Source organism: Rattus norvegicus, chromosome 8, assembly GCF_036323735.1.
Source record: "Rattus norvegicus strain BN/NHsdMcwi chromosome 8, GRCr8, whole genome shotgun sequence".
In the NCBI taxonomy this organism is placed as follows: Eukaryota; Metazoa; Chordata; class Mammalia; order Rodentia; family Muridae; genus Rattus; species Rattus norvegicus.
In genome coordinates this window covers 132,380,705-132,452,592 of record NC_086026.1, presented here as the reverse complement: position 1 = coordinate 132,452,592, position 71,888 = coordinate 132,380,705, and the positions used below count along the sequence as shown (strand labels likewise).

Below are 71,888 nucleotides of genomic sequence, written 5' to 3'. Positions count from 1 at the left end.
TAGGATCTGATGATTTTTTGAATTTCCTCTGGCTCTGTTGTCATGTCTCCCTTTTCATTTCTGATTTTGTTAATTTGGACACACTCTCTGTGTCCTCTCATTAGTCTAAGGGTTTATCTATCTTGTTGATTTTCTCAAAGAACCAGCTTTTGGTTCTGTTGATTCTTTGTATAATCCTTTTTGTTTCTACTTGGTTAATTTCAGCTCTGAGTTTGATTATTTCCTGCCTTCTACTCCTCCTGGGTGTATTTGCTTCTTTTTGTTCTAGAGCTTTTAGTTGTGCTGTCAAGCTGCTGATATATGCTCTCTCCTGTTTCTTTCTGCAGGCACTCAGAGCTATGACTTTTCCTCTTAGCATAGCTTTCGGTGTGTCCCTAGGTTTGGGTATGTTGTACCTTAATTTTCATTAAATTCTGAGAAGTCTTTAATTTCTTTCTTTATTTTTTCCTTGACCAGGTTATCATTGAGTAGAGCATTATTCAACATATATATATATATATATATATATATGTGGGCATTCTTTCCTTATTGTTATTGAAGACCAGCTTTAGCCTGTGGTGGTCTGATAGGATGCATGGGATTATTTCTCTCTTTCTGTATCTGTTAAGGCCTGTTTTATGACCAATTATATGGTCAATTTTGGAGAAAGTACCATGAGGTGGTGAGAAGAAAGTATATCCTTTTGTTTTAGGATAGAATGTTCTATAAATATCTGTTAAACCCATTTTGTTCATGACTTCTCTTAGTCTGTCTCTGTCTCTGTTTAATTTCTGTTTCCATGATCTGTCCATTGATGAGAGTGGGGTGTTGAAATCTCCTACTATTATTGTGTGAGGTGTAATGTGTGCTTTCAGATTTAGGAAGCTTTCTTTTACGTATATAGGTGCCCTTGTATTTGGAGCATAGATATTTAGGATTGAGAATTCATCTTGGTGAATTTTTCCTTTGATGAATATGAAGTGTCCTTCCTTATCTTTTTTGGTGACTTTTCATTGAAAATCGATTTTATTCGATATTAGAATGGCTACTCCAGCTTTCTTCTTCAGACCATTTGCTCGGAAAGTTGTTTTCCAACCTTTCACTCTGAGGTAGTGTCTGTCTTTGTCTCTGAGGTGTGTTTCCTGTAGGCAGCAGAATGCAGGGTCCTCATTGAGTATCCAGTTTGTTAATCTATGTCTTTTTATTGGAGAGTTGAGTCCATTGATGTTGAGAGATATTAAGGAATAGTGATTTTTGCTTCCTGTTATATTCGTATTTGGATGTGAGATTATGTTTCTGTGCTTTTCTTCTTTTTCTTTTGTTGCCAAGACGATTAGTTTCTTGCTTTTTCTAGGGTGTAGCTTGCCTCCTTATGTTGGGCTTTACCATTTATTATCCTTTACCATTTATTATTTTGTAGGGCTGGATTTGTAGAAAGATATTGTATAAATTTGGTTTTGTCATGGAATATCTTGATTTCTCTATCTATGTTAATTGAGAGTTTTGCTGGATACAGTAACCTGGGCTAGCATTTGTGTTCTCTTAGGGTCTGTATGACATCTGTCCAGGATCTTCTGGCTTTCATAGTCTCTGGTGAGAAATCTGGTGTGATTCTGATAGGTCTTTTATATGTTACTTGACCTTTTTCCCTTACTGCTTTTAATATTCTTTCTTTGTTTTGTGCATTTGGTGTTTTGACTATTATGTGACGGGAGGAGTTTCTTTTTTTTTAACTTAAAAAGCATATATTTTATTACACAAACAATATACATAATTTTGATCTATAAAAAGGTTATTTCTTTTTTTTTATTAACTTGAGTATTTCTTATTTACATTTCGATTGTTATTCCCTTTCCCAGAGTCCGGGCCAACATCCCCCTAACCCCTCCACCTCCCCTTCTATATGGGTGTTGCCCTTCCCATCCTCCCCCCATTACCGCCCTGCCCCCAATAATCATGTTCACTGGGGGGTTCAGTCTTAGCAGGACCAAGGGCTTCCCCTTCCACTGGTGATCTTACTAGGCTATTCATTGCTACCTATGAGGTTAGAGTCCAGGGTCAGTCCATGTATAGTCTTTGGGTAGTGGATTAGTCCCTGGAAGCTCTGGTTGCTTGGCATTGTTGTTCATATGGGGTCTCGAGCCCCTTCAAGCTCTCCCAGTCCTTTCTCTGATTCCTTCAATGGGGGTCCCATTCTCAGTTCAGTGGTTTGCTTCTGGCATTCTCCTATGTATTTGCTGTATTCTGGCTGTGTCTCTCAGGAGAGATCTATGTCCGGTTCCTGTTGGCCTGCACGTCTTTGTTTCATCCATCTTGTCTAAACATGTGGCTGTATATGTATGGGTCACATGTGGGGCAGGCTCTGAATAGGTGTTCCTTCTGCCTCTGTTTTAATCTTTGCACAGGAGGAGTTTCTTTTCTGGTCCAATCTATTTTGAGTTCTGTAGGCTTCTTTTATGTTTATCGGCATATCTTTCTTTAGGTTAGGGAAGTTTTCTTCTATGATTTTGTTGAAGATATTTACTGGAGCTGGGAGTCTTCACTCTCTTCTATACCTATTATCCTTAGGTTTATTCTTCTCACTGAGTCCTGAATTTCCTGTGTGTTTTGGACCAGTAGCTTTTTCCATTTTCCATTGTCTTTGACCGTCGTGTTGATGATTTCTATGGAATCTTCTGCTCCTGAGATTCTCTCTTCTTCTCTTGTAGTCTGTTGGTGATTCTTGTATCTACGGCTCCTTTTCTCTTCCTTTGATTTTCTATATCCAGGGTTGTTTCCCTGTGTTCTTTCTTCATTGCTTCTATTTTCATTTTTAATTCCTTCACCTGTTTGATTGTGTTTTCCTGGAATTCTTTCAGGGATTTTTGTGATTCCTCTCTATAGGCTACTACTTGTTTATTTATGTTTTCCTGCATTTCTCTAAGGGAGTTCTTCATGTCTTTCTTGAAGTCCTCTGTCATCATGATCAAATGTGATTTTAAATCTATATCTTGCTTTTCTGGTGTGTTTGGATATTCAGTGTTTGCTTGGTGGCTCTGATGATGCCATGTAGTCTTGGTTTCTGTTGCTTGGTTTCCTGTGCTTGCCTTTTGCCATCATGTTGTCTCTGGTGTTACTTTGTTCTGCTATTTCTGACAGTGGCTATACCGTCCTATAGGCCTGTGTGTCAGGAGTGCTGTAGACCTGTTTTCCTGTTTTCTCTCAGACAGTTATGGGAACAGAGTGTTCTGCTTTCAGGAGTGTAGTCTTTCCTGTCTACTGGTCTTCAGCTGTTCCTGTGGGCATTTGTACTGACTCCACCGGGCAGGTCGCTTGGAGCAGAAAAGTTGGTCTTACCTGTCGTCACACAGCTGAAGTTGCTCCTGGGGGGCTGCTTTTGAGCTCTCTGTGAGGGTGGCAACCAGGAGGGCCTGCGCAGCTTTTTCCTGGGCCCCCGTGCACCGGGGTCCCAGATGGTGATGGGTGTTTTCCTCTGGATCAGAAATGTGGGCAGAGTGTAGTCTCTTCTGGCTTCCCAGGCGTGCCTGCCCCTCGGAAGGTTTAGCTCTCCCTCCCATGGGATTTGGGTGCAGGGAGGTGTTGACCAGGTTTCTTCTGTATTAAGTTTCTATATGACCCCTTAAATGACCCTTAGTTTTCAATGTTCACTCCCATATCCCTCCTTCAATTCCCTCTTCCCACTCCCCTCCACATTTGATACTCCCATTCCAGCCCAGCCCTCAGCCATCCATAGTTAACCATTCTATTTCCTTTTCCTAGGATAATCCATACCTTCCCCATAGTCCCTTACTCTATACATACATCTGTGATTATATGGATTGGAGCTTGATTATCAATGATTTAACATCTAAATCCTCAAATAAGTGAATACCTTCTATATTTGTCTTTGTGTGTCTATGTTACCTCATTCAAGATGATTTTTCCCTAGCTCATTCTGTCTGAAAATTTCATTTTAATGGCTGAGTAATATTCTATTGTGTAAATTTATCACATTTTCTTTATCCATTTATCTGTTGATGAATATATAAGTTGCTTCTATTTCTTACTATTATGAATAGAGCAGTAATGAACATGGTTGAGCAAGTGTCTCTGTAGTATGATATAGAGTGCTTTAGGTATATGCTCAAGAGTGGTATAGCTGAATCTTGAGATGGGTTGATTCCCAGCTTCCTGAGAAACCTACACACTTGTAGATTGTTGTCCATATGCAGGTAAGGGCAGGAACAAGATAAGGCAAGACCTGTTATTGGGCAGTAAAAAAGTAAGGCAGGCACAGAGTTTTGGAGAGAGGAAGGGAGAGAGAAAGGAAAGAAGAACCAAGATGGAGGCAGAAAAGGATGACCCAGATCTGTGTGGACTTAAAGGGCCACAGGTAGTTATCAATATTATCAATAATATCCATCCCAATTTCATAAGGGATGGATTTTATAGGACAATTTATCTTATCTAGGTGGGCAGTTTATATCAATATTAATTGGTTCAGAGTTTATTGTGTGAACATTTTGTGAGATGAGAATTTACTGATATAAATCTGATTGATAAATTACAAGCTTCTAGAGTTTTGATTTTACCGGGATCCTGGGAATTGTGACTATAACCACAGGGGACAGATGTTAGGACTGAACAGAGTTCACAGCACAAAGTCGGAAGAGGGCAACTGCTGCTGGGGCCAGAGAGTAGCTGGTGGCAATTTGGGGCTAGCCATAGCAGTTAGATTGCTACAGGGTCCAGAGAGTAGCTGGCAACAGCATAGGAGGGAAATTGGAAACTTAGTCTGGTTGACACGCTTTGCTGATTAAGATGAAAATACCCTGCACATGCCATGTGACCCACTGGAGACAGCAATAGAATGGATTGGTAATTTTTTTTTAATATTTACCACTATACACACTGATTTCCATTGTGACTGTACAAATTTTGCCCTTCTCCCAGCCATGGATGAGAGTTTGCCTTACTCGTGTACCCAGCAACATGAATTATCATTTGTTTTCTTGATCTTGGCCACTCTGACTAGTGTAAAACGAAATCTCAAAGTACTTTGATTTGCATTTCCCTGATAGCTAAGGGTGGCTAAAGAAATATCCCTTTAAGTGTTTCTCAGCCACTTGAGTTTCTCCTTTGGAGAATTCTCTGTTTACATCTGTGTCCTATTTTTAAACCATGTTATTTGTTTCCTTGACTTTATTTTGAGTTCTTTATATATTTTTGGATAGTAGGCCTCTGTAGGATGTGTAATCAGTAAAACAAAAATTTCAATTTTCTACCCTGATACTGTGCAAAAATAATAGTGTCCTTTGGTTTAGAGAAGCTTTTCAGTTTGATGAAATCCTATTTACTAATTGTTGTTCTTTTTTTTGGTAATTTTTGTTTTAATTTTTCTTTTATTAACTTGAGTATTTCTTATATACATTTCGAGTGTTATTCCCTTTCCCGGTTTCTGGGCAAACATCCCCCTACCCCCGCCCCTTCCTTATGGGTGTTCCTCTCCCCACCCTCCCCCCATTGCCACCCGCCCCCCAACACTCTAGTTCACTGGGGGTTCAGTCTTAGCAGGACCCAGGGCTTCCCCTTCCACTGGTGCTCTTACTAGGATATTCATTGCTACCTATGAGGTCAGAGTCCAGGGTCAGTCCATGTATAGTCTTTAGGTAGTGGCTTAATCCGTGGAAGCTCTGGTTGCTTGGCATTGTTGTACATATGGGGTCTCGAGCCCCTTCAAGCTCTTCCACTTCTTTCTCTAATTCCTTCAACGGGGGTCCTATTCTCAGTTCAGTGGTTTGCTGCTGGCATTCGCCTCTGTGTTTGCTGTATTTTGGCTGTGTCTCTCAGGAGCGATCTACATCCGGCTCCTGTCGATCTGCACTTCTTTGCTTCATCCATCTTGTCTAATTGGGTGGCTGTATATGTATGGGCCACATGTGGGGCAGGCTCTGAATGGGTGTTCCTTCAGTCTCTGTTTTAATCTTTGCCTCTCTCTTCCCTGCCAAGGGTATTCTTGCTCCCCTTTTAAAGAAGGAGTGAAGCATTCACATTTTGATCATCCGTCTTGAGTTTCATTTGTTCTAGGCATCTAGGGTAATTCAAGCATTTGGGCTAATAGCCACTTATCAATGAGTGCATACCATGTATGTCTTTCTGTGATTGGGTTACCTCACTCAGGATGATATTTTCCAGTTCCAACCATTTGCCTACGAATTTCATAAAGTCATTGTTTTTGATAGCTGAATAATATTCCACTGTGTAGATGTACCACATTTTCTGTATCCATTCCTCTGTTGAAGGGTATCTGAGTTCTTTCCAGCTTCTGGCTATTATAAATAAGGGTGCGATGAACATAGTGGAGCACGTGCCTTTGTTATATGTTGGGGCATCTTTTGGGTATATGCCCAAGAGAGGTATAGCTGGATCCTCAGGCAGTTCAATGTCCAATTTTCTAAGGAACCTCCAGACTGATTTCCAGAATGGTTGTACCAGTCTGCAATCCCACCAAAATGGAGGAGTGTTCCTCTTTCTCCACATCCTCGCCAGCATTTGCTGTCACCTGAGTTTTTGATCTTAGCCATTCTCACTGGCGTGAGGTGAAATCTCAGGATTCTTTTGATTTGCATTTCCCTTATGACTAAAGACGTTGAACATTTCTTTAGGTGTTTCTGAGCCATACGGCATTCCTCAGCTGTGAATTCTTTGTTTAGCTCTGAACCCCAATTTTTTTTTTAAATTTTTTTAAAGTTTTTTTTTTTAATTAACTTGAGTATTTCTTATATACATTTCAAGTGTTATTCCCTTTCCCGGTTTCCGGACAAACATCACCCTCCCCCCTCCCCTTCCTTATGGGTGTTCCCCTCCCAAACCTCCCCCCATTGCCACCCTCCCCACATAGTCTAGTTCACTGGGGGTTCAGTCTTAGCAGGACCCAGGGCTTCCCCTTCCACTGGTGCTCTTACTAGGATATTCATTGCTACCTATGGGGACAGAGTCCAGGGTCAGTCCATGTATAGTCTTTAGTGAACCCCAATTTTTAATAAGATTATTTGTCTCCCTGCGGTCTAACTTCTTGAGTTCTTTGTATATTTTGGATATAAGGCCTCTATCAGTTGTAGGATTGGTAAAGATCTTTTCCCAATCTGTTGGTTGCCGTTTTGTCCTAACCACAGTGTCCTTTGCCTTACAGAAGCTTTGCAGTTTTATGAGATCCCATTTGTCGATTCTTGATCTTAGAGCATAAGCCATTGGTGTTTTGTTCAGGAAATTTTTTCCAGTGCCCATGTGTTCCAGATGCTTCCCTAGTTTTTCTTCTATTAGTTTGAGTGTGTCTGGTTTGATGTGGAGGTCCTTCATCCACTTGGACTTAAGCTTTGTACAGGGTGATAAGCATGGATCGATCTGCATTCTTCTACATGTTGACCTCCAGTTGAACCAGCACCATTTGCTGAAAATGCTATCTTTTTTCCATTGGATGGTTTTGGCTCCTTTGTCAAAAATCAAGTGACCATAGGTGTGTGGGTTCATTTCTGGGTCTTCAATTCTATTCCATTGGTCTATCTGTCTGTCTCTGTACCAATACCATGCAGTTTTTATCACTATTGCTCTGTAATACTGCTTGAGTTCAGGGATAGTGATTCCCCCTGAAGTCCTTTTATTGTTGAGGATAGTTTTAGCTATCCTGGGTTTTTTGTTATTCCAGATGAATTTGCAAATTGTTCTATCTAACTCTTTGAAGAATTGGATTGGTATTTTGATGGGGATTGCATTGAATCTGTAAATCGCTTTTGGTAAAATGGCCATTTTTACTATATTAATCCTGCCAATCCATGAGCATGGGAGATCTTTCCATGTTCTGAAGTTCTTATTGTACAAATCTTTTACTTGCTTGGTTATAGTCACACCGAGGTATTTTATATTATTTGGGTCTATTATGAAGGGTGTCATTTCCCTAATTTCTTTCTCGGCTTGTTTCTCTTTTGTGTAGAGGAAGGCTACTGATTTATTTGAGTTAATTTTATACCCAGCCACTTTGCTGAAGTTGTTTATCATCTTTAGTAGTTCTCTGGTGGAACTTTTGGGATCACTTAAATATACTATCATATCATCTGCAAATAGTGATATTTTGACTTCTTCTTTTCCGATCTGTATCCCCTTGACCTCCTTTTGTTGTCTGATTGCTCTGGCTAGAACTTCAAGAACTATATTGAATAAGTAGGGAGAGAGTGGGCAGCCTTGTCTAGTCCCTGATTTTAGTGGGATTGCTTCAAGTTTCTCTACATTTAGTTTAATGTTAGCTACTGGTTTGTGTATACGGCTTTTACTATGTTTAGGTCTGGGCCTTGAATTCCTATTCTTTCCAGGACTTTTATCATGAAGGGGTGTTGAATTTTGTCAAATGCTTTCTCAGCATCTAATGAAATGATCATGTGGTTTTGTTCTTTCAGTTTGTTTATATAATGGATCACGTTGATGGTTTTCCGTATATTAAACCATCCCTGCATGCCTGGGATGAAGCCTACTTGATCATGGTAGATGATTGTTTTGATATGCTCTTGGATTCGGTTTGCCAGAATTTTATTGAGTATTTTTGCATCGATATTCATAAGGGAAATTGGTCTGAAGTTCTCTTTCTTTGTAGGGTCTTTGTGTGGTTTAGGTATAAGAGTAATTGTGGCTTCATAGAAGGAATTCGGTAGTGGTCCATCTGTTTCAATTTTGTGGAATAGGTTGCATAATATTGGTATGAGGTCTTCTATGAAGATCTGATAGAATTCTGCACTAAACCCGTCTGGACCTGGGCTCTTTTTGGTTGGGAGACCTTTAATGACTGCTTCTATTTCCTTAGGAGTTATGGGGTTGTTTAACTGGTTTATCTGTTCCTGATTTAACTTCGGTACCTGGTATCTGTCTAGGAAATTGTCCATTTCGTGCAGATTTTCAAGTTTTGTTGAATATAGGCTTTTATAGTAAGATCTGATGATTTTTTGAATTTCCTCTGAATCTGTAGTTATGTCTCCCTTTTCATTTCTGATTTTGTTAATTTGGACACACTCTCTGTGTCCTCTCGTTAGTCTGGCTAAGGGTTTATCTATCTTGTTGATTTTCTCAAAGAACCAACTTTTGGTTCTGTTGATTATTTCTGTGGTCCTTTTTGTTTCTACTTGGTTGATTTCAGCTCTGAGTTTGATTATTTCCTGCCTTCTACTCCTCCTGGGTGTATTTGCTTCTTTTTGTTCTAGAGCTTTTAGATGTTCTGTCAAGCTGCTGACATATGCTCTTTCCTGTTTCTTTCTGCAGGCACTCAGCGCTATGAGTTTTCCTCTTAGCACAGCTTTCATTGTGTCCCATAAGTTTGGGTATGTTGTACCTTCATTTTCATTAAATTCTAAAAAGTTTTTAATTTCTTTCTTTATTTTTTCCTTGACCAGGTTATCATTGAGTAGAGCGTTGTTCAATTTCCATGTATATGTGGGCATTCTTCCCTTATTGTTATTGAAGACCAGTTTTAGGCCGTGGTGGTCCGATAGCACGCATGGGATTATTTCTATCTTTCTGTACCTGTTGAGGCCCGTTTTTTGACCAATTATATGGTCAATTTTGGAGAAAGTACCATGAGGAGCTGAGAAGAAGATATATCCTTTTGCTTTAGGATAGAATGTTCTATAAATATCCGTTAAGTCCATTTGGCTCATGACTTCTCTTAGTCTGTCTATGTCTCTGTTTAATTTCTGTTTCCATGATCTGTCCATTGATGAGAGTGGGGTGTTGAAATCTCCTACTATTATTGTGTGAGGTGCAATGTGTGTTTTGAGCTTTAGTAAGGTTTCTTTTACGTATGTCGGTGCCCTTGTATTTGGAGCACAGATATTTAGGATTGAGAGTTCATCTTGGTGGATTTATCCTTTGATGAACATGAAGTGTCCTTCCTTATCTTTTTTGATGACTTTTAGTTGAAAATTGATTTTATTTGATATTAGAATGGCTACTCCAGCTTGCTTCTTCCGGCCATTTGCTTGGAAAGTTGTTTTCCAGCCTTTCACTCTGAGGTAATGTCTGTCTTTGTCTCTGAGGTGTGTTTCCTGTAGGCAGCAGAATGCAGGGTCCTTGTTGCGTATCCAGTTTGTTAATCTATGTCTTTTTATTGTGGAGTTGAGGCCATTGATGTTGAGACATATTAAGAAATAGTGATTATTGCTTCCTGTTATATTCATATTTGGATGTGCGGTTATGTTTGTGTGCTTTCATTCTCTTTGTTTTGTTGCCAAGACGATTAGTTTCTTGCTTCTTCTAGGGTATAGCTTGCCTCCTTATGTTGGGCTTTACCATTTATTATCCTTTGTAGTGCTGGATTTGTAGAAAGATATTGTGTAAATTTGGTTTTGTCATGGAATATCTTGGTTTCTCCATCTATGTTAATTGAGAGTTTTGCAGGATGCAGTAATCTGGACTGGCATTTGTGTTCTCTTAGGGTCTGTATGACATCAGTCCAGGATCTTCTGGCCTTCATAGTTTCTGGAGAAAAGTCTGGTGTGATTCTGATAGGTCTGCCTTTATATGTTACTTGACGTTTTTCCCTTACTGCTTTTAATATTCTTTCTTTATTTTGTGCGTTTGGTGTTTTGACTATTATGTGACGGGAGGTGTTTCTTTTCTGGTCCAATCTATTTGGAGTTCTGTAGGCTTCTTGTATGCCTATGGGTATCTCTTTTTTTAGGTTAGGGAAGTTTTCTTCTATGATTTTGTTGAAGATATTTACTGGTCCTTTGAGCTGGGAGTCTTCACTCTCTTCTATACCTATTATCCTTAGGTTTGATCTTCTCATTGAGTCCTGGATTTCCTGTATGTTTTGGACCAGTAGCTTTTTCCACTTTACATTATCTTTGACAGTTGAGTCAATGATTTCTATGGAATCTTCTGCTCCTGAGATTCTCTCTTCCATCTCTTGTATTCTGTTGGTGAAGCTTGTATCTACAGCTCCTTGTCTCTTCTTTTGGTTTTCTATATCCAGGGTTGTTTCCATGTGTTCTTTCTTGATTGCTTCTATTTCCATTTTTAATTCCTTCAGCTGTTTGATTTTGTTTTCCTGGAATTCTTTCAGGGATTTTTGTGACTCCTCTCCATGGGCTTCTACTTGTTTATTTATGATTTCCTGGAATTCTTTCAGGGATTTTTTGTGACTCCTCTCTATGGGCTTCTACTTGTTTATTTATGATTTCCTGGAATTCTTTCAGGGATTTTTCCGATTCCTCTCTGTAGGCTTCTACTTGTTCTCTAAGGGAGTTCTTCACGTCTTTCTTGAAGTCCTCCAGCATCATGATCAAATATGATTTTGAAACTAGATCTTGCTTTTCTGGTGTGTTTGGATATTTCATGTTTGTTTTGATGGGAGAATTGGGCTCCGATGGTGCCATGTAGTCTTGGTTTCTGTTGCTTGGGTTCCTGTGCTTGCCTCTCGCCATCAGATTATCTCTAGTGTTGCTTTTTTCTGCTATTTCTGACAGTGGCTAGATTGTCCTATCAGTCTGTGTGTCAGGAGTGCTATAGACCTGTTTTCCTGTTTTCTTTCAGCCTGTTATGGGGACAGGGTGTTCTGCTTTCGGGCGTGTAGTTTTTCCTCTCTACAGGTCTTCAGCTGTTCCTGTGGGCCTGTGTCTTGAGTTCACCAGGCAGGTCACTTGCAGCAGAAAAGTTGGTCTTACCTGTGGTCCCAAGGCTCAAGTTTGCTCACGGGGTGCTGCCCACGAGCTCTCTGTGGCGGCAGCAACCAGGAAGATCTGTGCCGCCGTTTCCAGGAGCTTCAGTGCACCAGGGTTCCAGATGGCGTTTGGTGTTTTCCTCTGGAATCAGTAATGTGTGCAGCGTGCAGTCTCTTCTGGTTTCCCAGGCGTGTCTGCCTCTCTGAAGGTTTAGCTCTCCCTCCCATGGGATTTGGGTGCAGAGAACTGTTTATCTGGTCTGTTCCTTCAGGTTCTGGCGGTGTCTCAGGCGCAGGGGTCCTGCTGCTCCTGGGCCCTCCCCCACGGGAACCCAGAGGCCTGATACAGTTTCCTCTTGGGCCAGGGATGTGGGCAGGGGTGGGCAGTGTTGGTGGTCTCTTCTGCTCTGCAGCCTCAGGAGTGCCCACCTGACCAGGCAGTGAGGTCTCTCTCCTAATTGTTGTTCTTAGTGCCTCTGCTATCACCTGCATTCAGAAAGTTTTTTTCCTGTGCCCATGAGTTCAACCCATTTCCCACTTTTCTTTTTTTTTTTTTTTCCCGGAGCTGGGGATCGAACCCAGGGCCTTGTGCCTGCTAGGCAAGTGCTCTACCGCTGAGCTAAATCCCCAACCCCCATTTCCCACTTTTCTATCACAACATATCTGGCCTGATGTTGAGGTCTTTGAAATATTTGAAGTTGAGTTTTATTCAGGGTGATAAGTATGGATCTACTTACATTCTTCTACATACAGTCACTCAGTTTGGATAGCACCATTTGTTAATGATTCTGTATTTTTCCCAGTGTGTATTTCTGGCCTCTTTATTGTTGAGCCTTCTGATGTTCTTCATGTACTCCTCCACCTCATGCTTCTGCCATCAGACAAAGTGGACAGTATTCTCATTTGACAGATTGGCCCCAAGACCCCAAGAGGTGTTGGAAGGTGCTGGGCTTTATACTCACATGACCATGTTTGACCAGTGCATACATAAACCAAAAGTATCAAGAAGAGAAGGGGAGTCTACAGCCACATAACCCTGAAAATATCCAGTGTTTGTGTGTGTGTGTGTGTGTGTGTGTGTGTGTGTGTGTGTGTGTGTGTGTGATTTCTGTATGGCTGTCCTGGAACTCACTATGTAGACCAGGTTGTCCTGTATCTCACAGAAATCCTCCTTCCTCTGTCTCTTTAATGTGACTATTAAAAGCATATAGCACCATACATATCAGAAAAAGAAGAGGAAACAGCCTACATCATGTTCTCTTGTGCCAGATATCCTTGAGAGAAAAACATTCCTTGGGATTTGCTGGGGAAAGGAGTTGGGAGCAGAAGACCAGTTAGAGCATAGCTAGAAATAACTTAGATATAGAACTCCAAAGAGAGGGGGTGCCTCTCTAGGTCCCCATTCATCAGCCAGATGATTTTGAGGAACAGGATATGAATTCTGGTTTAGACCTTTTGATTTGCAATCTTTAGAAGGGGGAGGCTCTTCGTTGACCACAAGAACTCTATGACTAGCCCTACATTTACACGCCCACACACATCAATTGCTCCATGAGTCCTAGGAACAGCTCATTGTCACACACACAGTCCACCTCAACTCCATCTAACCCCTCCCTACACAACCCTTGTAGGGCAGAGCTCCCTCTGAGAAGACTGGAACTTTACAGGAACTGGAGCAGAGAGGACAGAGAAAACACCTTTAATGAACTTGGACCCCAGGAATTGACCACTGGTGAGCACTGTGATGCTTCATAGACAGCCAACCATAAAAAAGAAGAACTTTACACCATTTTTGTCATTCTGAAAGACTATAAAACCAGAGTCCAATCTCCATCATCATACAGGAAGCCAAGAACTTCCTACTAGGTTGGGACCTTGAACCTTGAATTCATAAAGACTCTCAAAGGCCCAGAAACAAAGCCTCTGTGGACAAAGTACTCTGGAAACACAGTAAGTGATGTTTGTCATTTCTGTGCTGTCAGTTACTGTGAAAGGCAATCTTAAGCCATTAGAGTAGTTCAAGAATCCTCAACATTGGACAATGCTTTGAGAACCAGAGAGGACCTATGTAGCCTATGGCTGCATCTGTAAAGCAGTTAATACTTGATAAATGCTGATGATGCCGAACATAATATGAAGGCTGGATGCTCAGGGATAAAACTTTTTCTAGTGAGTGATATTGAGGAATTTGTTGTTGATGATTAATTAAGAGAGTAAATTAATATAAAGAGACAAGAAATGCCTTCATGAAAAGTTATTTTTAAAGTTATCCTTTGCAGAACTTCCTCAAAGGCCAACAAAATACAGCATATAAAGAAATGGTAACAAGAGAATAAACATTAGTAAGAAAAATCATTGCAAATGCAAGAATGACAAAATTATAGACCAATTTCTCAAGATTACAACTAAAATTACAAAAAAATGGGACTACTACTGTCTTGAAGGAAAAAAATAGTCACCCTCTAGAGGTAGCAGGCAGACAGATGAAATTGTGAGATGCAACTGTTGAATTCTAACATTATGTAAATTGGTTTTATGCTGCAGAGACATGTGTAGAAGTGACATGAACAAATGCTTAATTTGTCTTTCATTCAATGGATTGGAGAGAGAAGAGAGAACTATAGATTTTCAAACTACAAGAAACACTTCGATTTACAAGAAAATTTGTCTCTGCACAACAAAGAGCAAGAAGCTCTAGAATACTATAGGCAATGGCCTTACATTAGGATGCATGAAAGACAGGTCTAGGTAATTCACTCAGAAAGGCCTAGGTAGTAAAATGCTACAAAGTACAGAAAACTGGCCTCTCCCTAAAATGGAGAACCATGATTGGTAATGTTTGTTGATTTCTATGGTGCTCAGTTACAAGTTGAACACATGTTGTGTGGAGAGGGAACAGATGCACACAACTGACTCTTATGAGCCACAATAAGCATCTGGCTTCACCCTGGGCCTGGGGACTTCTCATCCTCTCTTCCAGACACTTCGTAAATGAGCAGGATACTGGGCACTAGGAGAGTCCAGGCTCTAGGGATCTACACGACCACTGTGCAAGGCACCTGGGGCAGACTTCTACAAGAAACAATTCACAGGCATGTGAGGGTCAATGACAAAATGGGCCTTCAGTTTCTCCTCCAACCACAGCCCAGGTCATGTCTCCTTAGCAGCAGTGTGCCCTGGAACTGCTGTAATCTGACAACTTAGGGAGAACAGATAGAGCTGAATTCTCTCAGTAGGCAGGTAACTGTTGAACACGGCACCTGACAGTGCTGGACTCAACCTGCCTTCACCTGGGCTACAGTGCCCCAAGAACTGGGCTCCTGAGGACATTTTGCCTCACATGATACTGCTCCCCAACTTTTGCTGACTCTGCACTACAACTGTCAGCTATCTAGAAATCTTGATTACCAAGCTGAACGTCTGCCCTCTTCAGCACTAGCATGAGCAGCAGCAGGAAGCAGAAATCTCTGCCTTAATCATTCCTGACTGCCACCCAAGTTTCCCCAGTGAGAACTGACAGGGAAGAATGGAGCAGGAACCACAGGAACAGAGCCAATAGGAAATGAAGGGACTCCTCTTGACACTTCAGCAGGATAGTTCCCCTTTTCCCATGTGTCTTAATGTTCAAAGACCACTGCTCCAGAACAGACTTTGTAATCTGTAAAGAGCCCAGAAGGGAGAGCAGTAGAAGCCCAGGGTGATCTCAGGGTTGATGGAGCAGGTGCAGCATAATTAACTGAGAAGTATTTGGGTCAAATACTAAAACTCGGGTCAATAACAACATACTGAAATTTTTACTGTATTTCACATTTTCAAGGTTTTATTTCTCACGTGCCACTTCTGCATATTTAAAGGATACAGGGGACAATTCAGTATGTGTGCAGTGTGTAATAAGAGCCAGAGTAATGAGAAGTCAACTCTGGATACCTCAAAAATCTGTCTTAGATGTTTTAAAATATTCAAATATGACTTATCAACCATAGTCACCTTGCTGTGCTATTGAGTATGAGAAGAGTTCTACTGTCCAGTTTCAGCCCTGTCCTGTTTACTGTCCTCTCTCCTTCCAAACTCTGTCCACCCTTCTTCCAAACTCTCCTCTTCCAAGACTCTGTAACCACTGCTTGACTCTTAATTCTGTGAGACAAGCTTTCTAGAGATTTCATAGCAGGATTCACATGGAAGAACTGTCATTGACAATCAAGAAAATCACTTTCTGTTACCTGTGAAGAAACCCAGTAAGGATAGAAGGAATACAGACACTGCAGTCAGAACATCTGCTAATGGCAGGTGTTAGAGCAGGACCACTGCATGACAGCCGGGTCCCCGATAGTCACTGTCTCGGGTAGAGGGATACTTTCCACATTGCTTCATAGCATCTTTGCAAGGTAAGCAATCATTAATCTTCCCTGTTTCAGATGAGGAGGTTATGCTCAAAGAAACAGATTGATTCAACAAAGACCATATTTCCCTTTGTGAGGGATTCTTCATAAAGCTAACTGGAAAGAATTTATGTGCAAACATACATGATGTGGAAGAAGTCCTACAGTGGCAAACTAACTTGTTTTTTTTATCTCTAGGCAATCCTGATTTAAAATTAATAAATAGTAATGATGATGATGATGATGATGATGATGATGATAAAACAATAACTCAGAGCACATTTCAGCAGAATCTCAGTTTCTATCTAGCTGTCACCTGGTGAATCTCGGCGTCTCTTCCTCCCTGAGCCCATTTCCCATTTTTTTCTCCAGGTCATGCCTCCTCTTACCTGAATCATGGTGCTCACTAAGGCTATTGAGTTAACTGTAAATCTACCTCTACCATATAAAGGCCATGTTATTGAGAAGAGCCTCAACCAAAGAACCAACCTCGTACCTAGAATCTCAACCTATAGTGAGGGTTGTCCTACGAGGAATAGTCCGTATCAGCTATACTGATATTTGAGTACCATGGTTTTTGCATTAAATAACATGAATTGTTTCATTACAACTGAAAATAACATCTTGTAGACTCTTGAACAATGAAAAAATAACTTTTCACAGCTATGAACTTCTTTTTATGTTCTTATTCACAACTTCCCTCCTCCCCAGAGCTTTCATGAAGATGCCATTGGCACAGCCACTTGTTGTGATTAGAGGCAGGAGAGTCCAATCATTTTAGAGCTGGGATTGAACAACACACTCATAGATTTCTACTTCTGGTCTCATTCTGTGTCTTGTGCCACATTTCAGTAACCTGGGGCAATCTGTCCTCTGTGTCATTGCTTCTAATGTCTTGAGCGACACTGCAGTGTCCTGTGGCAATTTGTACCTCTGTTTCATCACTTCTAAAGGGGAACAACTTGCCTGCTTAATAGGTATTGAACATTAAGTCCAAACTCAATTGTTTGGGGTTGATACGAAATCTTTAGATAGAACAGTGAAATAAAGTCTCCTTCTCTTTTTGGTCCAATGATCTCCTTACACAGTCACTCTTGAAATAATTGAATAAATTACACATACACTCATTTGTTTGTTCTATGTCCATCTTAGTCTATGAGGTCTATGTGAGTAGAAAATGCAATGGCTCCTTACCCTCCATTTCAGCCCTAGGATTTGTATCAATCAGCAGTTTATTGGTTAAAGGAATATAACCATTGTCTTATCTTTGTTTCCCAGGACTCATTGTCTTTGATAGAAAAGTAAATACAGAAGCTATTGTTCCTGACCAGTTCCTCATCAAAGGATGGAGATTTCAAATATCACAGAAACCTACCCCACAACCACAGAATATGACTATGGGGACTCTACTCCATGCCAAAAAACTGATGTAAGAGCCTTCGGGGCTGGACTCCTGCCCCCCCTGTACTCTTTCGTGTTTATCATTGGAGTGGTAGGCAATATCCTGGTGATTCTGGTGCTCATGCAGCATAGGAGGCTTCAAAGCATGACCAGCATATACCTGTTCAACCTGGCTGTCTCTGATCTGGTCTTCCTTTTCACTTTACCTTTCTGGATTGACTACAAGCTGAAAGACAACTGGGTTTTTGGTGATGCCATGTGTAAGCTTCTCTCTGGGTTTTATTACCTGGGCTTATACAGTGAGATCTTCTTTATCATCCTGCTGACAATTGACAGGTACCTGGCCATTGTCCATGCAGTGTTTTCCCTGAGGGCCCGAACTGTCACTTTTGGCATCATCACCAGTATTATTATTTGGGCCCTAGCCATCTTAGCTTCTATTCCTGCCTTATGCTTTTTCAAGGCCCAGTGGGAGTTCACTCACCATACCTGTAGCCCTCATTTCCCCGATGAGAGCCTGAAGACGTGGAAGAGGTTTCAGGCTCTAAAGCTAAACCTCCTTGGACTAATTTTACCTCTGTTAGTCATGATAATTTGCTACGCAGGGATCATCAGAATTCTGCTCAGACGACCCAATGAGAAGAAGGCCAAAGCCGTGCGTCTGATATTTGCTATTACGCTTCTATTCTTCCTCCTCTGGACCCCCTACAATCTGACTGTATTTGTTTCTGCTTTCCAAGATGTTCTATTCACCAATCAGTGTGAGCAGAGCAAGCAGCTGGACCTGGCCATACAGGTGACTGAAGTGATTGCCTACACCCACTGTTGTGTCAATCCAATCATTTATGTCTTTGTGGGTGAGCGGTTCCGGAAGTACCTTCGGCAGCTGTTTCAAAGGCATGTGGCTATACCGCTGGCAAAATGGCTGCCCTTCTTCTCTGTGGACCAACTAGAAAGGACCAGTTCCTTAACTCCATCCACAGGAGAACATGAACTTTCTGGGGGCTTCTGATTCAGACCCTAGGTGTCAACCAAGGTCTAGAGGAGAATGAGGGGGATAGTATATAGCTCTCCAAGACAGATACTGACAGCTATTACAGTGGGGATTCCCAGTCTTGTAGGGTCAAAGGGAACTTTGAGGTCGCTTAGGTACAAGTCACCTATTCAATGGTTTCCTTGAACTTCTCTCTGTTAAAAATGAGATGAATAAACAAAGTGGGACATTATAGAAATGGGGATAATGAGTGGCTTGGGCCCAACAAGTGATGGATCTGTAGTTATTAACCTAAAAACAAAACCACTACTTTTACTGAAATCAACACCTAATGATGTGATATTCTGAGAAAAATTTAAAGCATTGTAATAAAGAATTTTGTGTATTTTCATATTGACATATATTATAAAGTAGATGTTATGTCAAAATTAAAACTGTAGCAAACTAAAGTTTTTCTATCCAGTTATTTTAAATAATTAGCAAAAATACAAATAGATCACAGAATAAATGCAATAGCATTGATTTGAAAATACTGATCACAAGGAAATAACAATTATTTTATATTTTACATAAGTTCTTTTGGATGCAAAAAGTAGTGAATAAATATTATTTAATTTTACTAATGAAAGGCATAGTACAAGTCCAGATATGGCAAAAACATTCACTGACTTATAGTTTGATACAAACGTAAATTAGTGGAGTATTTCTAAAAAGGACTGTGAAAAGTTCAAGAATACGCAAAAGCTAAGTAGTCAATTTTAGGCTAATATTAACAAATGCTATTAAAATGTCATATACTTTAGTAATTTCAGAAATATTAAATGTCAGTCAATAGGGTATATTTTTAAAGAAATTTTATTGACCTTGGAATACGTTCATAATATTATTAAATTAAAATGGAAAATAAAACACTGGCAAAATGGCTTACTGGTAAAAGCATTTACCGCCAACCTTAACAACCTGAGTTCAATTTTAGGAGCCTATATGATGAAAGGAGAGAACTGACTCTAACAAATCATCCTCTGATCTCTATATGTGCACATATATGTAGACATACACACAAATAAATTAGTGCAAAAAAAGAAAAATATAGGATTTTTTGGCCCATATTTTATATATGAAAATAACAAACTAAAAGAATACATCAATCCATATTCCTCTGCTATAATAAAATCCCCAAAGCCAGTACTTTATAAAGAATAAGGCTTTGTTTAGCTTAAAGCTTTGGAGTCTCAGCACGACATTCTGCTCAGCTCCCATAAGGGCTGCATTGTTACATCACTGCCCAGAATAGGCTTCACAGTCAGATCACAGGTGAGAAGGCTAAAATTACATGGAATGGCAGGAAGCTGAAGAACTAAAGTGGCCTGTCTCTTGTGGGGACCACCAAGGATCCTCTGAGAATGACTTAGTCCCTTTCAAGAGTAATATCCCTGGTAATATAATCACCTCCCACTTGGCTCAATCACGTTAAAGGTGTCATTGTCCATACACTGAGAATCAAGCCACCAACATGAATCCTTGGAGACAACTCCAAACCATATCAAGAGTGAAGACTCCCAGAGGTTATAGATACGGCAGGGTTTGATTAGGCCAATGAGTCCCCAGTATTACAATGCATGCCTCCACACCTAGATTCTTTTAAAGAGGGATGATGAAAATCAAACTCGGATCCTTGTGCTTTCAAAGCAAGTACTTCACCAGCTGGACCACGTCCCCATGTCTTTAAATATTTAGTTGTTAAGCAAACAACAAAAACATAGTTCATAAATGAAAAAAAAAAGAACCTTAAAAAAGATTTTTTTCTCAGGGACTAGACAAGGCTGCCCACTCTCTCCCTACTTATTCAATATAGTTCTTGAAGTTCTAGCCAGAGCAATCAGACAACAAAAGGAGGTCAAGGGGATACAGATCGGAAAAGAAGAAGTCAAAATATCACTATTTGCAGATGATATGATAGTATATTTAAGTGATCCCAAAAGTTCCACCAGAGAACTACTAAAGCTGATAAACAACTTCAGCAAAGTGGCTGGGTATAAAATTAACTCAAATAAATCAGTAGCCTTCCTCTACACAAAAGAGAAACAAGCTGAGAAAGAAATTAGGGAAACGACACCCTTCATTATAGACCCAAATAATATAAAGTACCTTGGTGTGACTATAACCAAGCAAGTAAAAGATTTGTACAATAAGAACTTCAAGACTCTGAAGAAAGAAATTGAAGAAGGCCTCAGAAGATGGAAAGATCTCCCATGCTCATGGATTGGCAGGATTAATATAGTAAAAATGGCCATTTTACCAAAAGTGATCTACAGATTCAATGCAATCCCCATCAAAATACCAATCCAATTCTTCAAAGAGTTAGACAGAACAATTTGCAAATTCATCTGGAATAACAAAAAACCCAGGATAGCTAAAACTATCCTCAATAATAAAAGGACTTCAGGGGGAATCACTATCCCTGAACTCAAGCAGTATTACAGAGCAATAGTGATAAAAACTGCATGGTATTGGTACAGAGACAGACAGATAGACCAATGGAATAGAATTGAAGACCCAGAAATGAACCCACACACCTATGGGCACTTGATTTTTGACAAAGGAGCCAAAACCATCCAATGGAAAAAAGATAGCATTTTCAGCAAATGGTGCTGGTTCAACTGGAGGTCAGCATGTAGAAGAATGCAGATCGATCCATGCTTATCACCCTGTACAAAGCTTAAGTCCAAGTGGATCGAGGACCTCCACATCAAACCAGATACACTCAAACTAATAGAAGAAAAACTAGGGAAGCATCTGGAACACATGGGCACTGGAAAAAATTTCCTGAACAAAACACCAATGGCTTATACTCTAAGATCAAGAATCAACAAATGGGATCTCATAAAACTGCAAAGCTTCTGTAAGGCAAAGGACACTGTGGTTAGGACAAAACGGCAACCAACAGATTGGGAAAAGATCTTTACCAATCCTACAACTGATAGAGGCCTTATATCCAAAATATACAAAGAACTCAAGAAGTTAGACCGCAGGGAGACAAATAACCCTATTAAAAAATGGGGTTCAGAGCTAAACAAAGAATTCACAGCTGAGGAATGCCGAATGGCTGAGAAACACCTAAAGAAATGTTCAACATCTTTAGTCATAAGGGAAATGCAAATCAAAACAACCCTGAGATTTCACCTCACACCAGTGAGAATGGCTAAGATCAAAAACTCAGGTGACAGCAAATGCTGGTGAGGATGTGGAGAAAGTGGAACACTCCTCCATTGTTGGTGGGATTGCAGACTGGTAGAACCATTCTGGAAATCAGTCTGGAGGTTCCTTAGAAAATTGGACATTGAACTGCCTGAGGATCCAGCTATACCACTCTTGGGCATATACCCAAAAGATGCCCCAACATATAAAAAGGACACATGCTCCACTATGTTCATTGCAGCCTTATTTATAATAGCCATAAGCTGGAAAGAACCCAGATGCCCTTCAACAGAGGAATGGGTACAAAAAATGTGGTACATCTACACAGTGGAATATTACTCAGCTATCAAAAACAATGCCTTTATGAAATTCGTAGGCAAATGGTTGGAACTGGAAAATATCATCCTGAGTGAGGTAACCCAATCACAGAAAAACACACATGGTATGCACTCATTGATAAGTGGCTATTAGCCCAAATGCTTGAATTACCCTAGATGCCTAGAACAAATGAAACTCAAGACGGATGATCAAAATGTGAATGCTTCACTCCTTCTTTAAAAGGGGAGCAAGAATACCCTTGGCAGGGAATAGAGAGGCAAAGATTAAAACAGAGACTGAAGGAGCACCCATTCAGAGCCTGCCCCACATGTGGCCCATACATATACAGCCACCCAATTAGACAAGATGGATGAAGCAAAGAAGTGCAGGCCAACAGGAGCCGGATGTAGATGGCTCCTGAGAGACACAGCCAGAATACAGCAAACACAGAGGTGAATGCCAGCAGCAAACCACTGAACTGAGAATAGGACCCCCCATTGAAGGAATCAGAGAAAGAACTGGAAGAGCTTGAAGGGGCTCGAGACCCCATATGTACAACAATGCCAAGCAACCAGAGCTTCCAGGGACTAAGCCACTACCTAAAGACTATACATGGACTGACCCTGGACTCTGACCTCATAGGTAGCAATGAATATCCTAGTAAGAGCACCAGTGGAAGGGGAAGCCCTTGATCCTGCCAAGACTGAACCCCCAGTGAACTAGACTGTTGGGGGGAGGGCGGCAATGGGGGGGGAGGATGGGGAGGGGAACAGCCATAAGGAAGGGGACTGGGGAGGGATTAGGGGGGTGTTTGCCCGGAAACCGGGAAAGGGAATAACACTCGAAATGTATATAAGAAATACTCAAGTTAATAAAAAAAAAAAAGATTTTTTTCAACATTTAAAACTTTTCCATTTCAAAGATATCATTAAGAAAATTAAAGACAGGGAATAAAATGAAAGGAAATACTTACAAAATATAGTCTGATATAAGACATACTCAGGATTCATAAAGAGCTCATACATCTCAGTAGTAAGAAAACAAACAACTTAACCAAAAAAGTACCGAAACACCACATATTTCAATGCAGAAATTAGACAAATGACTGAGGAAATATTAAGATGTTTTTTATTTCTTATTAGGGACAAAGTCACAAAAACCACAGTCACATTGCTTCTTATACTCAATGGAATTACTAAGAGAAATGCATCATATACAAGTAAATGTTAACAAGGGTATAAAGATACAAAACCTCACATGCTATCGGTAGTGTTGTAAGATGAGGCAACTACTTTGGAAAGCAATTTATTTTTCTGAAGATGTTAAACATTAACTTAATAGTTTCACTTCTCAATAACATCCAAGAAAAAGAAAGCATACCCCTCCCCGAAATTTGTGCGTGAGTACTGCCATAGCTGTTATGTGGAGTTCTATAAGATTTATTTTTGGGGTTGGGGGATTTAGCTCAGTGGTAGAGCGCTTGCCTAGGAAGCGCAAGGCCCTGGGTTCGGTCCCCAGCTCCGAAAAAAAAAAAGATTTATTTTTATTTTATGTATGAGTATTTGCCTTCATGTATATATGTACACCACAGGTATGCCTAGTGTCCTTAGAGGCCAAGGATGATATCATATTGACAAGAACCAGAGTTACAAACTGTTGGGCTATCCTATGGGTACTGAAAACCAAACCCAAGCCTTATGCAAGAGTAGCAAGAATCCTATTGAGCAAAATAAGCTGGTATGGTGGCAAACACCATAATACCTGCACTAGGGAGACAGGTAGGTGGCCACTTCGAGGAATTCCAGGACATCCAAGGCTGTTACACAGAAATCCTGTATCAAAACAAAGAAAGAAAAAAAAACAGCAAAATACTAGCCATCTTTTGTGTGGTAAGAAAGCCTCAGAAACATAATGCTATGTGAAAGGATTCCACCTCAAAAACCACCTCTTACATGATTTCATTCATGTGCCAAGTCCAGAAGGCAAATATAGAAACAGAAAGTAGATCAGCTAGAAACATCCCGGGTTGGAGACAGACTGTGAGGAGTGTGAGTGAACTTGGTGGAAGGATAGGAAAAACAAACTTGGGATGATCGTACCGAGTAACACTTAACACTCTACCTTATAGATGGAATGAACATACTTTACTATATGTAGAACATACCTCATAAAGTTACTAAAATTTATGGTGATTAATGTCACCACTTTGTACAGAATATGTCATTATAAAAGCTTCATAAATAGAATTGTTGTCTACTGTACAATATTCTAGTGCAGCACCATCAATTATCAGCTCCCTAAGAAGTTCCAGAACTTAAAATACAAAATCTTTTGCCAAGCTAACAAGACTCAAAAATATTAGACTGTAGATGTTAATTCCTCAGGTAATGCTGGCAAAGGCATTACTGTATACTTATATATACATATACGTACATACTGTATTCTGTATACACATACAACTTTCAAAAACAGTGTCTTATGTTATGTCCCTTCCTACTTCCTACTGGAATGCTTCACCACATTAGTCTGCAAAAGGGGAACACCCTCACAGTTGATCTCACATATGCTTGGTCAAGTAAAACTGGAATCATCACCTATTGAATAAGGAATTCATGTGGGATCTTTTCCTTGGCAAATATGACTGTGTAATAGCATACTCACTTAAGAGCTTTTCACTACTTTAAGCTACATATTTGTTTCTATCTGACATGTTTTGTTTTGTTTTTTTATGTGTGTGGCTTTTAGAACATATTTCTATCTTCTCCTTATTAAAAGTGATAAAGCTGATATTCCTCAAGGGATTTCTTTCTTGGGTACCCCACTCTCAGACATTTTTTTCAGTAGAATGGTTGCTGCAACAAGAAATAAAGCAAATTTTCACACCATACTTAACTGCTTCAGTCTAGTTATCTATGTCTTACAGCTGGGTTGTGAGTTATTTTCACATTAACGTTACATTTGGATAATTTGCACTCCCTACACTGTCACAGACACTACATCTCTGTTGTCTGTAGTCACCTATCTGGCCTTCTGTAGTATATCCTGGTTATGACAGCCAACCACAGTATACCCAAGAATGACCACTTTCCACCCAGATGAAAGTGGCCTCTTAGACACTCTAGTTGGCTAAGTAATGGCCTGCAAAGACAACAAGGTCTTAAATACACATAGCTGAAGGGACTTTGCAGATAGAATTAAGTCAAGGCTCTTGAAATGGAGATGTTATCCTGGTTGGTTTTAAATATATATCAAGTCCTCCTTGAATGACAGGACCTAACGCGTTCCATTTTAAAACAGACAGACATGTGAAGCCTTATGTTTCAGTTTCCCAATGAAGCAGGCAAGACAGACAATGGATCATTAGTCAATAGCCGTCCTGACATGTGGCTGAGAGAGATAATGAGCCCCAAATTGGGACAGTCCCTGGAAATCTTCAAGTCCTCACCAAAAATGATAGAACCAACATAGCAACCAATGAAAAGTGTACCAATGTCTGTATAAAAGGGGGCCTGCAAGCTCCTCTGATCATTGCCATTCTAAAGAATGGTTGACCCCCACATGCTGATTGTTTCTGCAGAATAAACACTCTTTGCCTTTGTATGCTATTTGATGCTGGTATCTTCCTTCAGCAATTTTTGGACCCTAACAAGAGGAAGGTAGGGGAATATTAAATTACTGAAGAGGAGAAGGCAAAATAGCACCACCAAAAGTCACAACTGAGGAATCCTACCACCAAGAACAATTAAAAAAAAAAACAAAGAATAGATATTTCTATGGAGTCAATAGAAGAAATCATCTCCTTTAACCCAAGTAAGAATCATTTGAGACCTCTGACATCCACACTGTAGGAGATTAAATGTGTGTTGTTTTAAGACCTAACATCTGTGTGAAATTGTTATAGTGGGTACAGGAAATTCATATAGACACCATGGTCACATTTTTATCCTTCTTATAGCCAGGCATCCAACCAAATAGCAGTTAATACCTGCCCATTTCCTTTCCCATCTAGAAACCTGAATCCCAAATATCTTATAGTATCTATTTTGTTCTTGTTAATGTTGTTTTGCTTTTCAGACAAATTCTTACTATGTAACTCAAACTAGCTTCAAATTTGTTATGTAGCATAGTCTGATCTCGAACACACAATGGCTTTAAGTGCAGAAATTGTAGGCATTCACTCTCAAGTTTGGTTATATTTTTCATATTTAGAAACTCATCTCAAGAACATTGTTATAACCACTGAGATGTTGCATGACTTCAGTCACTTGCAGTTTTTCAGTTCCACATTCCATCCCTTACAAAGGCTTAAAGACTCCACAGAAGGTTATTTCCAGGTAAGAAATCCCTCTATATTAGGCCAAAAGAAGGTCATTGTCCCTTCGTGTTCCTCTAGCAACTAGGAATTGCCTTCTTCCAATAATTCCCAAGGCTACTCTTTACTTATTCTGGATCGACCAATCTACAACATGAGAACCTGGGCAGCAGTGAACACAAGTAGCATCTGAGGAAGATCAAGAGGAACTGTGCCTGCCATGTAGTGTTATTGGAAAGAGAGAGATGCCCTCCTCTCACCCCTCAACGCTGGCCATCTATGGCAAGCAGGGAAGCTGGTCCCATCCTTCACCAGCAAGAACACTCGAGAAGAATAGGGCCTCTACCTCACCGGGCAGCACAATAGAGCTGTTCCTGCTGGCATGGGCTCTTGGGCTCGGGTGGGACAACCTGAGGGCATAAAAGTAGGAGAGCTGGCTCTGCACCTTGCCAGTTGTGGCACTGGATGAGATAGCCTAGGTAGTGCTGGAGAATTTGCCCTGGTAGCATAGGTTTGGGAGAGTTGAAGAGTTGACCAGCTCAGATATCACCCAGACCCAGATCCAGGGCTTTGAATTGGCCCACCCCAAAACATCCTGCTGGAGCTCATGAATGAGCCTATGGTACAGATCCAAAGCTGCAGAATTTCCATGACACAAGCAATAACAGAATAACAGAGAGGAGTCCAAGTGAGTATCCAGTATCGATAGTGTAGCAGAAACCAGAGGCCTCAAACTAAACCAATGACTCACTGCAATGAACAGTGATCCCACATGAGATTGTTTTCCTTTTTCCTTTTTTCTCCTTTTTCTTTTGATGCAGAGGTTTCAGGGGCAGAAAGGTAGAAACGAAGGGATGAGTGGGTTTGGGGTGCATGATGTGAAATTTACAAAGAATCAATAAAAAGTTAAATTTTAAAAAAGAGTAGTAACTAATTTACTGAACCAGAATCTGAATAGAGACAGTATTTTTATTTTTTAACACTTTAAAAACCACAAAGGTCATTCTGATGTAACATTTTGACTGAGAACCATTTTTCTTGATCAATGATTGGCAATCAGAAGCAACTTTGGCTATGCTAGTAGTACCTAATGGATATATGCTTTGGATGATGTGAAACATCCTCTAATTTGAATGACAGGTCCCTGGCACAAAGATTCTCTGGCTCAGAACATCATGTAGCTGAAGTTGACAAACTCTATCTTAATGGAGCCATACATGTCTTGGCTACTGGCATAGGCTTAATGAACTCTATCGGGTTCACTAAAACTAATACAAATGTGGCTTTAGTATAAAATCCAATAGAATCTCACTTAGTAACCATATGTAATGTGCTGCTAGGTCTCTCAGAGCCAAAACTCACTGTTGTTTGCTAGTGTCTTCACTAAAGAGAAGGGAAAATAATTAAAATTGAGTTTTTCTTTATTCAGCAATGTAAAAATCACATTTGATATGAAATTAAATGAATAATATTGTTTTTATATTATCCATTAATTCCGTCTTATTTCAAAGTATTTTATAGTGGTTGTCGTCAACCTTGACTTCTGATCTCACTGGAAGGTTGGCATCTAATATAGCTGCCAACATATAAGAACATCCCCATTAGGCTGTGAAGCTTTTAGACACTAATAAAGCTAACCCACCCCACGAAAAAAGATCAATCCCTATATCTGTAAGCAATGAGAAGCTACTAAGTGAAACCAAGTTGCTAGATTCTGTTCCCTATCTGGTTGTTGGTCTCACTGAGATGTAACTTATCCATAGAGCTCCTTTAATTCTGAAATGTTGGATACCCAAGTCACTTATTTACTAAGGTCAGAAATAATCAGATGCTTGTGTTCAGTTTTCTGGCAAATGTCTCATAATTGATTTTGATTGACTTAATTGACTATAGGTCTTTCCCACTTACCACCTGGTCAGAAAAGAGTTTCCTTTGAACTGCTATTCATCCTAGTTCTTCTTTTCTGGTTCTTTTGTATGGCTAATTCATGAACAAAAGCATTAATTTACTTTCTTTCCACTCAAATTTCATCTCTTAGTCTTGGTTCAGTGGCCAGCTCTATGAAGATCTTTCTGAACCTTCCTTCACCCTTGCCATTTATCTCAGCATTACTATTCCCACTTGTCTTCCTTTTCAAAACAGAAAGTATATGGTACATGGTTTACTATTTTGTAAAGGACTATAATACAATTTCTATAACTACAAATTTAGCAAGCACTGTTAAACTTTATTTATTTCTTTTTGCTGATAAGGCAAAAAAGGCCAATACCCTAGAAATAAAACTAACACAAAATTTCCTGGAAACCATTGTTCAAAGTGGTTGGACACAGAGGTGGGTCCTAGGTCATAAAGTCTAAGATGTTCTCACATGAAATGTCTGTATAAAAGGGAAAGAACAGGAGGACTCTGCATGGATCATTAAGAAAGAACAGAAATGAGAACGGGACCCCCATTGAAGGAATCATAGAAAGAACTAAAAGAGCTTGAAGGGGCTTGAGACCCCATATGAACAACAATGCCAAACAACCAGAGCTTCCAGGGACTAAGCCACTACCCAAACACTATACATGGACTGACCCTGGGCTCCAACCTCATGAGTAGCAATGAATATCCTAGTAAGATCACCAGTGGAAGGGGAAGCCCTTGGTCCTGCCAAGACTGAACCCCCAGTGAATGTGATTATTGGGGGGAGGGCGGTAATGGGGGGAGGATGTGGAGGGGAACACCCATAGAGAAGGGGAGGGAGAGGGGTTAAGGGGATGTTGACCTGGAAACCAGGAAAGGGAATAACAATTGAAATGTAAATAAGAAATACCCAAGTTAATAAAGATAAAAAAAGATGAAAAAAAGATGAAAAGTAGTAAATAAATAAATAAATAAATAAATAAATAAATATTGTTGAGACTGTAAAAAAACAAGACAGAAGTAGAGGGGAAAATGTTTATTTTGGTAACCATGTTGGTATATCAACATCACTACCATCCTCAGAAGAGCTTTCACAGTTATAGCAGTAATAAAATATATACATATATACATAGGTCTATCAATATTGGTGAATAAATATTAGTCTGCATAAAATATAAGAAAGAACAGAAGGAGCAGTGCCGAGAGAACAGAATCATTTACATTTAAAGAAAACAGGAATGGGAGAGTCTTTGGGTGCACTGTAATTGCACAAAGTTGGTCTTGTTATCAGAGTCACATTTCTATATGTTTGAATATTCTTGAAAAGGATTCTATATTTTTGGTCCTGTGAAGTGAAGGAGAAAATGGCCCCTCAAGAGTAAGTAGTATCAGTGAAAGCTTGATGTTGAAGAAATCCAAACAGTGGAGGAAAGCAAGTAACAGTTAAAAGTCTCCGCTTGGGCATGTAGGCAGGGAGCACTGCATCCAACAGGATTCAGCGGGAAAGCCTAGGCAGAGAAATAGACCAATTGCACCATGTCCATGACACTTCAGGGAGGTCTGATGGTGTGCAGGTTGAAGGGCCAGCGAATGCAGAGATGTGGAAGTGAAAAATAACTGGTCTCACTGAAGGAACAGAAAGTAGCCCACAAGGACAGAAACACAGCATAGGTTGAATGAGCAGGAAGAGGGAAGAGGCTGGAGTGGTCAGCGAACCTCAAACAACAACATACTGTGTAAGCCATATTTAGGTCTGCACCAAACTCAGTCAGCAAGTGAGCCAAATCCGGGAATGACATAATCTGGTTTAAAGTTTAGAAGGATCATTCTGGATGCAAAACAAAGGGATTAAAAGAGGTAATACAGGAAATAACTGTCAAAAGATGGTTGTGAACTCCAAGAGATGAAATGATAACAATTCGACTTGGAAACTAACAATGAGGCAGCTGGGAAAGCACTCAGAAGGAAAGTTCATCAAACTGTGTGATTGGAAAGGTGTATGCAGGGATACCAGCTACCTGTTCCTGGCATCTTACTGGAGGGCATTGTCATGGGCTGAGATGGGGAGCGCATAGGGCAGAACATTGTCCTAAGCCAGGTTCCGGATGCACCACATTTGCTCATACATATCTAGATGTGCACTTCCAAATGGTCTTCTAAAAGCCAGCATTTGATAACCAGATGACTTCAGATAAAATGTAGAGAACCATAGCTTTGGGACACGCTAAGTTTGTAATCACTAGCCAGAGGTCAATAGGTAACAAACCACACATCAAATCTGTCTCTTGGCTTTTGTCGTACCAACCTGGAGTTAATAATGACTTTCAGAAAACAATATGCAACAAAAATCATATGTGGTTCATGGAGCCTGTATTCACTATCTGTTTCTTTAAAGAAAGTGTTTGCCAAGCAGGCTCTGAGCATGGATCTGCTTTTTGATGGGGCATACCCTCTCTGGCTTCTTGATCGATCCAGCTCTTGTCTCTTTCCAAACATACCTTACTTGAGCTCATTATTTTCAATCCGTACTTAAAGTGGCATGATGAGAAAGGGGCCAAAACAAGGCAAGACAAGAAAAAATTTTAAGAAAGGGCAAAGATAAGACAGTGAAGGAACAAAGTAGTGATGGAAAACAAAGAGGGGGGCAATTTATCATTTTCTAAGGTCAAGAAATTAAGTATTTCAGGAGACTATCCTCCATAAGCTCTGCCTTCCTATGTCTAACCTGAGTGAGGCCCTTGAATTCAACTATTCCATCCCTTTATCAGGTACCCTAGTCCCTTTATCAAGTTCTATAGGCTGTCCATGATGTTGCCTCTCAAACAAGATCTATTGGCTCTCTATCAAGCTCTCCAGTCCTTCCATCAAGTTCTGTTTTCTTCTCAAACTTTCCTATCTTTCCAACCCACCTTCCCCTGGAGAAACCTTGCTTGGCCTGTTTCATGGTAGAGCCAGAGATGCTCACAGCCCTCACCTGTGCTTCCTCAGTTAGTTTCCTGGCTTTCTTCTCATAGTCCTCCCTGAAGTTTACATTTACCACTCTAGCAAAGCCTGCTGAGCAGTCAAGGGAAGTATTCTCTCTGGTGTTTCTTATGATTTCTTTACAGCCAGGAATATGTGTTTCTGGTAACTCCATGCTTGTTCCCCATTTATAGTAACCACACGTTTTCTTTTTTCTTTCTTTCTTTCTTTTCTTTTTTTTTTCTTTTTTTTTTTTTTTTTTTGAGCTGGGGACCGAACCCAGGGCCTTGCGCTTGCTAGGCAAGCGCTCTACCACTGAGCTAAATCCCCAACCCCGTAACCACACATTTTATCACATTTTATTGTAAAACAACATGCCATTCATGATAAAAGAAACTTCTTGAAAAAGAAGAGAACATAATGTGAAATTGTCTTCTTTCCAGGTATAGCAACTCCAAGGATGTATTTTGCATGGTGAAAGGCATTGTGCTTTGTCATCATGCCTCTCTCCCTCTCCCTTTCTCTCTCCCTCTCCCACCTCCTCTCCCTCTCCCTTTCCTTTTTCTTCTCTCCCTCTCCCTCTCTATCTCTCTGAGGTGTTTTTGTTTTTAGAAGGTTCCACATTGTAGCTTAGGCTAGCCTACCTTCACCAAGTAAGCCAAATTAGGCTATAATGTGCAGCAATCCCCTACCTTGAACTCCCAAGAGACGGGATTAAAGGCATGGTCTTTTCACATTCTCTAAGATTCAGATTGTCTCATTACTCATTGTCTTTCACACATAATCCTCAGGCTAAAATACCTGTGTAATAGTGCACTATCTGACCTCATCTCCTGATATGTAATTCTTCTACTACATGCAGATGACTACTTCCTGCTATGGTACCTACATATAGCATGGGTATATAAAGTTTGAGAAAAGTAAAGATTACCCTCAAGAGACTGGAGGCCCCAGGGAGTTTAGAGGTCTGAGACATAACTGTGAAGACAGGAGTCAGGGAAAAGGTATGATATGTGAAACAGACAGATGGTGGACAGGGAAGGGAATCTAATCTGGAGTGTAAAAAATATTAAATAAAAATTTATGATATTTTGTGGAGAAAGAGGAACACCCCCTCCACTGTTGGTGGGATTGCAAGCTGGTACAACCACTCTGGAAATAAGTCTGGAATTTCCTCAGAAAAATGGACACAGTACTACCTGAGGACCCAGCTATACCACGCCTGGGTATAAATTTAGAACATGGAGCATACTCTGCAGAGTCAGAGATGATGAGGAAGAAGAGGGAGAAAGATATCAGGTAGCTGTCATGGTTTACCATGGAAAGGGGTCCTTGTAAGTAATTCTCAGAAGGAAAGCAGTGGAAAGTAGGGTTTGACTTTATAGCTGTGCGATTACCTTCTAGATGTTTTTATCTGCTCATGTCACCAACATACCAGTAACCTCCACTGACAACCTGAGGGGCAGTCATAACCTCTGTGGCACATTCTGCTCCTACTAACATACTTGCACAGTAGAATGCAGGCTAGCTCTGTGTAACCACTGAACTTCTCCTGGTTTTACCAAACCTGCTAGAAAAAAGATATGACGACAACACAAATCCATGATGTCCAATTTTACCCAAGAGGACTGGACTCTAGTTAGGAATATGATGTTATGTACTGGCCACAAAGCTGGACTTCTATGTGGTAGGAAACAAGTTAGGCTGGGCTCCTCCTTCCTGGTCAAAGTTGAAACAAACAAAAGTAGAAGCTCCAAAGTTTCCTAACATTGTGTCCTGGCTTTTTAGGGTTGGGGACGGAAACATCTCCCTTTTTCTGTTTTTGTTTTTACTTGGTCCTTTGTTTTGAAACAATGTATCCCAGACTGGCCTTAAATTTACTGTGTAGCTCAGGAAGACCTTGAACTTCTGAGTTTACTGCCTCAATCTCCCGAGTGCTGGGATTACAGGCACATACTAACACATCTGTTTTATGCAGTGATAGGAATCAAACCCATGGTGCTGTACATGCTAGGCAAGCACTCTGCATGGTAAAATAACCATAGAATTTAACGTTTTAGCTATTTTCAAGTGTAGAGTTGAAATGCAACCCTCAGCACCATTCAGAACTTTCTTAGCTTTCCATGTTGAAACTCTGCTCCATTTGAGCACTACTTCCCTATTACCCCTTCTCAGCTCCCACAGCCCCATTCAGTTCCCACAGCCCCATGCAGTTCCCATAACCCCATTCAGCATCTGTTTCTGGGAATGTGATGCCACTGTGTCACTGGCTTATCTCACTCAGCACTGTGTCATACATTTGCCTAATCTGAACTTTGTATAGAATTTTCTGATTCTACAAACCCTGAAACTACAAAAGGTAGGTGAAAGAAACCAAATGGTATTTTCTAGTTCCACTCATTTGCCTAAGAATTTCATGAAGCCATTGTTTTTAATAGCTGAGTAGTACTCCATTGTGTAAATGTACCACATTTTCTGTATCCATTCTTCTGTTGTGGGACATTTGGGTTGTTTCCACTTTCTGGATATTATAAATAAGGCTGCTATGAACATAGTGGAGCATGTGTCCTTGTTATATGCTCGAGCATCTACTGGGTATATGCCCAGGACTGGTATAGCTGGGTCCTCAGGTAGTACTATGTCCAGTTTTCTGAAGAAACTCCAGAGTGATTTCCAGAGTGGTTATACCAGCTTGCAATCCCACCAACAATGGAGGAGTGTTCTTTATTCTCCACAAAATATCATCCTGAGTGAGGTAATGCAATCACAAAAGAACACATATGGTATGCATTTACTGATAAGTGGATATTAACCCATAAGCTCAGAATACCCAAGATAGAATTCACAGACCACATGAAACTCAAGAAGAAGGAAATCAAAGTGTGGATGCTTCAGTTCTTCTTAGATGGGGGAACAAAAATGCCCACAGGAGGAAATACAGAGACAAAGTGTAGAGCAGAGTCTGTCCCTCCTGGGGATCCATCCCATATACAGCCACCAAACCCAGATACTATTGTGGATATCAAGAAGTACTTGCTGACAGGAGCCTGATATAGCTGTCTCCTGAGAGGCTCTGCCAGAGCCTGATAAGTACAGAGGCAGATGCTTGCAACCAACCATTGAACTGAGAATGGGGTCCCCGATGGAGGAATTAGAGAAAGGACCAAAGGAGCTGGAGAGGTTCTCAACCCCATGAGAAAAACAACAACATCAACCAACCAGACCCCCAGAGCTCCCAGGAACTAAACCACCATCTAAAGAATACACAGAGATGGATCCATGGCTCCAGCCACATATGTAACAGAGGATGGCCTTGTTGGGCATCAGGGAGAAGAGGCCCTTGATCCTGTCAAGGTTTGATGCCCAGTGTAGGGGACTATCAGGGCGGAGAGGTGGGAGGGAGTGGGTGGGTACGTGGGTAGGGGAGCACCCTCATAGAACCAGGGAGAGGGGGAGGGCATAGCAAGTTTCTGGAGGGGGAACAGGGAAGGGGATAAGATGAAATGTTAATTTAAAAAATCCAAAAAAAAGATAAAAAGAAACCAAATGATAAACAGATGCTTTCTGTATTCATGGATTAAAAAATTCAACAAAGTGTCAGGAGAGATGGTCCATCAGTTAAGAACACCTGTTGTTCTTGCAGAGGATCTCTGAGTTCAGTTCCTAATGCCCACACCCAGCACTCACAATGTCCTCTTCTCACTACCAAAGCCATGCAGACCAAACACTGTGTGTGTGTGTGTGTGTGAGTGTGAGTGTGTGTGTGTGTGTGTGTGTGTGTGTGTACCTCGCTCATGCCTGCACACACATGCACATGCACTTACTCACAGGTAAACTGTTCCATGAAACAAAAAATAAATTTTATTTTATTCAAATCAAAACTCTTTTAGTTTGAGAGAAAACTTGTAAACGATTTATCTAAAAACATCTATTTTCAATACATGGGAGGCTCTCAAAACTAACTATTAGGGCTGAGGGTGTGGCTCAGTGATAGAATACTTGTCTGGCATGTGTAAGGCTCTGGGTTCAATTCCCAGCACCATAAAATAAAATAACTTTATCATTTAAAAATCTAATTAGAAAACAAGGAAAATATATAAAAAATACCTAACTGAAGTATCCATAAATGGACTGAAAAGAGGGCTTAGCAGGTAAAAGCACATGCGATGCAGGCCTGACAACCTGTTCAATCCTGGACCCAATAGTAGAAGAGAACCAACTCCATGAAGTTGCCCTCTGACCTCTATTCCATGACATATGTGCACCTGTACTCACATCATATGCATCTGATAATAAATGCAAAAAGGAGCCATAAAGATAACCAATAAGTACATTAAAAGATGTTCAAAAGCACCAGCCATTAGGGAAGGGTAATTCCATTTTACATCCTGGGTCACTAAAGTGCTGGTGAGGAAGTAAACTAAATAGCATTCTGTGAAAAAGACTGGCAATCTCTTCAAAAACTGAATGTGCAAATACCCGTTGACACAACAGTTGAAAACCTGGCCTTTTGTCCAAGAGGAACAGAAATGTATGATCACAATAAAAATGTGTGAAGTTTTATTTGTGATAGCCCCAAACTAGAAGCCAGCCCTAATGCTCTTGGATAAGAAACTGTATATCCCAGAAGGCTGGTAGGCAGCTAGCATGGCAGATGAGGAGGAAGATCCCACCTTTAAGGAGGAAAATGAAGAAATTGGAGGAGGAGTGGAAGGTGGCCAGGGGAAGAGAAAGAGACTTTTCTCTAAGAACTGCGCTATGTGATGTATGGGTTTAAGGATGACCAGAATCCTTACACGGAGTCAGTGGATATTCTTGAAGACCTTGTCATAGAGTTCATCACTGAAATGACTCACAAGACAATTTTGATTAAAAGACAAGGTCGTGTGCAAGTTGAAGATATTGTCTGCCTAACGCAAAAGGATCTGAGGGAGTTTGCTAGAATTAAAGACTTACTAACTATGAATGAAGAATTGGAATGAGCTAGAAAAGCTTTCAATGAAACCAGCCATGGGTCTTGACATTCCTGAGATTTTTATATTTTCTGTGGAAACCATATATTGTAGTTGTTGTCTACAGTAATATCACGATAGCTAGGCATGCAATGAAGGAGGTCTTTGATTTTAGATTTATAACTTGAGCCTTTCAATGCCTGACTTTATCTGACCAATTTGAATTACTTACTGGCCTTTAATAACTCCTTCCTTAAAGTACTGCAAACCATTCGAAGGGGGGGAAGTAGATTTATTCTTCAGGTAGATGTGTGCATTCCAAACTGAATACCATCACTGCATAAAATGCAACCTAAATGTCCTTTTGATTTTATGAATGGCAAGGCTTGTGCTTTATGTATCTCAAGTTTTTAGACGACAATGGTGGGAGAAGTTATTAAAGATAATGAACTGGTTTGTGTGTGTGTGTGTGTGTGTGTGTGTGTGTGTGTGCGCGCACGCGCGCGCGTGTTTGTATTTAAGAAACTAAATTCATGTCAGAATGTCTTAATAGATCATTTGTTTTAATATTCTTTTCTAAAGAACCTCATTGTCTTCCTTGGTGACTATAAAGCTTCCAACAACAAACAAATGCCTTCAGTTGTAGGAATGGCACAGCTTATGAAGCTGATGCCAGGACAGGTATTTTGAGCTGTGTTCTATTGGCATACACATAAGTACTTTCATTGGGAGAATGTATAGTTGATTAAACCTGTATGTGGGTGTGCAAACCATTTTCATAGTTCAGGATTCGCAGACTTTGTGTGTAGTTCGCTTACTGCACTAAATTATTATAATAAGGATTAAAATTGCATTTAAAGAGGTTGCTGGATGTTCCTCTGAAACCTACTGCTGCTCCTTAACATGTCTAAATCAGTACTTGGGGAAATACCATCTGTTTAATCTACTGATACAAGGAATAAAGAATGAAGAATTAAACACACCAGTACTTGAAAAAGAAAAGAAAAAGAAGAAAAGGAGAGAAAAGAAAAGAAACTGTATATCCAACCAAAATGTTGCACCCAACAGTCATAAAGAATAGGCCACTGAGATATACTATAATTTGGGTGCATCTGAAGGGCAGAGTTGGGTTGGGGAACAATATCAAAATATATTCTGTGGTTTCATTTACATAACATTGTCACGTGACAAAGTATAGAGGTAGAACAAGGCTGGGGCTTTCAGGGTTAGGGACGGAGGCTAGCGCGTTTATCATGGTATAAAGAGATCTCTGCGATGCTGGAGTGACCCTGCATCGTGTTTATGCTAATTACTAGAATCTATATGTGATAACGATAAAGAACTGTAGAAACATACTGTGCCAAAGACAAATCTTGTTATATCAAATTGCTATGAGAGTTCTACATGCTTGCTATTCATTACTTGAAAATCTTAAAGGTACAATTCAGAAAAAAAAGTTCTTTTGAAAGAAAAATAGCTTTGCAATCAGATAAACCTCCCTCCTTAGCTCCTGCTCAGCTGCCTCCCTCTATGTCTCTTTCCACATTCTTGTTCCTTAAAGAGTGCTGTTAACTCTCCACCTCTATGCCATGGCCCACGGATATTCCGCAAGGCACTCTGATGGCAATTTGAAGGCTACAATGCACATTTAAACTTCTCCGATCCTGTTTTTCTCATATCACAGCATCATCCCTCCTGCCTTTCTTTCTTTTTTCCTTCCTTCCTTCCTTCCTTTCTTTCTTTCTTTCTTTCTTTCTTTTGCATCTCTTCTTCTCTTTTGCATCATCCTCTTCTACATCCTGGTAAGCCCTCTGCTCTTGGCTTTCCTGTGTCTTCATTACACGTATTTCCCTTAGTAAGTTAAGCCATGCAAGGAACTGCAATGGTGTCAATGTTACCATTGCCTGCCAATGAGCTTCAAACTCAGATGTTTTAAAACTAACCTGAAGTCATTGTCATTTCTCTTGCACTGAGTCTTCCCCAGCATCCTCTCACCCTGATCAGGGTTCCAGAAGTCAGATCCCCAAATCAATAGTCTAGATACTCCTTACTTCCAATACCTGCTAAGATCAGGAAACTGCACCTCCTTTTTAAAGCCTCTGGAGCTCCTTCTCTGTTCTACCCTTCTCATCACTCTGCTACATTAGCCTAGATACATGGCTTTGGGGCCTTCCTTGTCAAGTCTGTTGCCCTAATCTTCTACTCAACAGCCAAACAGAACTGTCTCAAATAAAAATCTGACTGTCCCCCTCTAATCCAAAATTCCTTCCAATTTGACTAAATTCTATTGTTATTTCACAAAATTTTATCAAGTACTTACTGTCTCAGAAGCTATTCTACATGTGGTAAATGAACTGCTAGACCGATTGTACCTGTTAGAACAACAAAAAAGCAGTATCTTGCACTTCTTAGGGCTTATGTTTTACTAGATATCAAGATAAGAGATAGAAAATAAGTGCTAGAAGAAATTTAAGACAAAATTAAAAGACAGAGAACAGCAGAGAAGTGGCAAAATAGCAGACTATATTTAGCAAGGGTTTCTTCCTTCCTTCCTTCCTTCCTTCCTTCCTTCCTTCCTTCCTTTTCAGGTATTAGAAGTTGAATCCAGGTCCTCACACATGCTTGGCAGGCATTCTACCACTAAGATAGATTCTCAGCCACCTTCTTACTTTTTATTTTGATGCAAGTCTAACCAAGTTATCCAAGATGGTAGCTCACAATCCTTCTGTATTAGCCTTCCCCAAAACTGAGATTACAGGCCTATGCCACAGTCTGGTTATGTTGTCCAAATTTGTCAGATGATACCTTTTATAATTTAGATATGAAATATTGCCACAATAACTCATGCTGAAAGATTGCTTCTAGCTATTAGCACTGATAAGTGACTGAATTATATGGACTCTGACATAATCAATGGATTAATTCATAATGAGTACATAGACAAATGAGACATCAGTTAACAGAAACTAGTCACTGAAAGTGTATATTTAAAAGGTATATGTTGTACCTGGCCTTTTTCTTTCTGTCTCTCTACTTCCTGGCTATTATGAGGTGAACAATGCTTCATACCAGCCCCTTCCACCATGATGTTCTCTTGGCCAAAAACAACAGGCCAGTAACCATGGACTAAATCTTCTAAAACCATGAGTCAAAACAAGTCTCTCCTCCTTTTTAGATTGTTTTGCTTGTATTCATCCCAATGACAAAAGACTGACTAACACTCCATCTCACAATGTTTTGAAACAGGAAAGCGCTGAGATTGCTTAACAGCCAAGGGTCCCACCTAAACTGAGCTGCGTTCATGTTCCTCTCCAAATGAAGTAACAGCTCATGCTAACCTTTAAACCCCTAAGAAACTTTAATAACACCCCTTTATGGCCAAACACATCCTGGAATATATCAGAGAGGTAAGGATAATGAATCAGTCTACCCTAGACTAATTTTGATTATATGCAAAAAAAAAAAGACGAACTGTATACACTAAGTGAACTTTTTTAAATAACCCCTATATACCGTCTTATGCTTATGCATAATAGAGCATACCTATGATTAAAATGAGATACAGTGGTGGGGGGGATGAGATGCAGTATGGGAAATGACATGTATAGTAAACAAACACTTACATAGTCCAAGCCTGTCAGTTTAAACAGAAAATCACTCACACTCAATCCTTGGTGATGAACTCTTCCTTCTTGTAGACCTTTAAAGAAAAATCTAAGTAGTAACCAAGCACTCTTGAGCTGAATGCTTCCTTAGAGCCAATAGCTTCCTTGCAGTGTATGGACTCTGTACTTTGTTTCTGAATAAAATCACTTGCACTATCTGTGTAAATGTTTTCAATTATTTAAACAAAATGTAATAACCTAAAAATACCAGCTCATGCAGAGAACCCCTACCTTAGTGGAAATCAGTTAGAGACCTGAGAAAAAGAAAAACAAGGCCATGCATATGCCTGAAGGGAGGCCAATGTGATTAGAGAGAAGGACTAGTACAAAGGTCCTAAGGTGGAAAAACATTTGAAGAATAGCAAGGAAACCAGTGTGGCTAAAGGAAGTATTGGTTATGGGGATGTGACAACACCTGGTTCTTATAATGGATATGAACTCCATGCAAAGATTTTCACAATTTGGCCTTTCTTAATAGAGTTCTTGCTTACAAATTCTTTCTCAGGTCTCTTCATGTTACTCTCAACCACAGCTTCTCTCTGCCTGCCCAGGCCTTCTTACTAAACATACCCTGGACAGGGTTAGGGGTATCTCTGAAGCCTCAGGCTACAGGATCATCCCACCTATGTTCTCGAGAGTGCCCTGGTTCTCTGAATTAACATTTTCTTTAGGTTGGTCTTTTTGTGTTCCCAGCTCCCAGAGCATAGAGTAGTTAAGGTCAAACACTGAGAGTTGGGCTGAGAGAAATGTGGGCTTCTCCGGTCTCCCCCAAGCAGAGGCAAATGCTCCAGAATATTCTTTTACCCTGAGTATCACCACAGTCAGAGCTCTGATGTTTCCAACTTCTCTGCCTAACTCTGAGTTTGTTGGCAGATCTTTCTTCTTCTTCTTCTTCTTCTTCTTCTTCTTCTTCTTCTTCTTCTTCTTCTTCTTCTTCTTCTTCTTCTTCTTCTCCTCCTCCTCCTCCTCCTCCTCCTCCTCCTCCTCCTCCTCCTCCTCCCCTTCCTCCTCCTCCTTCTCCTTTTCTTTTTCTTTGTTTTGTTTTTGAGATGATGTTTATTTGTGTATCCTTGGCTATCCTGGAGCTCACTCTGTAGGCCAGGCTGAACTCTAAGATCCACTGGCCTCTGCCTCCCAAGTGCTGGGTCTAAAGGTGTGCACCTGGCTAGAACTTTCTTCTTGCTGTATGTGTATGCTCATCTGCATGCAATCTTGTGCTGATCCAATGAAATCAGCTAAGATTGAATTATTCACTTATTTCAGCAAAAGTGTCTAAGTTAGGGGTGTGGAAGAAGTAGCTCAATTGATAGTGCCCTTGCCTAACATAAAAAACCAGCACAAACTGGTGTACAATAGCATAAGCTTATTATCTCAGCATTCAGGGGCTGGAAAGAAAGATCAAAAGTTTAGGGGTGTCTTCAAATCTACATAGAAAGGTTTAAGGTCAATCTAAGACACAAAAGGCCCTTTCTAAACCAATCAATAAGCAAATAAATAAATAGTATCATGGGGGACAAAAAAGATGGTGGGAGTGACCATCTCCTTGCTCTTGGGAGAGGTGGGAGGAAAACAGCATATTGCCTGAAGAATATTCTCTATTTACTCTAAATCTTAAACTTATTCACTCGTTTAACCAAGAGCATCTCTTCTAGAAATAATTCTGAAGCATTAGTCAGAGATATCATCTGTACAAGAATATTCGATGTTCTGTCAACATTCATATTGAACATTGGAGACAGAGACACTGCCTGACAGCAAGTACATAATAGTTATGATATATGAACTAGGATCTTCATCAAAAATTTTTTGGAGAGTTTAAAAATGTGAAGAAATTCATGCAATACAATGCCAAGTGATAAAAATGAAGAACACACAACTTCATTTCTGTTATTACCAAAAAAGACCAGAAATACCTCACAATATAAGTGGTTCCTACTGAGTTATAAAGGATGAAATTCCATTTTACTGCATTTCTCCAACTTTCCTATATTAATTATATAAAAATAATTTTAATGGTAATTATACAATATTTCACACATTTAAAACTACAGGGAATATTAACAGGTATCTACTAGGTCCACATTTTTAATAAACATTACTTTCAGATTGACTATATATCTAAATGTGACGGCATAGTGGAGAAAGTTTGAGAATATAGAAGACCCTTTGTGATCTCAAGGCAAGAAAGATGATCTTTAACAAGACATAACTTTAAACCATCGCCAAATAAACCAACATAAAGCTAATATTTAAAGCACAATTAATTATTATCACTAATGCTTATAAAGTTCACTATTTGAGATAAGCTTAACTTGGCAGGCAGTTTTGTGGTCTTCACTGAACCCATTCATGTAACACCATCTAGTCTCAGGTTAAGTGAGGCTGACTATTAGTGGCATGATAGACATCTTAGTTACCAATCTATATGTTTATTTGACCTCATCAACAAGGTGGTTGTTAGATTCCAAGAGAATAGAGGCATGGTGTCCCTGTATTCAGTGCCAGCACAGTATCATTTCCATTTTTGACAGCTTGGGAGCAAGAGACCCAGGCTAAATTCCCATGGTCACAGGGTGATTCAGACCTATCTTCTTTAGTGCTTACCTTTCAAAGATAATGACTCCCAAACCCTGAAAGCATTCCAGATGGCAAAATGCCTCTTTAGCTTACACAAATATTTAAGGACAAGTCAATGGAGTAACAAGAATTCCTGAACTCCCAGGGGAATGTTCCAAGTAAGAAAAGGGGAAGATGCCTTTTTTTCCATTTGTACACTGGAAAATTTACTGTCTTAAATTTACCCTAGCACATGATGATGAGATAAAAGCAGTGAGTAAGGTATGAGTCTTCTGTGTCCTGAGTCTGTAGGAAATTCACACCATTCAGATTCCAGAAGGAATCACCTGAGATCAGGCAAGACACTAATCTTCAGGAGATGAGATGAAGGGCTGCTGTCTTTTTTTTTTTTCCTTTTCTTTTTTTCAGAGCTGGGGACCCAACCCAGGGCCTTGCGCTTGCTAGGCAAGCGCTCTACCACTGAGCTAAATCCCCAACCCGAAGGGCTGCTGTCTTAAGGACCATTTTTCTCAGAAAGGCAGGAGGTGGGCGGTTCTGGAATGTTCCAAGTACACGTTGGCAACATCTCTGGACAGGTAGTCTGAAGCACTCTAGATGGGAACTCAAGCATGAAAAATGCTTTGCCATATGTGAAACCCACACTAGCCAAGCTTTGGGATCTTTTCTCATGGGTTCAGAATCCCCTTACTGGAGGCCCTTCTTGATACCTAGGCCATAGTAAAGTATTTACTTCCGGTAACAGAAAAACTGCAAACATTTTCAGTAACCTTCTGCAAACCACAGAGGATGGCAATGACATCCCCTTTCCCACTTCAAATTATAAACATCTCTGAGGTGAGAGTGACCTGAACCAAGGAAACATATCTAAGGATAGACAGCTTAGGAAATACCAACCAAGAGGGAGGGGCATGTTGGCAGCAAAGGCTTAAAGAAAAACACAAAGTGTTCAGGAAAAAAAGGTTCAGGAAAAAAAATGCCCAGAAGCAGCAGAGATTGTCATTAACAATTTATATTTTAGTATAAGACAACATTTTTAAAAGTGAAGATTTAAAGATGATGTAGAAGACAACCCAATTTTTTAAATCACTAAATTTGGTATCACAGGCCTGTAATCACCATATTAGGAAGGCAGAGGCAGTCATAAAGCACTCCAGAGGCAAAAGCAGGATTAGAAGTGCAAGGTCATCCCAGCTACATAGTTAGCTCAAGTTCAGCCTGAGCTACTTGTAGTTGAGCCCTTGTCTCCAACAAAAGAAAAAGTTTAATGAAAGAAAGAGAGAAGAGAAAGTGAGAGGGCAGGGGAGGGAAAGGAAGGCAACACTCTTCCAGAAGCTCAAACCAAGGACCAAAAAAGCACCACGTCTTGCTTTAGAATGCAGCCAAAAGCAGAACTAGAGAATTACTAGCATCATCAGCTGCTTTCCCCAGGCACTGTAGATGACAACTGGGAGGGGATGAAAAATGTGGACAGGAAACTGAGGGAACAGATTCCGAAAAGTGTGGCACTTTGCCATCTTCACTGTGTGTTTCAGGGTCCAGCTGTGGTTCTGTATCCTCCACTTCCTCCTTCTCAGGGTGTCCAGGACTCTGCTGCAAACCAGGCTGCAAGTGAGGAGGTTGGCATGCAGGGGGAGGTGGTTCTTCTAGGATCTTAAGAGTTACAGCCCTTTTAGACAAAGGCCTTCTCTAATGCTCTTCAATAAAACAGCTCTTAGCTTGTGTGCATACCTTTATTTGGGGTGAACTTGTACACATAGGCTTTTTTGGGGGTGAACCAGGGGGTTATATATGAACTTTGGAGATAGGGAAAACATTTTACAGGGTAAATAAAAATCACTGACTAGAGTTTAAGGTTCTGTGAATGCCTCATTTGTATGGAGAAGCATTCCAGGAATCCCAGGTACTTGCTTGGCAGGTTCTTATGGGGTCTGGGGAGTTTGTAAGTCTGCCAAGGACTACTCAACCTTCCCAGGTAGAGGCTGTGAGGACCCCCAGACAAGGTCAGAGAAGGGGAAGCCCTGCTGGTAAAGGAAGTCCTCCATTTTGCACCAAGCTCAGATGAGCTCTCCAGTCTTGATAAACTTTGACCTCAATTTGTTCTTCATTTCCTCTGCTCCCTTCCTCTCAGGGTATCCAGCTGCTGCTGCACACAAAGCTGAAAGGATGAAGTGGAGTCTGGAATAAACAGGATTTCCATCCAGCTGGGAATCAATTGGGGGAAGGGGACATCTCTGAGGATCTTCAATGAAACTTCTTTCTGAGACAATTTCAGCTTGCACATATACACTTTATTCAGGGTGATCCAAGGGTTATAAAGTTTTAAGGAAGGGGATGAGAATGTCTAAAGTGGGCAAATGTCATTGGCTGAAGGCAAGGCTACTGAAGCATTCCAGGAATCTCAGGGGATGGTCCGGAATCTCCCAGGTAGAGAAGAGGAAGCCCCAATGACAAAGGGAGTGTCATCTTGCACCAAGCTTGGGGCTTTCTGGTAACATCAGACTTCAACCTTAGCAACAGGGTTTCCTCACAACCATTAAGCCTGAGAACCTACTCTTGCCAGTTATTCTCTGACCTAAACACACATACACACACACACACACACACACACACACACACACACACACACCACCTCAGAAGCATACACACACTCAAAAAGAGCACACATTAAAAATAGAAAATTTAGCCCACATACCTTGGCAATAATCAATAGCTCTTTAAAAAGGAGAGAAGTCATAATTTGTACTGAAAAACTAGCCAAGTACCCAGGGCGTTGAAGTCGTGGAACTCAAAGAAAAACCTAGAACTGCAACTTTACTAAACTAGCACAATCCCTCACTATATTATAAATATTCTACACACAAGTAAGTATAGTCCTTACCTCTCACAAAGGAAACTTCTCTATGCAACAGAAGATCATTACAGAAAACAACCACCAATAGAAATGTGGAGTTGTGAAGCCCAAACTTATACATCTACAGTACAACTCCTGAGCCTAAGGCTCAGAGATCATTGGAGAAGAGAGATTAGAAAGAACCAGAGGAACAATGATTTTACTGTAAGACGATGTCTCTTAGGAATGTGAGAAGCTACACCAACAAGGTCTAAGTAGATAGAGATGATGAAAATAGAGATAAAGAGATAGATGGTAGGTAGATAGATGATATAGATGATTTATTGATGATTGATTGATAGATAAATAGAAGATAGATAGACAGGTAGATGATGATGATAGATAGATAGATAGATAGATAGATAGATAGATAGATAGATAGATAGATAGACAGACAGACAGACAGATAGTAGGTAGATAAATGGTGAGGGCTACACAGAGAAACCCTTATTGGTATACCCAAGTCATGATGATCAGTGAGCCTTCACTTTCACAAAAGGATGTCATACCTAGCTATTAGTCCAATATGGAAGAAAAAAAAAGACTTATCTGGCACACACACAAAAATGCAGTAAATCAATTCCCTTTCACTTCTTTCTGAAAATAAAAAATTTCGTTAGTATACTACCCCTAAGTGAAGTAGATATGCAAACTTAAAAGGACACACAGGGTTAATACATATATGAACACAGAAATTATGACTCCATACACAAGACATGCACAAATTCAAACCAGAAAAAAAATCCCACCAAGAAAGAGAAATAGATATATAGTCCCATTCCCAACTAAGAAACTATTTGAAAATCATAGTTGTTGGGAAAGGGAAAATTAGTTTTCTCCAAAGGACTATCACAAGGTATATCAACCACACTCCAGGGCAGGTCCCAAGCCCAGAAGTAGTCAGTTAACACAAAAATGGACTGCATATTTTTGTGCACTTTTTGTTTTCTGTTTGCTTGGTTAGTTTGGTAATTTTTGTCTTACTGGTTTTTGTTTGTTTTGGGTTTGTTTTTAAAACACGTGGAGTTGGATGGGAAGAGAGGTGAGGCAGATCTGGGAGGATTTAGGAAAGAGGAAAGAATCTGAGCAAAATATATTATACCAAAAAAATTATTAAAAGAGAAAAAAATTAACCAGACTAGAAAGGCATCAAAAAGAAATAGCAGTACAGGTGGACAATCAACTTCAGCATAGTTTAGCACATTGTTGAGTTGAGTCTTAATAAATTATACAATTCAAGACAGAAAGGTATTTGTAATGTTATAAAGATATGTTCTTCTATTATAAATTTTTTAATCAAAAGGTTCTCCAAAGACATAAGATATAAACATACATGTCCATGCTTCTATGTGTACCTCTCTGTGTATAGGTGTGTATATATCTGAATGAGTTTTAGAGTTCTAGGGCCCTGTTCAGTTCTAACAGCTTACAAATTTGAATCTGCATTTCTGTCAAGTATGAGTATTACCACTAAGATAATGTGACCCAGAACACTGTGGCTATAAGAATACCTAAGTCCTACTTTTCATTTGTTGAGAGGGTGAAAAGTCAAGGCTGTTAGGTGCTGCACACCTCCTGCTTCTCTAACAGCATTGTAATCAGTTACTCTGAAATATACCTACATTAACTTTGACATACATAAACTGTCCTCAACAAACTGAGGGACAGTGATGCACCTTTAAGAAACTTTAAGCTTTGGGGCTATGGCTTCCCACAAAGAGGTAAGCAGTCAATGTTTTGCAAGCAAAGCAGGAAATATGTTGAAAGTCATAACCACAGCAAAACTACCACATCAGGCTAAGAAATGTCCTGTAAATGTGGGGATAGCACTTACCATCAAGGACTCAGAACCAAATCTCACAGCCTATAGAGTTAGATATCTAAATACGTTGGCCAGAATGTAATCATCTAACCCAGTAGTTCTTAACCTGTAGGTTATGACCCCATAGGAGTTGCATATCAACATTACAATTCATAGATAAGGAGAGAGTATGCAACCTTGTCTTGTCCTATATTTTTAGGATTGCTTCTACTTTCTCTCCATTTAACTAATTTTGGCTGTTGATTTGCTGTTTATGGCTTTTATTATGTTTATTATGCCAATAACTCCTCATCTCTCCAAGATATTTAATATATTTAAAACGAAGGAGCATTGTATTTTGTCAAAGGTTTTACTGCATCTAGTGAGATGACCATGTGTCTTTTTCCCTTAAGTTTGTTTTATAGTTTATGATGCTGATGAATTTTCATATATTAAGCCACCCCTGTATCTCAGGGATGAAGCCTAAAAAAATTACAATTCATAACAGTAGCAAAATTACAGTTATTAAGTAGCAAAAAAATAATTTAATGGTTGTGGGTCACTTCAACATGAAGAACTGTACTATTAAAGGATTGCAGCATTAGGAAGTTTGAGAACTACTGATAATCCAAAATGAAGTTCTGTGTGTAGCAAGTTATTACAGAAAAAAGGCAAAGAAGCCCCACACCTCACATCTAGAAATATGAGATGCACTGTAGTGAGACAGTATAGTAAATGGTAGTTCATTGTCTAAAGTGTTAGATCAAAGTTTGAAGATAAGGGGTTAAAAACTACACAGTACCTGTAAGTTGTTTCAGGAGTCCACAGGTCAACTATGTGGGGAAGGAGCCTCCAAGCCACATTAGAAACATCATGAAAAAGCATTTATCCCAGCAGACTCAGCATCACCCTATTCTCAAAGCCTCCAAGAGATACATCAGAAAACTGATGTCTCAGAGGCAACAGTGTGGAGGACCTGGGGACCCAGCATATTTGTTCACAGTCCAAACTACTGTCATACTTGAGCCTAGAAAAAAGTCCTCAGGAAGATGTGATTCCAGGCATTCATCTGAGAAGACCTAGTTTAATGTCAAAAAGACTGATTGTTTAAAGGTCAAGAACACATCGTGAAAACTTAAGGTTCAAGATCAAAAGTTCAAGGTCAGGTCAGCAAGATGATTTTGGGAACAAAAGCACTTACCCCACAACGCTAATAACCTGAGTTCCAACCGTGAATAACACAGTGGGATGAGATAACTAATTGCCAAAAGCTGTCCTCTGATCTCTACATATGTATAAGTGTATTCACATACATGTACACATATATACACTTCACAGATAATAACTATTTTTAAGATCAATGTCAAGGTCTTGAAAACAGACCATAAATCTTCTATTCATGCTTTTGGCTGTTATGGTCAGCTGCCTCTCAGGGATAGGAAGTTTCATTTGACTAATCAAAAGCAATTGGAAGCATGTCAAGAACATTTTTCAGAATGTCATCTGTAAGAAAGAGACGCTTCTTTGCCCATTTCTTGCATGACTCCTCTGGGTGGGTGTAGGTGTGTTGGAAGGGTGGAAGGGTCACTTCCTGGGGTTTTGTAACAGAACATGTGAGCCACTGAAGCAATCAAGTATGAGTCACAGGTGGGGTAGATGTGACAGTCCCAGAGTCTAGTCTAGAAACGCCTGTTTTAAAACAGAAGCTGTGGCAACTGGAAAGAGTGTATTGAGTTTCAGAATGACTAGGAAGCCCCCTCATTTGCCTCCTCTAAGCTAAGCATCACCATACTCAGAAACCTTACTAGAAAGTCTTGCATATATGCAGGGAAACGAGATATGGAAAGATCCAGTAGTGAGCTTCTCAGCAATCCCTCCTCTAGCCCTATGTTTTCAGGAACCCCACATGCCTATCACATATTCTATCTACAATACATAGGTTCAGGTTCAGCAGACTGATAGTAAAGCTCAGTTGGTAGAGTGTTTACCTAGAGGGTACAAAGTCCTGGATTTGATCCCAAGAACCAAAGAAACTGAGCATAATGGTGAGATCCTGTACTTCCAACACTCGGGAGGCAGAAGACTGGAAGTTCACTGTCATCTTTGAGTATAAAATAAGCTTGAGACAGACCCTGGATACATGAGATCCTGACTCAACAAAAAGACACTAAAAAGACACAGAAAAGTCTTCTCAAGTCATCATATCTGCATCAAAATAACTAAAGATCTTAACAAAATCAGTAGTCTGATTCTAAAGATCTGGGTTGGCTCTGAGGTTTGAAATCTCTAACAAGGTCCCACCAAAGCCCATGTTGCTAGTTCTCAGCATACTGCACATTGAAGGAAGTCATAATCAAGACACATGTTTATTCCTTGCTTAGGTGCAAGAACCCTAAAGTCTGATCCTGTTGGAAACATGGAGATTATGTCATGGTAAGTGAAATTAAAGATGGGAACTCTGACTTCTTCCCCATCTTCATTCTGTGACTCCCATACTTAAGATCATCTTGTGAATCAAGATGGCTCCTTGAAAGTCAGACCCCCCCCCATGCTCCAAACAACAGAAAGAGGCAATACAAGAGGGGAAGATAATATTCTACAAACCATAGCAGCTCTTTCAAAGGTTACTGCTACTCCATCATTTGCCCACCAAGGAAGATTGGAGAGACTAAGAAAGTTAAGTTTTCTCAGAAACCAATGTACGCAGCTTTAAAACTGTAAAGTTAAAATGTCAACTTCATCCTTATATCTTGCTGCTTCAGATTGGTGCCACCTACCAGAGGGAGTGTGGCTTCAGCAGCTTCTCTCCTAATGTTGTTTTGAGAAGGAAAACTCTGGGCTCTGCTGTCATCATCTACATCACCCAAGAGCTACAGCCTTGAGTCAGAATGAAAGTAGGTGAAAAATTGCTGACAATAAACAGAGAAGAGGGTGGCCTCTTCTGTTAGAACCAGACAAACTGTAAGACTTTGGTCCTTGCTTTAAAAACTAGTCTTAGTCTTGCTTTTAAGATCTGAGACCCATCTTGTACTTCAAAAAGTAGGTCTTTTCCCCTGAGCCTGGGAGCTTCTTTTGGGAATCATCTTCTGCAATATTCTGGTTAGACTGCCTGCTCCTCCTCCTCAACTCAAAGACTTGATAATGACTATGCTTACTCCAGCTAAAATCTCTATACACTTTTCTTCATGAATCTCTGATTCCCTTCTACTTCCAATAGAATCTTGAGAATGCTAAGGCTGAACCACTAGCAAAGTCTGGTGTACATTCCTTAATGCTTCAGGTCATTTTCTCCTGTGTTTAATGTCTGTTTTAGCTAAATCTGTCTGAATTACAGTCCTCTGCCTTCCCACCTAGGAAGTTCTGGGATAACTTTGGGGGAAAATCGTTGATGTGACAAGGAATGATCTACTATAAGCCACTAGCAAAAAAGAAGTTGCCCAACCCAGATGGCAGCATCAACTAAGTGCTATGGTTTAGATATGGTTTAAGAGATTCATGTGTTAGAGGCTTGGTCTATTATGCGATGATGTGGAAGAGAACAAGACATTTAGTAATTAGGTCAATAGAAAGTGTCCATTAATCTCTGGAAGGAACTGGTGTAATTTTCTTGGAGTTCTGGTTTATTCTTGAAAGAAGGTTGTTAGAAAAGAGCAAGCCCCATTTCCTATCTCTCCAGGTGATCTCTTCTTTTATGTTGACCATCCAAGGAGCCTTACCAGGGAGCAACACCAACAGCCTTCAGAACAATAACTTAAATACATTTCTTTTCTTTATGAAGTATCAAATCTTGGATATTTTTATAGCAAGATAAACAGATTAACACATTAAGATAACTGGGGTCCCTCATTATAGAGTGTGGCAAGAAGTCACAGGGAAACATTTGCTTGTTAAGAACATATTTTAAAAAGAGACACATATTGTAAACCCACAATGAAGTAGATCAATAGTGTCACAAATTCCTTTTTCCCACTGAGACAGCATCCTCTTATATGTCCAGAGTGGCCTCAAACTCATGCCTCAGCTCTTTGAGTACTATATAGGCATATGCCTTTATACCCAATTCCCCAAAACTCCTTCTGTGGCTTTCCTAGCTCCCTACAATAATCAGAAAATAACATAGATATTCTTTCCCATTCATGCCATGAACCAATGTGTTGCCACACATAATGTGTGTGATTGGTTGATGCAAGGTGCTTATTTGGTGCCTGCTGTGTTACTTATCCATTCCTGACCAACATAGGAAAGTCCTAACCTAGGAAAGAAGTGTCATCCTGCCTTCTGTACAAAGGTAACATTGATCAGGCCAATGTGAGCATCAACCCAAAGGAGCTCAGTCATAATATTTTCAATTTAGGCTGCTGTCTTGAAGGCAATAATGATTTCCTAAATGCCACAATGATTTCAGCTACCATAATCAAACCTCTAGGAACAAATATGCTCACTTTTTTCTCATGTAAAATCTAAGCTAGAATGACTGCTCCATTCTACAAAAGTGCCTTAATCTCAGGTTATTTGCCTCTTGCAATGACAATTTCAGTGCTGTCCTGATCTACACCGTCAAGGGTATCTCAACATATCCATATTGCAACAAGTAGGAAAAATGATACGGACAAGTTTTTACCCTCTAAAAGTATCACCTGGAAGTTGCATGGATAGCTGTCAGTCAAATTCCATTGACCAATACAAGAAGTGAGAAGTAACAACACGGAAGTGTTATTCCTGTTCTAGGAAGCCATGTGACAAAAGCAGAGCTTTGCTACTCTGAGAGGGAGAAAATGACAGAGAGTATTTCTAGTTTTTTTCTGGAGAAATTAGACTTTGGTCTTCTTGAGGAAAAAAAAAAGATGGGTGTCATACAAAAACTACTACAGCAGCAGGTTTAGTAGGAAGGAGACCATAAACAGGCCCCAACATCCTGTGAAACCAAACACCACTGCTCTTACCAGTGGGCATCCTGACAGAAAACCCCTGATCTCAATCTTAGAGGCCATAATACCCAAAAATCTCTGGGCAGTGGTGCCTTCTATAGATGGGGAAACTGAATCTTAACTGCTTTCACACCTATCTTCTGGCCTTTGGCCTTAATCAATTAAAGAAGAAAAATTACATCAGAATCTGTTGCTTTTGGTCCTTGCTTAGTGGAATAGAAACGAACTATCAGTGAGAGATGTTATCTAGCTTCCTCTATGTAGAAGGTGCAGATAGAGATCAGGGGGGTCCTCTGACCACAAACTCAGGATGTGTGGGACATAATAATACATCAATAGATGAGCTACAGGGGCAAGGTTTTTCATTTTATACAGCATGGCCAGTTATACAGCTTCACTGAGACTCCCTGAGTTAGAGGACTGTTGAAGTTCATAGCCAAATAGAAAGTCACACTGTGGAATAATCTAGGGATTGAAGCCAGGACCTGACACATGAACTCAGGTTGCTGAGAGAAAATCCTCTCAAGAGGCAAAAATGGTTTCTGAAGGACATGAGTAACAAGACTCCTTGGCCAGCAATAATTAGTTGTCTAAATCAAGAGCCCTTTTGAAAATAAAAATCCGCCCACACCCGCGGATCCCGGCCCGCAGCAGCTCTCTGCTCCCAGACCCGGTGAGAGAGAGACCCAACCGCCTGGTCAGGTGGGCACTCCTGAGGCTGCAGAGCGGAAGAGACCACCAACACTGCTCACCCCTGCCCACATCCCTGGCCCAAGAGGAAACTGTATAAGGCCTCTGGGCTCCCGTGGGGGAGGGCCCAGGAGCGGCAGGACCCCTGCCACAGACACCGCCGGACCCTGAAGGAAACAGACCGGATAAACAGTTCTCTGCACCCAAATCCCGTGGGAGGGAGAGCTAAACCTTCAGAGAGGCAGACAGGCCTGGGAAACCAGAAGAGACTGCTCCCTGCACACACATCTCGGACGCCAGAGGAAAAAGCCAAAGACCATCTGGAACCCTGGTGCACTGAAGCTCCCGGAAGGGGCGGCACAGGTCTTCCTGGTTGCTGCCGCTGCAGAAAGCCCCTGGACAGCACCCCACGAGCAAACCTGAGCCTCGGGACCACAGGTAAGACCAAATTTTCTGCTGCAAGAAAGCTGCCTGGTGAACTCAAGACACAGGCCCACAGGAACAGCTGAAGACCTGTAGAGAGGAAAAACTACACGCCCGAAAGCAGAACACTCTGTCCCCATAACTGACTGAAAGAGAGGAAAACAGGTCTACAGCACTCCTGACACACAGGCTTATAGGACAGTCTAGCCACTGTCAGAAATAGCAGAACAAAGTAACACTAGAGATAATCTGATGGCGAGAGGCAAGCGCAGGAACCCAAGCAACAGAAACCAAGACTACATGCCATCATCGGAGCCCAATTCTCCCACCAAAACAAACATGGAATATCCAAACACACCAGAAAAGCAAGATCTAGTTTCAAAATCATATTTGATCATGATGCTGGAGGACTTCAGGAAAGACCTGAACACACTTAGGGAAGCACAGGAAAACATTAATAAACAAGTAAAAGCCTACAGAGAGGAATCGCAAAAATCCCTGAAAGAATTCCAGGAAAACACAATCAAACAGTTGAAGGAATTAAAAATGGAAATAGAAGCAATCAAGAAAGAACACATGGAAACAACCCTGGATATAGAAAACCAAAAGAAGAGACAAGGAGCTGTAGATACAAGCTTCACCAACAGAATACAAGAGATGGAAGAGAGAATCTCAGGAGCAGAAGATTCCATAGAAATCATTGACTCAACTGTCAAAGATAATGTAAAGCGGAAAAAGCTACTGGTCCAAAACATACAGGAAATCCAGGACTCAATGAGAAGATCAAACCTAAGGATAATAGGTATAGAAGAGAGTGAAGACTCCCAGCTCAAAGGACCAGTAAATATCTTCAACAAAATCATAGAAGAAAACTTCCCTAACCTAAAAAAAGAGATACCCATAGACATACAGGAAGCCTACAGAACTCCAAATAGATTGGACCAGAAAAGAAACACCTCCCGTCACATAATTGTCAAAACACCAAACGCACAAAATAAAGAAAGAATATTAAAAGCAGTAAGGGAAAAAGGTCAAGTAACATATAAAGGGAGACCTATCAGAATCACACCAGACTTCTCGCCAGAAACTATGAAGGCCAGAAGATCCTGGACTGATGTTATACAGACCCTAAGAGAACACAAATGCCAGCCCAGATTACTGTATCCAGCAAAACTCTCAATTAACATTGATGGAGAAACCAAGATATTCCATGACAAAACCAAATTTACACAATATCTTTCTACAAATCCAGCACTACAAAGGATAATAAATGGTAAAGCCCAACATAAGGAGGCAAGCTATACCCTAGAAGAAGCAAGAAACTAATCGTCTTGGCAACAAAACAAAGAGAATGAAAGCACACAAACATAACCTCACATCAAATATGAATATAACGGGAAGCAATAATCACTATTCCTTAATATCTCTCAATATCAATGGCCTCAACTCCCCAATAAAAAGACATAGATTAACAAACTGGATACGCAACGAGGACCCTGCATTCTGCTGCCTACAGGAAACACACCTCAGAGACAAAGACAGACACTACCTCAGAGTGAAAGGCTGGAAAACAACTTTCCAAGCAAATGGTCAGAAGAAGCAAGCTGGAGTAGCCATTCTAATATCAAATAAAATCAATTTCCAACTAAAAGTCATCAAAAAAGATAAGGAAGGACACTTCATATTCATCAAAGGAAAAATCAACCAAGATGAACTCTCAATCCTAAATATCTATGCCCCAAATACAAGGGCACCTACATATGTAAAAGAAACCTTACTAAAGCTCAAAACACACATTGCACCTCACACAATAATAGTGGGAGATTTCAACACCCCACTCTCATCAATGGACAGATCATGGAAACAGAAATTAAACAGTGATGTAGACAGACTAAGAGAAGTCATGAGCCAAATGGACTTAACGGATATTTATAAAACATTCTATCCTAAAGCAAAAGGATATACCTTCTTCTCAGCTCCTCATGGTACTTTCTCCAAAATTGACCATATAATTGGTCAAAAAACGGGCCTCAACAGGTACAGAAAGATAGAAATAATCCCATGCGTGCTATCGGACCACCACGGCCTAAAACTGGTCTTCAATAACAATAAGGGAAGAATGCCCACATATACGTGGAAATTGAACAATGCTCTACTCAATGATAACCTGGTCAAGGAAGAAATAAAGAAAGAAATTAAAAACTTTTTAGAATTTAATGAAAATGAAGATACAACATACTCAAACTTATGGGACACAATGAAAGCTGTGCTAAGAGGAAAACTCATAGCGCTGAGTGCCTGCAGAAAGAAACAGGAAAGAGCATATGTCAGCAGCTTGACAGCACACCTAAAAGCTCTAGAACAAAAAGAAGCAAATACACCCAGGAGGAGTAGAAGGCAGGAAATAATCAAACTCAGAGCTGAAATCAACCAAGTAGAAACAAAAAGGACCATAGAAAGAATCAACAGAACCAAAAGTTGGTTCTTTGAGAAAATCAACAAGATAGATAAACCCTTAGCCAGACTAACGAGAGGACACAGAGAGTGTGTCCAAATTAACAAAATCAGAAATGAAAAGGGAGACATAACTACAGATTCGGAGGAAATTCAAAAAATCATCAGATCTTACTATAAAAACCTATATTCAACAAAATTTGAAAATCTTCAGGAAATGGACAATTTCCTAGACAGATACCAGGTATCGAAGTTAAATCAGGAACAGATAAACCAGTTAAACAACCCCATAACTCCTAAGGAAATAGAAGCAGTCATTAAAGGTCTCCCAACCAAAAAGAGCCCAGGTCCAGACGGGTTTAGTGCAGAATTCTATCAAACCTTCATAGAAGACCTCATACCAATATTATCCAAACTATTCCACAAAATTGAAACAGATGGAGCCCTACCGAATTCCTTCTATGAAGCCACAATTACTCTTATACCTAAACCACACAAAGACACAACAAAGAAAGAGAACTTCAGACCAATTTCCCTTATGAATATCGACGCAAAAATACTCAATAAAATTCTGGCAAACCGAATTCAAGAGCACATCAAAACAATCATCCACCATGATCAAGTAGGCTTCATCCCAGGCATGCAGGGATGGTTTAATATACGGAAAACCATCAACGTGATCCATTATATAAACAAACTGAAAGAACAGAACCACATGATCATTTCATTAGATGCTGAGAAAGCATTTGACAAAATTCAACACCCCTTCATGATAAAAGTCCTGGAAAGAATAGGAATTCAAGGCCCATACCTAAACATAGTAAAAGCCATATACAGCAAACCAGTTGCTAACATTAAACTAAATGGAGAGAAACTTGAAGCAATCCCACTAAAATCAGGGACTAGACAAGGCTGCCCACTCTCTCCCTACTTATTCAATATAGTTCTTGAAGTTCTAGCCAGAGCAATCAGACAACAAAAGGAGATCAAAGGGATACAGATCGGAAAAGAAGAGGTCAAAATATCACTATTTGCAGATGACATGATAGTATATTTAAGTGATCCCAAAAGTTCCACCAGAGAACTACTAAAGCTGATAAACAACTTCAGCAAAGTGGCTGGGTATAAAATTAACTCAAATAAATCAGTTGCCTTCCTCTATACAAAAGAGAAACAAGCCGAGAAAGAAATTAGGGAAACGACACCCTTCATAATAGACCCAAATAATATAAAGTACCTCGGTGTGACTTTAACCAAGCAAGTAAAAGATCTGTACAATAAGAACTTCAAGACACTGAGGAAAGAAATTGAAGAAGACCTCAGAAGATGGAAAGATCTCCCATGCTCATGGATTGGCAGGATTAATATGGTAAAAATGGCCATTTTACCAAAAGCAATCTACAGATTCAATGCAATCCCCATCAAAATACCAATCCAATTCTTCAAAGAGTTAGACAGAACAATTTGCAAATTCATCTGGAATAACAAAAAACCCAAGATAGCTAAAGCTATCCTCAACAATAAAAGGACTTCAGGGGGAATCACTATCCCTGAACTCAAGCAGTATTACAGAGCAATAGTGATAAAAACTGCATGGTATTGGTACAGAGACAGACAGATAGACCAATGGAATAGAATTGAAGACCCAGAAATGAACCCACACACCTATGGTCACTTGATTTTTGACAAAGGAGCCAAAACCATCCAATGGAAAAAAGATAGCATTTTCAGCAAATGGTGCTGGTTCAACTGGAGGGCAACATGTAGAAGAATGCAGATCGATCCATCCTTATCACCCTGTACAAAGCTTAAGTCCAAGTGGATCAAGGACCTCCACATCAAACCAGACACACTCAAACTAATAGAAGAAAAACTAGGGAAGCATCTGGAACACATGGGCACTGGAAAAAATTTCCTGAACAAAACACCAATGGCTTATGCTCTAAGATCAAGAATCGACAAATGGGATCTCATAAAACTGCAAAGCTTCTGTAAGGCAAAGGACACTGTGGTTAGGACAAAACGGCAACCAACAGATTGGGAAAAGATCTTTACCAATCCTACAACAGATAGAGGCCTTATTTCCAAAATATACAAAGAACTCAAGAAGTTAGACCGCAGGGAAACAAATAACCCTATTAAAAAATGGGGTTCAGAGCTAAACAAAGAATTCACAGCTGAGGAATGCCGAATGGCTGAGAAACACCTAAAGAAATGTTCAACATCTTTAGTCATAAGGGAAATGCAAATCAAAACAACCCTGAGATTTCACCTCACACCAGTGCGATTGGCTAAGATCAAAAACTCAGGTGACAGCAGATGCTGGCGAGGATGTGGAGAAAGAGGAACACTCCTCCATTGTTGGTGGGATTGCAGACTGGTAAAACCATTCTGGAAATCAGTCTGGAGGTTCCTCAGAAAATTGGACATTGAACTGCCTGAGGATCCAGCTATACCTCTCTTGGGCATATACCCAAAAGATGCCTCAACATATAAAAGAGACACGTGCTCCACTATGTTCATTGCAGCCTTATTTATAATAGCCAGAAAATGGAAAGAACCCAGATGCCCTTCAACAGAGGAATGGATACAGAAAATGTGGTACATCTACACAATGGAATATTACTCAGCTATCAAAAACAACGAGTTTATGAAATTCATAGGCAAATGGTTGGAACTGGAAAATATCATCCTGAGTGAGCTAACCCAATCACAGAAAGACATACATGGTATGCACTCATTGATAAGTGGCTATTAGCCCAAATGCTTGAATTACCCTAGATCCCTAGAACAAACGAAACTCAAGACGGATGATCAAAATGTGAATGCTTCACTCCTTCTTTAAATGAGGAAAAAGAATACCCTTGGCAGGGAAGGGAGAGGCAAAGATTAAAACAGAGACTGAAGGAACACCCATCCGGAGCCTGCCACACATGTGGCCCATACATATACAGCCACCCAATTAGACAAGATGGATGAAGCAAAGAAGTGCAGACCGACAGGAGCCGGATGTAGATCGCTCCTGAGAGACACAGCCAGAATACAGCAAATACAGAGGCGAATGCCAGCAGCAAACCACTGAACTGAGAATAGGTCCCCTATTGAAGGAATCAGAGAAAGAACTGGAAGAGCTTGAAGGGGCTCGAGACCCCAAAAGTACAACAATGCCAAGCAACCAGAGCTTCCAGGGACTAAGCCACTACCTAAAGACTATACATGGACTGACCCTGGACTCTGACCCCATAGGTAGCAATGAATATCCTAGTAAGAGCACCAGTGGAAGGGGAAGCCCTGGGTCCTGCTAAGTTGAACCCACAGTGAACTAGTCTATGGGGGGAGGGCGGCAATGGGGGGAGGGTTGGGAGGGGAACACCCATAAGGAAGGGGAGGGGGGAGGGGGATGTTTGCCCGGAAACCGGGAAAGGGAATAACACTCGAAATGTATATAAGAAATACTCAAGTTAATAAAAAAAAAAAAAGAAAGAAAATAAAAATCCAAAATCACTTAACAGACCTTATAGATTTGCAATATGCATAAGTCAATACTAAGCAAGATCAGAGATATAGACACTCCATTAAACATAAGAATGGGCATCTTCCAGGCCAGAAGCAGATTGTACCAGAACACTAATGATCCTAGATGGCCCTCAGGTAAGATTAAACATGACAGGCAGCATCAGGAGAACAGAGGACAGGGTGGGGATTACTGTGGCTCTTGACTAAAGTAACAACAGAACAGGGCTTCAGCAATGACTGATAAGTCAGCCCTGTAAAACCATTACTGATAATAAACAAACTTATCAGAAACTCAACTCTAACCAGCTTGATTCAGAAAAAGGGAATTTGTGGGTTATATAATCAAACCACAAAGAATTTAAAGATGCAGCTGGACTGAGAGACAACTAAATTTAGAGATTCAAATATTTTCAGGACTTTCTCTGCATACCTACACCTTCATCAGCTCAAGCTTGTATACCAATGTGCCATAGACTTGGTGACCTCCACCGCAGACATTGATTTCCCAAAGCTCCAGAATCAGGGAAAGGGGTGGCAAATTTGGTTCATGATAAGGATCCTCTTCCCACCTTGCAATGGGTGCAGATTTGTGCCCGATGGCTCATCAATGTCTAGCCTATAGGAAAAACTCAGTCTGATCTAGCCGTTGTGATAGCTAGAGTGAAGCCACTAATGAAAGCTGGCCTTGCCCTTCTGTGACTAATGGCATCTGCTAGTATTAACACAAAGGGCCTCTCACATTGACTTAACTGAGAAGTAGGAAGTAGCCTTGAAAGTCTACAGTATCAGCAGCTTTTATCAAAAGGTCCTGTCAGCTGCTGGAACTCAGTGTCCCAGTGACTGGGACAGAGTGTGAGACAAAATGGTTTAAAGTTCAAGGAAGAGCCCATTCTTACAGAGTGCTGAGAATCAGTAGTTTCTAAGAGGGACAGAAAGAAGGAGTCCAGGAGGAAAGACAGGGTGCTAGAAACAGAGGAACATAATCTGGAACAGAAGCTGACAGGGACTTCCATCTATGTAAGCCTCACCATGAAAACAGCATTCACTGCAGTGATAAGGAGGTCACAGGAACAGGAAGTGAACCGAGCCCAACAGCCTTCCAACCCTCTCAGCAAGCAACACACAGAGCCAGTGTGAGGAAATGCTGAGAGTTTAAAACTTGGGGTATCTGGCCTTAATTTAAAAAAACCCTGAGGTATCATTGCTCTCTTAAAATAATCAGCATTTCAAGGTTATTACAAGCCTATGGAAAAAAACATCTTTGAAAGGTCCTCGGGAAATCCACTGCCTGAATGATACTACCAGACTGGGCTTTGTTCTGCTCTCAGATTTTCTGCTGAAGAAAGGAACATTTTTTGTTTTCACTGCATCAGAATAGGCAGAGCCAGTATTGCATGTAAAAGGCCACAAGAGAACCTGCTGTAGTCAGAAATATCTCAAGGAGTTTCTGGGACTCATATACACAAGAATTGTTTTCCCTGGGTCACCTTGCTAAAATCTTTAGAAAACTTGCACTGTTCACTTGGATTTGCTCACTTCCTGCTACCTGAGAACTTCCTGCTACCCTGAACCACTCTGAGCATATAGAATGCTGTAGTTCCTTTCAGTAAATATCAAAAGTTGCAGGTAGTTAAAAAGTTCAAGTCCACCTATCATCCTGTAGCTGTACTTTAGGTCACCTCAAACACAAGTCTCAGAATGAATCCTGCCCCAAATACAGATAGTTGTTAGCAAGCAGGCAATGTCTTAAAGCACTAGGAGACACTGGGGTAGGGAGGACTTAAAAGACCCCCCAAGCAAAGGTGTGAACACATGCTAGTGGTAACTGACATAACTGATTTAAACATATTTATTCATACACAACCAGAATTACAGTTGGATACTTAGAGGAAGTGGGGTCTACTGTCTTTACTTTCAAAATCCCTATGTAATCTACTCACACAAAAGTCTGACCCCTGAGTGCATACTGAGACATATGCAGTAAGGAACACTAGAGGTGAAAGCATGAACATTACAAATGGAGGTACATTTTGTGTCTCCTAAGTCAAACATTTCTATATAAGGTGTGTAAGGTTTTAACCAGGAAGCTCCACACCAAGATGTTCTTCAAGGAGGAGGAACAGGGGTAATTATGAGTGAGGCAGAGTTCATCCATCCAGCTGCAAGCAACAGAAAGATAATAGTCCAGTATACAGGACCAGGTGTTTGGAATCATCATTGTACAACAACAGGCCAAAACCAGATGAGCAGGCACTGAGATCTACCTAGCCATGGATGAAAAGTGAAATAATTAGTTGGGGCTCCTAGTAAAGCATCCAATCTCCCAAAAGCCAGGAAGATGGGTAACAGAAGTCATCTGAGACATAGCACGTGGTGGGGCTATAACCACTGAGGTGACACTTTGAAAAAGATTAAGACTCCAGCCATCAGTAACTATTGAGGATGACATGGATAAAAGCAGCATGTTCTGGGGAGACTCAGTCACTCCCAAAAATAATAGAGACTGAGAGAAATCCTAGGTGTGAGAAACCAGACTCAAGTCAGGGACACATATGTAGTATCTGAAGATTAGGCCTAGAATATTAAGCTAACCTCCTTAAATGCTCCCTCTCAAAGTCAGAATTAATCCCAGAAGTAGGAGCATTTCCATCAGAATTTTCAGAGAACTAACTTCAAGTGGCTTAAACAGTAAAGGAATTGAGTCACAAAATGGGAGTTCAACAGAGTAAGCCTTGGTTAGCTTCATCCAGTTGCCCCAGCTCTACTCTTCAGTCATGGCTCTGACTCTGCCTCACTCAGTATGGCTGAGGGAAGAAGTCATCTGTAGGCTGATAGCAAATGGCTCTCACTGTGCTGAGCTTAGATGTAGAAATGGCTGCACATCAGGGTCCCTGAGTGCATTAGCCACAATGAATATTTGAACAAGGTCATCTTTTTTTTTCAAAAAAACTTTATTGGTATATGTTCATGGTAAACAGTAAGGTCATTGATTATATTTGTTCTTTGCCCTTTGCTTTCTACCTTCTTCCTCTAGTTCCCTTCATTCTCCAAGTCATGCTTCTACCCTCATGATAGAGTGATGAGAGAAAATGTGACATTATGAAGATCTATCTGGTTGCATCCATTTTCCTTCAAATGACTTAATTTCACTCATATTTACGACTGAATAAAAGACTATTATGCATACATTTCATTTTATTTATATATTCATCTGTTGGCAGGTACCAGACTGCTTCCTAAAAGTGGTTATTGTGAATAGTACTGTAGTAAACACAGATGTACACATTTTCTGTGTCATGTTTTACTCAGAATCTTTTGAAAATATTCCCCGAAATGAAATAGCTGGGTCATGTAGTAGTTCTGTTTTTGGCTTTCTGGGGAAATGTCATGCTGATTTTTGTAGTGTCTGGACTAATTTACACTCCCACTAACAATGTATAAGGGGTCCCTTTTCCCCATTTCCTCACTAAGTTGTTTCTTCTTCTTCTCCTTCTCCTTCTCCCTCCTTCTCCTTCTCCTTCTCCTTCTTCTTCTTCTTGTTTATTTTTAACACTTTTTATTGATTCTTTGTAAATTTCACATCATGCACCCCAACCCACTCATCTTCTTGTCCCTTCGTATTTGCCCTTGCAACCTCCCCCCAAAAGAAAATAAAAAAACAAATCTCATCATGGAAGCTGTGGTGTGTCACAGTGTGTTTCACAGTATACCCTTTTGTTCATACATATTTACTTGGAAATGTTCATTGCAGTGAGTCGTTGGGCTGGTTTGAGGACTTCTATGCACCATCAATACTGGACCTTTACCAGAACTCCCTCTCAGATATCTTCTAGTTGCCCTGTGTCATGGAGATCCTGCAGCTTTGGATCTGTACAACTGGTCCCTTTATGCTTTCCAGCAGTTAGTGGAGTAGATGTTGGGATGGGCCAACCCAAAGCCCTGGATCTGGGTAGTAGCTGAGTTGGTCATCCCTCTAGCTCTCTCAAACCAACAACACCAGAGCAAGCTCTCCAGCACAGCCCTAGCTAGATCACCCAATGCCACAACTGACAAGGGACAGGGCCAGCTCTCCTGTTCTCATGCTATTACCCATGACACTAGAGCCAACTCTACTATGCTGCCCGGGGAGGTACAAAGCCCACTCTCCTGAGTGCTGTAGCTGGTGAGGGGTAGGGTCAACTCTCCCACTGTCATGACACCAGGGCCAGCTCTTCAACCTGCCAGAGGTGGAAGCATCTCCCCTGTGCCCACAGACTCTTGGCACAGCTCATCCAAGATTCTGCTACCAGGGCCAGTTCTACTGTGTTGCCTAGGCATGGTTCAGGGCCTGCTCTCCCAAATGCTGCAACACGTGAGGGGTGAGGCCATCTCTGCATAGCCCTTGGGCATCAACATGATCCAAGGCAGCAGGCCAGACCAGGGATGTCCACATGGCCTTTGGTTATAATATGAGCCACAAAAATCAACACTGACCCCTGCTGCTGCATGGCCATGGGCCTAGACATGGTTCTCAGCAGCAACAGCAGCAGCAGCAGCAGCAGCAGCAGCAGCAGCAGCAGCAGCAGCAGGGGGCAGGGATTGACCATGGCCTCAGGTAGCAAGACAATTTATACACATTAGGTTATTCCTCTCCACCCTCACATCTCCTAATCTGCCTCTCTTCATGGTGTTCAAACCATTCCACATTTCTTTCTTTCCCATCTTTACACCACGTACTAGTATATCATAGTGGCTCATGGTAGGTGAGCCTCTGGGTTATCTGTTGTTTTCTAAATGATAACACTCTCACTAAAAGTGTACACAAATTCCCTTTCCCTACCTCTTCACCAGCATATGTTGTTATATGTTTTCTTAATGATAGCCATTCTGACAAAGGTCCCTGATAACATGGAAGTAAGCCAATTTGGACTCTGACTGGCAGATAATGAAGATTCAGTTGACATCATACTGTGACCATGTGAGAAAACCCACAGATGGATGAACTTGGCAGGAACATACTTGTGCAGGGAGGTTGAAACAGGAAGATAACAAGTTCAGGGCCAACCTGAGCTACATGAAAAAGTTTCATGCCAACCTGGGTTACATAATGATACCTTGCCAGACAGAGACAGAGACAGAGACAGAGACAGAGACAGAGACAGAGACAGAGAGAGAGAGAGAGAGAGAGAGAGAGAGAGAGAGAGAGAGAAAGGGACTGGAAGGGAAAGGACAGGACAGGAAGCAAGGGGAAATTCCACAGTTGAACAGCCCAGTTGAGCTTTCCTGAATCCTATTCTTTAAAACCTTAATTAGAATGGAATGGTTGCTATCATATCTATGACATGGAGTGATTTATTACATAGCTGAGATGATCAATATATTTATATAGAAGAGTATGCAAAATTTTACCAGGAAAGACTCAATCAACTGTAAGACATATTTTAGCCTGGTATACATAGTAAGTTCTAGGATGTCCAGGGCTACAAAAAAGAAACACTGTTTTAAAAAGTACTTTATCATTACAAAAACTTAAAAAATGCATAAAACTTCATTTGCGTGACTATTTTAAGGAATCAATGAAGATTTGGGAAATTACATGGAGTCTTGCAAAGTCTTGATAAGGAAACCTGTTGATATTCACAAAGGGCACTCAATCCCTTTTGAGTCTCAAAGAGCTAGCTCTGACATAAGTCAATCTCCATCTTAGGCCAGACCTTCTAAAATGCCTGAAATTTAGAGAGAACACTAATGAACTATCAAAACGAGCCCTTGATGAGCATGAAAATGTGATAGAAAGATGTCCTAAATCATCCTAGTTTGTTCACACAAAAAGAGAAAGGACTGCTAGAAGACCCTAAGCCTCAAAACTTCTTAGTTGTCTGTCCCTGAACCCTTTGTGGTACTTCCTCTGTTGTTTCAGAGCCCAGCTCCAGCAGTCCCCTTAGCAATTTTTTTTTTTTTTTAAGCAATCGCACCCTGATTGTGGGTTTTCTTTGCAGTGGCTTTAAAGTTTGAATATGAAATGTCTTCCACAAACAGACACCACAGAATCTTAGGTGTGTCAAGCCAACAGGCATTTGAGAAGTAATTGTATCCTTCAGATTCTGGCCTAATTAATGGATTCATCTCTTGGTAGATTCATAATATGATAGCATTATCAGGAGACAGCCAAAAAAGGAAGTGGGACCCAGATGGGGAAGCAGTTCATTTAGGGTGTGTCCCTGAAGGTTGTATCTTTTACCCCTTCCCCTTTGTGTCCTTCCTGTCTCCTTCTTTGACTTCTGGCCACTATGGGGTGAACGGTAGCTGACACATACTCCTGCCACCATGGTGTTCCGCCTCACTAAAGATCTAGAAACACCACAGCAAAGGGTCAGGGACTAAGCATCTAAAACTATGAACCAAAATAAATTCTCTCTTTAATTTGTTCCTCTCAGAACAAATTTCACTATTTGTCATAGCGGGAGGGGGTAGGGAGGAGGGGAGTCTAACACTGAGTATATATACAAAGTCTCACAATGGGGCTGTTGATGTAATTCAGTTGGTAGAGTGTTTGTCTACCACCCACAAAGCCCTGAGTTCCGTCCTTAGCACTGCATAAACCGAGCATAGTGTAATTCCAGCACTTGGGAAGTAGTAGCAAAAAAAAAAAAAAAAATCAGGAGTTCAAGGTCATCCTTGGCTATGTAGGAAGTTTAAAGCCAGCCTGTGGTACCCTGTCTCAAAACAAACAAAAAGCACTGAAATTAAATAAGTAGAACTGATATTACTCCACTGTGTTCACAGCACTCATGGTGGCCCATGGTAGCTTAGACTTCCTGGTAGCCATTTTCTCGAATTGGGCTGACCTTTGTAACAGAATGTAGAAAGAAGTTTTCTGTCTAGCTGTCTTACATTGTTGTTGCTTGCGGCCATGTCACAGGACTCTGAAGCAGTAGCTGGAAAGGCTCGTGAGATAAGGAAGTGAGGTCTCTGCTAGCAGCCAGAGGAATGAACACCTGAAAGCAGTTAAGTTCCACCTCCGGCCAAATCTAGTGACAGAGTAGACAGACATTCTTCCTCAACCAAGAAAGACTGTAGTAAAACTACCCCACAAAGCTGTCTCAAATCCCCAACACACAAAACTGTCTTATACGATAAACGCTTCTTGTTGAAGTCTTGGTGTCCTATGGTAATTTTTACTATCTATATGTAATACGCTCTTCATACAAATGAAAAGGGAGTTCGGAGACAGCAACCGAGGCTGCACAATAGAGATCACCTTATCCCATAATCCCAAAGCACGTGGGTTTGGGATCTCTCAAAATTCTATGGTCATCAGCCCTTCAGTTGGCTGCAGACGAGGGGTAAAGCTGGGGGTACACTGAATCCATTCCCTAGCAAGATGAGCCACCAGCTCAACTCCTCTGACTGGCAATCCCAGGTAACAGAAGGTGACACAGATGTTCCTTGTTTGGTTCCTCCATTACAAAGAGTTCTTTCCACCTAGACAAAAACAATTGACTCAAATACCTGTGCCTCTGGACCTCTGCTGGTGCCAAACCTGGAACGACCACTGACTCTCATAGCTATAGCTGTGCCAACTGTGTTCAAGAAGGACTGTGGGGCAGGGCTTGCACCTAGGATCACCACCTACCACTCTGACCTTGCTTCCCAACTACCCCATTGTTGATTCAGAGGGTCGCTCTTGAATAGTTACTAGGGCAACTTTTGAAATACACAGGACATCAGGTCACTCACTGGTCATGTGAATCCCAACCCCCCATCCCCTATAGGCAGGGCTGTGGGCGACTAGAGTCTCAGGAGGAAGCAGGATGTGATGGCCACTGTGTAAGAACCAGCGAGTCCTGCTGGTTCTGTCTTTTCATCCTTGAACACACTCCATGACCCCTAGACACAAGTGAATTGAACAAGTCAAAGGGTTTTAGACAAGGAGGCCAAAAGTTCTGAACAGCCCTCTGCCAATCTTCAAGGTCTCTAGTCAAGATAGACCTGGGATAGTGAACCTTGCTGATAATGTAGAATAAAGTAATATAAGCCTAGATCTTTCTGTGGAATTCAAGAATTCCAGCACAGAAGAGGAAGAAATAACAAGCAAGGTATAAGACACCTGGTTGTGAGGTAAGCTCTAGAGCCTATTGTGGGTTAAGTAGAGTTCTGTTGCTAGCCAGTGTCCATCCCAGTCTCCTCAACCTGCTCCTTTTCAGACTGATTCTTCAGATCCTTGATGTTCTTCGGAGTTACTTTGGGATTTGACACTGGGAAAAACCACTGTCTAATAGAAATATAAGTCCCATATGTACTTTTAAATCCTTTTATAGCCACACTATTGTTAAAAATCTAAAATAGATAAAGGACGTAACTCAGTGATAGAGTATTTGTCTAATATGTGCAAGGCCCTAGGTTCAATCTCTGAAAGACAGGGGAAGGGAGTAGATGTGGGGAATAAATTAAATTAATGCTATATTTAACATACCTAAAATATTTTAACATGTAATTAGTTTATTATATATAGTAAAAAGACAGTCTGAATTTTTATTGTACTATCTTCAAAACCTGGTGTGTAGCTTGTACTTAAACACATTGTAGTTAAGATCAGCAAACTTACAAAGTACAACAATTTGGCTCAGAGCTATTGTAGGGAGCTAAAGGGAAGGAATTGTCCTTTAAAAGGAGATTGTCTCCCCCTGGTGGGAAAAACAGAAAGTGCAGGAAGAAACAAAGGACTTCAAAGAGCAAAATGCTGGAAGGCAGAGAAGCCTACCAAGCTTATATGCATGAGTAAAAGTAAATCTTAAAGACATTTAAAACCAGAACCTAATTTTTATTTTATTCTTTGACAATTTCATAAACCTATACAAAATACTTTGATTATATTCACTTCCCTTCTATCCTCCAGCTTCTCCTAGACTTTCTCATATACTCCTTACAACGTCATATTCTTTTATTTTTAATAACTTACTGAGTCCAGTGATATCTGTATATGCATTGGTATGGAAAATTTACCAAGGGACACACACACACACACACACACACACACACACACACACACACACACACACACAAGGCAATTCCCCAGCAGTCATCAACTACCAATAGCTCTTCCCCTTGGGAAGGGGCCTCATGTACCCCTCTCCATTCATGCTAGGTAACTCGCTAGCTTGATCTTGTGCAAGTAACTTGTGTTGTGCACTCATGACTGCAATGATCCTGTCCTCTTCAGAAAATAATATTTTGAAGCACTCTTCCACAAAGTCTGGTTTTTACAGTCTTTCTATCCCCTACCCTTCCCACAGTGTTACCTAAGCTGGTGAGGTGTGTGTGTATGTGTGTGTGTGTGTGTGTGTGTGTGTGTGTGTGTGTGTGTGTGTGTGTGTGTGTGTAGGGATGAGCACTCCATAGTCATTTACTTTCTCTACTTTGACTAGTTGCGACTCGCTATATTAACTGCTGCCAATTGTCAAAAGACGTTTCTCTGATGAAGTCAAGAGATATGCTAATCTATGGGTATAAAGGTTATTATTTAGAAGGCATTTTGATGCTATGTCCATTTAACAAACTATTAGTAGATTTTCCCCAAGGGCCTATGACCTCCCTAGTCATGGTTACCAAATAGCCCAACTTTTTTTTTAAAGTCATTTACCTTTACTTATTTAATGTATATGAGTACACTGTAGCTGTCTTAGACACACCAGAAGAGGGCCTCAGATCTCATTACAGCATTACAGATGGTTGTGAGCTACCATGTGGTTGCTGGGACTTGAACTCAGGACCTCTGGAAGAGCAGTCAGTGCTCTTAACCACTGAACCATCTCTCCAGCCCATAGCCCAACATTTAATAACCACAAGTACCTCACCCCAATGACCAGTCCCAGAAAGAGGAAATGTTATAAAATTTACTACCTAACAAGATAATGAATGGCCTACCTCTTATCTATTCAAATTCAATGCCACATGAATAGCCCAGGTAACTTACCATAACTTCCCTTAACTGGTTATAAAAGAGTCCCATTTCTCCTTGGAGATAGAATTTTATCTGATCATTCTCCTACTGTGTTTCTGTCCACAGTGTTTATACTTTATTGAAGCTTTTGTCATTTCTGGCATGGTAAACACTTTTCTTACTCCACATCCTGCTGCTGCCACCATCACCACAGCCACTGTTGCCACATTGGGTTTCTTCTCCTTCCAAGCACAACGTGTTTAGAAACCATGGAAAAAGTGTGGGTATCAGGGGAGCACACAGACGCATGAGAGGATCAGAACAGAAAAAATTGGCTGATTCCCTATCATGAGGAGAGTGAGTGGGTACCACCCTTCAAGGAATTCCTTCAGTGTGAAGGGAAAGCACACAGGTCAGAGTTTGGGGAGAGGTGTGTGTGTGTATGTGTGTGTGTGTGTGTGTGTGTGTGTGTGTGTGTGAGAGAGAGAGAGAGAGAGAGAGAGAGAGAGAGAGAGAGAGAGTCCTTAGCATTGTTGAAATTATCCCAATGGAAAAAATAAAATACTCGGACAATAATACAGGCTGTAGAATGATTGTCTTGATCACAAGGAAGGAAATATATGATATGTGCTGGGCTGGTTAGGACCCTGCATCTCATTTTGTCACTTTCTGGCTATGTGACTTAGTCAAGCACTTAGCTTTATTGTGCTTCAGTTTCCTCACCAGTAATGCAAAGATCTTAATAGCCCTTGTTCCTTGCATGTGCAGTGTAATGTGTTATTTGTGGTGAAGGTTAGTTGTTCTTTAACAATAAAATGCCACATACTTGGGACAGTGAGAAGCCAAGCTCTTATACACTACCACAGGAATCTCTTGAGAAAGCAGCATTTTCTGTTAGTGCTCACAAGAGGTCAGCTTTTCCTCAGAGTTCAAGTGCAAGAACAATCTGAGTTGCTATTCTCTCTTCAAAAGTGGCAATGTAATTTCAATAGAGATTAGTAACCAACACCACAGTTCTCTAGCACCTTCCAATCAGAACTGTCTGGATGACTTTAGAGACAGTTTGGGACTGAGAAGTCCTGCTCCTTGTTTTACTTCCTTCCCATGGGAATAAGTCATTCTTTTGATCAGGACTCACAGTTCTAGCTTGTAACTCTGCCGCCCACCTTTCCACGATCTTCTATTTTTTTTTCATAAGACAATGGCTACCATTTTTCACTCTTACAAGCTGCAATGGTTACCTAGCATCACCCCTAATCTCTCCCCAATGAGAGATGAACACAATTTCTGTTCTGCAATTGAGAAAAATGAGACCCAAGTGTCTTTCAAATTTCCCATTCTTGGGCTGGAGAGATGGCTCAGTGGTTAAGAGCACTGACTGCTCTTCCAGAGGTTCTGAGTTAAAATCCCAGCAACCACATGGTGGCTCAAATTTCCTATTCTTCTACATACAAAATCCAAGCTCTCAATCTTGTCTGTATAAAGCATCACTTGGAGAAGGGGAAGACATTTTTTTTCAAGACACGTGAATACAGATCAGTGTAAAGACCACATCTAGATTAAAAATCCATTCATCATCCCCAAAGCCCCCTTATAATTACCCACTCTAAGATAATGGCCTACTCAAGCAATCAATGACTGAAACACCTGTTATTAGAATATACTATATGGGCCTTTTCAATAATATCTATTGCTGTAAGTTCATCTTTCCAAGATTTCTCCAAGTTTCATTCAAAATGTGCATTCTCCCACATACTCAGCCTCTGAACAAGCTGCCCAGTCACAAGATCACCCTGGCTCTGAACAGCAACGGGATGTTCAAGATGAAGAATGATCCATTTACTAAATTGGACCTCCTTGAAAGAACTTCATGGTCCATAATTCTGCCAGAGGCCATGCTAGTCCATGATTCAGCAGAGGGCCATGTTGATGTCTGCAGATGATATTACCACCAGAGACCATGCAGAGTTCTTAGCACCTGATGATGGGGGAGACCATGTGGATCTCTTAATCTGTGCTGTTGCCAGAAACCATGTAGAAGCCCAGGATCCATGCTCCTGACTGCAAAAAACGGTGAGGGTGGGGGTTGGGGATTTAGCTCAGTGGTAAAGCACTTGCCTAGCAAGTGCAAGGCCCTGGGTTCAGTCCCCAGCTCCAAAAAAGAAAGAAAAACAAACAAACAAACAAACAAACAAACAAAAAAATGGTGAGGGTACTCTTGCTTTCAGTGGTACAGACCCGCAGTTGAGGAAGAGGAACATAGAAGGCTTCTGTAGCAACCCCTACCTCCACCCCAACTCCCAACCCCCAACCCCCAACCCCCAACCCCCAACCCCCAACCCCCAACCCCCAACCCCCAAAAAGTAACAGCCTAAAAAGGAAGCCATTAAAGAGAACTCTTTAAAATTGTGATAGGGGGCTGGAGAGATGGCTCAGTGGTTAAGAGCACTGACTGCTCTTCCAGAGGTTCTGAGTTCAATTCCCAGCAACCACATGGTAGCTCATGACCATCTGTATTGAGGTCTGATGCCCTCTTCTGGTGTGCATGAAGACAGCTACGGTGTGCTCATAAATAAAATAAAATCTTTTAAGAAAATAAAATAAAATTGCGATAGGGATGTTAACGTGTACCTTTCCACTATTAATGGCTTCTGGTTGGGATGCAAGTAGAGAAGGACTCAGATTTTCTTGGGGGTGCAGGAGACTAGACACTGAGACAACACAAAAGAGACTTGGTTTTTATTGTTGTTGCTCTTCCCTCTTCCTTTCCTTTTTGGCAGGGAGGTCACAAGGGAGGGAAAGAGGACATGGGAAGACTAGGAAGTGAGCGTGACTAGGGTTCATGACATATAATTTCCAAAGAATCAATAAAAAAATTTATGTTGGAAAATTTCAAGTTTTATTATTTCTAAGCAATATCTCATTTGATTTTTCATCTGTTTA

The 71,888-nt window shown here is 40.6% G+C and overlaps 2 protein-coding genes and 1 pseudogene across 4 annotated transcripts in view; all 3 read left to right on the top strand.

Moving 5' to 3' along the window:
* The first annotated feature begins 13,326 nt into the window (after positions 1-13,326).
* Positions 13,327-18,882, top strand: Ccr1 (C-C motif chemokine receptor 1). Of its 2 annotated transcripts, none has more exons than NM_020542.2 (2): positions 13,327-13,609; positions 17,317-18,882. In NM_020542.2, the coding sequence occupies exon 2, from the start codon at positions 17,384-17,386 to the stop codon at positions 18,449-18,451; it is 1,068 nt and encodes a 355-aa protein (NP_065417.1). In that variant the 5' UTR covers positions 13,327-13,609; positions 17,317-17,383; the 3' UTR covers positions 18,452-18,882. The 2 variants fall into 2 exon arrangements, with proteins under 2 accessions (NP_065417.1, XP_063122115.1); XM_063266045.1 differs by lacking the exon at positions 13,327-13,609 and adding an exon at positions 13,617-16,044.
* A 15,678-nt stretch (positions 18,883-34,560) lies between these two features.
* On the top strand, positions 34,561-36,567 carry LOC134480119 (transcription initiation factor TFIID subunit 13-like; annotated as a pseudogene).
* Positions 36,568-58,996: 22,429 nt separating this feature from the next.
* The window catches only part of Xcr1 (X-C motif chemokine receptor 1), a 36,577-nt gene continuing 23,685 nt past the window's right edge, over positions 58,997-71,888 (top strand). For both annotated transcript variants that reach the window (XM_039081319.2, XM_063265313.1), the window contains exon 1: positions 58,997-67,123. The gene's annotated coding sequence lies outside the window, so the exon portion shown is untranslated. The remainder of the gene's footprint in view (positions 67,124-71,888) is intronic.

What these genes read in the sequence shown, in the direction of transcription:
- Ccr1 (NM_020542.2), top strand. Translation starts at nt 17,384, where the DNA reads ATGGAGATTTCAAATATCACAGAAACCTACCCCACAACCACAGAATAT.